A 57,501-nucleotide genomic window follows, 5' to 3' on the forward strand; every position below is an offset into this window, starting at 1 on the left:
ATGGTCCCCAAGGGAGAGGTTCAGCATTCAGGGATCCTCTCCTTACTTCTGCATTTCAGCTGGACATGGATTGGGCTCCTGACTATGGAAAATGATGATGGAGAGAGATTTGTGCAGATGGTGGTTCCGCTGTTTTCCCAGAGAGGCATTTGTTTTGCCTTCATAGAAAGAATACCCCGAGTTACTTTTGTCTCTGAAATTATTGACAGACTCCAAAATGGGGCAAAAATACATGATAAAATCATGGACTCTAATGCCAATGTGGTGGTTGTCTATGGAAAATCTGATGCAATGACACTTCTGAGATGGTTCCCATATCTGTCAGAACAGGAACACATGACAAGTACAGGAAAAGGTAAAGTTTTCATAATGACTGCCCAGTTAGAGTTTGTATTGAATCCCTTTCAAAGGACTTGGAATGCAGAAACGTTCCATGGTGCGATATGCTTCACAATTCACACCAATGACCCACCAGGATTCCGCCAGTTTCTTCAGAGTAGAAACCCATCCAGCACCAATGGAGATGGCTTTATCAGAAGTTTCTGGCAAAGCGCATTCAACTGTGTCTTCCCAGATTCAGACCAAGGCACAGTGAATGAAGATATTTGCACAGGGCAGGAGACGCTGGAGAGCCTTCCGGGACCTTTCTTTGAAATGGGCATGCTTGGACACAGCTACAGTGTCTACAATGCTGTCCATGCTGTGGCCCGTGCTTTACATGCCATGTCCTTCTCTGTTCTCCCACATAGAGCCCTTGTTGAAGAAAGGGGACTGAAGCGCCAGAATCAGCAGTTGTGGCAGGTAATGGAATCAGCCTCCTCATGTAGCAAAGCAGTGTGCATTGGGTGTTAAAGCAGGCCGTATCTGTAAACAAACCTCCTCCCCACATCCTTCCTTTGTCCAGTTCCCCATGTTGTTTCTGAGCACTTTCAGGTTGAAATGCAGAATGGACAGATTCAAACATCCTTTGCTGTTTTCCTCCTCATATAAGCAGCAATCACTATCCAGTGTGTTAGAAATTTCCCTTTGTGCCATAGAATAGGCTGCATCTCAAGCCCTTTAAGTATTCATTCCTATGGAAAAAAGTGATGTAAGTAGTAGCAGTCTAGAACCGTTTTATTTTTCATGGACAGCGGTGCTATCCTTAGAAAGGGGGCTGAAAGCAGTGTTATAACGGTGTTATGTGTTTTTATTCCAAATTAATATTTTAATCAATTTATCAATCAATAATATTTTAATCAATATTTTAATCAATCTTAAAGCATTTTTATCGAGTGTAATCACTGTTGTATAGAGGGTATATATGTTTTTACACCTGTGGCTGTCAGCAGGCATAGGAATAAAACAGGCATAACACACATGCGTACTCATGACTCCTGACTCTATTGCATCAGCCTCCCTAGATGCACTTGTCATAAGAACATAAGAACAGCCCCACTGGATCAGGCCATAGGCCCATCTAGTCCAGCTTCCTGTATCTCACAGCAGCCCACCAAATGCCTCAGGGAGCACACCCTGCCTGAAGAGCACAACTACATAGTCAACTACTTGAATTAAACTTACAGGAGCTGTTTAAGATGTGCCTGCTACTTGGTTGAACAACTACAATGAACCCCGTGCTACCAAACACAAACAAATTAAGACATTGGCAAAGTAAATCATTGAGGAGATAGCAACTTGAACCAACAGAATTGAACATAGCATTGAATTGCTATGGAAACAAAGTGGTTTTAAAGAGCACGCGAAAAAACATAGCAAGGAACCATTAAGTATTTGTTTAATTTGTTTAATTAAAAAGCTCAGTTTTACTTTTCATAGCTTTCAGTACACTTATCTGCTTGGAGGGAGGGACTTCCTTCTCGCATGTTTTTGGGGCCTGGTTCATCAGACTGGGGCCATTCTGGTGTCCTTGCATTCCTCTCGGCCTGTCCTTTCCAATGGACCAAGACATGGTCTCCTACTCATGAGGAAACATGAATAAACATGTCACTCAGTTTCACTTTCCATAGGGCTCCATGCATTTTCCTTGGCAGCTTCTGAGCATTCTCAGAAGACTTTGCAGCCAGTAAAAGCAACAGAACTCCAAGGGAGTCAGAGGCTTAACCCATAGTTGCCCACCCACAGGTGTGATCCCTTTTACGCATATGCCCACCCACATTTGATCCCTGTTACGCATATGCAATCTTGGGCAGAAATGGCTTAGGGTGCAGTCCTAACCCCTTATGTCAGTGCTTTCCAGCACTGACTTAAGGGCAATGCAGCTCTGAGGTAAGGGAACAAACACTCCCTTACTTTGAGGAGTCCTCCGTGAGTGACGCCCAACTGCAGGATGCAGCACATGTCCCATTGACACTGCTATGCCAGTGCTGGAAACTGCTGACGTAAGGGGTTAGGATTGTGCCCTCAGTCACACAGAAGCACTCGGGACGATTCACAGATGCTCCGCAGCCACTTTAATAAGTAAATGTCAGTGTTATTTCACTAATTGAGCAGGATACCACATTTTGTTGTTCTATAAGCCCAATTTCGTGTTTTGGCAGTGCTATATTGTTTTTACCAATTTACAGCCCAATTCTGAGCTGACTGGGGTGTGTGGCTGCTACGGCGCTGAAAATGGCTGCCACCACATCCTGAATGCCCAAAGCAGCTGGTGGGTGGCACCTCAGGAGAAGGGGACTTTTGTCCCCTTCCCCTGGTAAGCGCACTAGCCTCACAATGGGGTTACTCGATTCACCGCCAACTCAAAGGTCAGTGGTAAATCAAGTGTCTTCATGTCAGGCAGTGAGCCCAACATGGTGACTTTTGAGTCCTGCCTCCCTCCCCCAACATGCCTCTACCTGCCCTCTCCCCGCCCCCTCCATGCCTTGTCCCCACCCTCTCCCTGCCCGCCGCTCACCTCCCCCTCCCTGGCTCCCCTCCTCCCTGCCTCCCCCCACACACCCGCTTACCTCTGTGCTGCTCGGCGGTCCACGTGACTGCAGAGTGGCGGAGGTTGGGTGTCTGCCTGGCAGTAGCCTGGCATCAGCCAGGGCTGGGCTATTACCGGCGCTCACCTAATAGTAGGGTCCACAAACGTGCCATAAGGCAGTGTGCACCAGTGGTGAGCCAGCACCCTGAGCCCAGGATTGGACTCTTACACTGTTCCTAGATGTAAGTAAAAGAAGTACATAAATGATCGTCTCCAACTTCCAAGTGCAGTCTTTCTATACCCTTGACACTTCCTTTCTCTATCTAGTTTCTGAGAATCGTCTCATTTAACAACAGTGCAGGAGACAAAGTTTCTTTTGACCAAAATGGGGAATTAATTGCAGGATTTGATATCATCAACTGGATTATTTCCAATCAATCCTTTCATAGAATTAAAGTTGGGAGTGTGGATCCCCAGGCTCCTCCAGACCAGGCTTTCACCATCAATGAGGATGCCATCACATGGCACAGATGGTTTAATCAGGTAGGAGGGTGTTGTTGGCAAGTCAAGGAAGACTTCCTGTGCTGAGTGAGAATTAAATAAGTTTCATCCATGACAAGCAAAGTCTTTCTTTTTTTTCCCCAGTTAGTAGGAGCCCCTATAAATACTGTTCATGTTGGCCACCTTCAGTCTCGAAAGACTATGGTATCGCGCTCTGAAAGGTGGTTCTGGAACAGCATCTAGTGTGGCTGAAAAGGCCAATTTGGGAGTGACAATCCCTTCCACACTGGCAGCAAGTGCAGTCTGTCCCTGGTCTGTCTCCCTGGCTATGGGCCTTCCTTCTTTGCCTCTTAGCCTCAGACTGTTGGCCAAGTGTCTCTTCAAACTGGGAAAGGCCATGCTGCACAGCCTGCCTCCAGACATTTTATGAATTGATGAAACAGTTGATGCTCCAGGTTCTCCTTCATTGCTTGCTGTACACTTGCATGCATTTTATTTGAAAATAGTTAAAAGGACTGAACTTATTAATTAATCCTAACCTGTGCTGGAACGTAGGTCCAGAGCACCTGGGCTGAGCCAGATCCGCGAATGGAAAATTCGCTAATAGGCTTGACCTGTAAAGAAATGGAGCAACAGTTTGTAGCGTATCAAGTGGTACTACTTAAATACGAGTACATTCGTCCATTCCTGAGATGCTTCCTCACTTTGATAACATGCAAAATGGCCCAAGAAACATAAGGTCGGTAACCATGCATATTATTTTCCTGCTTCTCCACCTCTTCTTTCATTTATGGTTCAGGTACAACCTCTTTCTAAATGTAGCAGGAGCTGCTACCCTGGATTTAGCAAGAGAGTGAAGGAGGGGGAGCCCTTTTGCTGCTATGAGTGTGTCCTATGTCCAGAAGGGAAGATTTCAAATCAGAAAGGTAAGGAATAGACTGCACAGAGGTATCAAAACAGATGACTGTGTTCCTAAACATACCTAGCAAAAGGAAAGATGGTTCGCTGTTCTCTTAGAGTTCACAACCGAAAAAAATAGACAAGTCAGACACTTCCACTGCGGAGACGCTATAATGGCAGAATAAGGACATTTGCTCTCCCCTGCTAAACGTAGGACACTCTCCACCTTTTCTGTGGTTAGTTAGGAAGTCACCAGTTAACTGGCAGAAAGCTGATGAAGAAATAATGTAAAGTCTCGAGTAAATGCGTATTACCATGATTTAATGACTATGGGACTGACAGCCCAATACAGGTGTGTGCCACTTAACGACGGGGATATGTTCTCCTAACCTTGTTGTTATGCAATTAGGTCATTGAGTAAACATTCAATCCAATCTATTGATTTTGTTGTGTTAACAGACACTCCCTGCCAGACACTAGCTGGCTGAACAGGCTACTGGAGATAAATTGCCTCTCCTTTGCATTAAGAGCCTCTCTGTTGTGTAAACAGACACTCTACTGCAGGCTATGGGGGATATGATTGCCTCATTAAGAACATCTTTATTGTTCTTTGACCACCATCATATATGCGGTTCGTAGTTAAGCAAACTGTTGTTAAGCAGCACACGCCTGCACTACATTTCGCTGGTGGCAGTTGCCAGAAACAGCCATAAAGCATACTCCAGTAGTCTTCCAAGTTGCTGGAGCACTAGTGGGAAGCTATCTGGAGCTGGAAAGCCAGTGGGAGAGGAGGGAAGGGGTGGGGGAAGGCCAAATGGAAGGGGCGAAAGTGGACCAGGATAGGGAGGAACAGGGGATGGGGAGTTATGGGAGGGGTGGATCCAGTGGCAATGGCATGCATTGGGTCCTATCCCATCTGGAAGGGGCCTCAAGGGCCCCTTTCTCAACTCGGACTTGTGCTAGCGCCAGTTCTAGGAGAGGGGAAAGGGGATCTACCTTTGCTGCTGAATACAGCATGCCTATTTTTTGTAACTGCTGAACAAATGGGCGAGGATAGAATTTGGGGGAGGATAGAATTGGGCTGAAAGTGTAAGTTATAACCCAACATTCCCAACCACTTAAACCATCCTCTGCTACATTTCACAGGATCTGCTTGGAATAGATCCTTTAATGTGAACAGTGGAATGTTACCTGTCAGAGGATAAAGAACTATAGCATGTTGCTGAGTTTTATAGCATGTTGGTGTAATCAAGACCATACAATTTCCTTTGCAGACATGAATGACTGTTACGGATGCACAGATGAAAGCTATGCAAACCAAAAAAGAGATGAATGTATTCCCAAGGTTGTGACCTTCTTGTCCTATGAAGAACCTGTGGGAATCGGTTTGGCCTTTGCTGCCTTTTTGTTTTCCTTGATCACAGCTCTGGTGCTAAAAACATTTAGGACACACCACAACACTCCCATCGTCAAAGCCAACAACCGCAACCTCACCTACACCCTCTTCATCTCCCTCCTGCTCTGCTTCCTCTCATCATTGCTTTTCATTGGACAGCCCACAAAAGTGACGTGTCTCCTCCAACAAACTGTTTTTGGCATCATCTTCTCTGTGGTTGTTTCTTGCGTCTAGCAAAGACCATCACAGTGGTTCTGGCTTTCATGGCCACAAAGCCAGGAAGCAGGATGAGAAAGTGGGTGGGGACAAGACTGGCCACCTCCATTGTTGTTTCCTGCTCCCTCATTCAAACAGGCATTTGTATTGTGTGGCTGGCAACGTCTCCTCCTTTCCCAGACACTGACAAGCATTCAGTGCTGGAGGAAATTGTACTGGAATGTAACGAGGGATCTGTGACTATGTTTTACTGTGTCCTGGGCTATATGGGCTTCTTGGCTGTTGTCAGTTTCTCTGTGGCATTTCTTGCCAGGAAACTACCCGACAGCTTCAATGAAGCCAAATTCATCACCTTCAGCATGTTGGTCTTTTGCAGTGTTTGGCTTTCCTTCATTCCAACCTACCTGAGCACGAAGGGGAAAAACATGATTGCTGTGGAGATCTTCTCTATCTTGTCCTCTAGTGCTGGGCTGCTGGGCTGCATCTTTTTCCCCAAATGTTACATCATTGTGCTGAGGCCTGAGCTGAACAACAAGGAACAACTGACAATAAGAAAAGACTGACAGCCCAGTCCTGTCTGAAACCCTGAGAAGCGACTGTCAGTGATGGAAAAAAATTGGTATTGGTTGATTGATGCACTTCAAAAGGGTCAAAACTCTTTAAAGAATTTTAGAAGGTTTATTCTTACAATGGTAGATCAATCACAAGCCAATTTACAGGATCCTGGATAGAGATCTTCTTTGCCTGCTACTCTAGTCTCGTTCTTCCCAAAGACTACATCCCATCAGTAACCTTTATGCCTTGACATAAACAAGTTCAGGAAAAGCCTCTTCCCCCCAAGTACTATGTCATTTGAACCTCATTTACTATTCACTACCTTGGTTATGAAAGATCTTGGTGAACCCTACAACTTTGTAATTCCCCAAAAGGTGTTTCCAACTATTGTTCTCATCAGTCATTGTGACACAGTAACTCCTATCTGGCACAGAAAAACACGGTCATGCTTCTGGCTCTAATTTCTGTTCTTTTCCTAAACCTAGAAAAGAGAATTAACCATTTAGGTTCTCACCTTAACAGATCAGTCAATGGCTGACCTTCCATGTAGCATGTATGACTACATACATATTGGTACTGGGCACAGTGCTCCCTACTCCCCATGTAGCATAAACGTGCTTTATGGCATGTTTATAGTACCTAGCGCACGGGCTAGGGCTCAGTGCCAGCACTAGGTAAGCATAGAATTGGCCCTTAGACCGACAAGATAGAATGCTATTGGTCAGAAGAAAAAAGAATTATGGTATTTTGTTGAGTTTCATGGCATGGTACAATCAAGACCACATCTTTTCCTTTTTAGACATGAATGACTGTTATGAATGCACAATGCTGGTGCAGACACAATGCAGCCCCGAGGAAAGGGAACAAGCATTCACTTAGCTAGAGGAGGCCTCTATGAAAGCCCCCCAACTACAGGATGCAGCGCATGCCCTGTTGGCAGAGCTGCTCCAGTGCTGGAAGATTGGGAGGATTTGGCCCAAAGTGTACTCCCTGACTGTATGCCAGGAGTTACCTTCAGACTCATCTTATACATGGAGTCACGTTTAAAAGAATGTGTGGAAATAGATTTTTTTTTTTGTCTAACTGAATGAGTGTGTTCATCTAGGCACTGTGTTTTGAATCATTGTTTTTATTTTAAAGGTTTAATGATTTGATTAAAACAAATCATTGTTTTATTTAACAGGTTCTAGAGTTAATCCTGTTGTTTCTGCATTTATCACCTAATTCTCTGTAGTCTTTTTTCTGTTAAACTATACAGCTATACCACTGGCCAGTACACAGAACCTGAGCATCCTCACATTGTTTTTCCTGAATGTGTGCATGTTACAGGTGGTTAAAAAGCACTGCCAGAAACACGGCCCTTTCATGAGCATATACAGTCTTCCTTGACTTTCAGACCATAGACCAGTGATTTTCAACCTTTTTTTGCCTCTTGGCCCACTGACAAGGTACTAAAGTTGTCAAGGCATCCCATCAGTTTTCTGACAATTGACAAGGCACACACTGCTGTTGGTGGGGGGGCTCACATCCCCCAATGGCCCTACTAATAAGTGACCCTCCCCCAAACTCCTGTGTCACACCTGCAGACCCCCAGTGTGCCAAAGTATAGTGGTTGAAAATATGGCTGCCATAGACCATAGTTTCCCAAAGTCTGGTTCATAACTTACTGGTAGGTGTAGTGGGTCATGGGTTCCCCCCCTGTCCAAACTACTTCTGGTCGGTTCCAAATTACAGCCATTCCAGAAGCATTGGAAAGCCCCAGAGACCTCTTCTAGGACATGCTGGGCCAGCGATCCAATCTATTGGCCTCCACAGGCCTTGGAATGTCCTGAAGAAGCTCTGAAAGTGGCTTCCAGTTTTTGGACACAACTTCCAGTTTAACCGGAAGTCGCTTCTCGTCACTTCTGTGGGCCATTCTGAGGCCCACACAGGTCAATAGTGTGCATTGCTGGCTCAGTGTGGCCCAAAAGAGGCCTCCCGAGAAGGCCTTGCAGTGTGAGAATGAACATCATGATGCAACCCACTGTGGAGGACAAGGTGTGTCGCTGTGCTGGAAAGTTAGGAAACCACTGCAATAGAGTATTATTCTTGGGTGTCCTGAACTTGCTGTAGGTCATTCCAAACCTACATGTCCCTCACTCTTAAACAATACATCTGTTGACACTTCAGAACCAAAAATCATTATTTACTTCATCAATTCCACAGGGAGTACCAATTATGAACTAACAGCTTTTTTTTGTTTAATTATCTTAACAGACTGTAATTAACTCAGGTACTTGTTAAAAAAAAAAACTCTATGAAGTTTCAGTGGCAGCTGGGAAAACGTTCAGGATGGACATGATAATTATTCCCAGAACTACCATTTAGAACTAAGGCAAGAAACAGGCAAGGAAGCATCAGACGTATCTTGGGTACTTTAGACGCTACATTCCAGAGTCCAGGTATTCTAGGAGACAAAATACCATTCATTTTGGGAGAGGAAATATGGAGACTGTACTTAGGGGGTGAGGAGCAAGTCCTGTGCTTAGGATGCTGGCATTTGTGTTGCTGTCTCTGGAAGTGCTGCTTCTGTGGGCCTGCAAGGCTCACATTGGTAAGTGCCAAGTCCGTGATCCACACCCTCCACTCCACATGTATCATCAGCCGGGAGATCTCATCATCGGAGGGGTTGCTTCTCAGTCCTTCATTCTTGCCGATTCAATAGACTTCACCGAAGAACCCCCACCAACATTACTCGAACAGCTTACGTAAGAAGTTTGTTCTTCTATCCATTTATTTCATCACTTGAGTGATGAAATAATTCATCACTTAAGCCCAGAACTTAAGGCCCAAATGCTAACCAACTTTTCAGTGCTGGCATAGCTGTGCCAATAGGACGTGTGCTGCATCCTGCAGTTGGATGGCACTCACAGAGCCCTCCTCAAAGTAAGGGAATGTTTGTTCCCTTCCCTCGGAGCAGCATTGCCCTTATGCTGGTGCTAGAAAGTGGGTTAGGATTGTGCCCTAAGAGCTGCAGGCACAAAACAGTGGTTCTTAGACTGACTGCAGAAAAGGTTAATTGCATGAAGGAAGTTCTGAAGAGTAGAAACACAGAGAAGGAAAGTCACTCCATAGATGCTTCTAAACATTAGTTGACTTCTTTGTATAACAATTTATTTTTTTCCTCACTTGTTTTTCTTCTTCCATCAATTGCTTTCTCACATCACATCACATTCACCAGACAGACTGACTGACTGACTGACTGACTGACCCAACACAACTACTACATAATACTGCTTTTTGTAGAGCGGCTTTCAGGAAGAAGGCCCAGGGATACCTTTCTTTGACGAAGATACTACCCAAACTGTCCATCTCGATATTTGAAACTTAAATATTTGAACTTTTTAAAAGAGTGAACTTGATCTTATTTCATGTGAAGTACATTGTAGTGGTCTTTGGTGTCATCACTCCAATCACCCTGATCATGTTAGTATCTTCCTGACATTTGATACCAATATGGATTGGTTGCTACTTGCTGTGTTTCATGACATCTTCTTGTGCCCTTCTCTTTCTAATGCAACACTACAACTACACAGCACTCCATCTGAAAGGTGAAACATGTGTTTGTATGATGAGGCCTACACCTCTTCATGAAAGGCAAGGCATATGATGTTAAAAAAAGAAAAGGGTTTCAACACATGCAATACCCAGTTTCAGTCATTCTGTTATGGTTTGGAACACCTTCCTGATAAAGACTGAAATTCTCATTCTAGGACAATAACAAAACATTACCAACACATCCTGGCTGTGGCATTTGCAGTGAAGGAGATCAATGAGAATCCCCACATCTTACCCAATGTCACTTTGGGATTCCACATCTATGACAGCTACTTCAGTGACAAGTGGTCCTATCATGTCACAATGCTGCTTCTGTCTTCCCTGGAGAGATTTGTCCCCAACTATAAATGTGACATGCAGCACAACCTGATAGTGGTCATTGGAGGACTGGACTCCCAAATCTCCCGTCATGTGGCAAGTGTCTTGGATATTTACAAAGTTCCACAGGTAGGATACCCTGGTCTCTTTGCTTACAGCTCTATGAGAATTTAAGGCTTCATTCATATGTTCACTGTTATTCCAGACTTTGCGGTTTGGAGAAGTGGACCTATGTATCAGAATAGGGGGAAAAAACTATAATGAGGATTCAGTCTTATATTGTTCTGGGTAGCTATGGAGTTGAGGAAGCCATGCATTTCTGCAGTATTACAGGTCAATTTCACAGAAACATGCCAATCAGTGCTTTCATGCTTGATGCTATTCTGCTTTGTATATGGTTCACTTGGCATACTTAATGCTTCATTCATTTACAGTTCCTGGTATATAATTTGAACCATGCTATGTAGATCGAACCATGCCAATCCAGGAACATCAAAGGGAGGGGTGACTATTTTATTGCTGGGGTGGAATGTAGCAATGTTGTAGCTTTATTCTTGGGGATCAGTAAGTCATACTGTAAGCCACCAATATACCTTTTGAAAGCGAGGATGAGTGATCTTTTGAAGAAAGGAAACATCTTTTTGAATAAAGATCACTTGTTCAATGAGGTGCATTGCAATCACTCTGTTTCAAGATTCCAAACCTCAGGAAGCTCTGTGAAGTGTTGCACAGGGCTCCCTGCACCTCCAGCAGTCCTCACTGAGTCCAAGTAAGTGAAAACACTCCCACTTCACTCCCTTTAGGGACACAATCCTGGGGATCGCTTCCCTGCCTCTCCTCTTCCCCTGCACCTTAAAAGGACGGGGGAAGCATTACACAAACTGGTGGGTGGCGACTCGCCAGTTAGAGAACCACTGCCCTACTGGATACAATGAAATTTACTTCTCAGTAGGCATGGATATGATTGTGAGGAAATGTAAGCAAGAATTTACTGCATTGTGAACATCTTATTCTCTTAATGTGGGATTACCCAGGGCCCTCATGTACACATGCGAGTTGCATCAGTGGCAGATTGCAAAGTGCCCAATGTGGCAGAATTAGAACACCTTTCACTATAGACTTGCCACCCCCATTGCAAGCAACAATGAAAGCACCCCCTTCTTGAAGCAGGTCATTCCCCTCCTTGCTATGCTCCTCACATACAGTCATCAGTCGTTGAAGTTCTGAAGGTATAATGACATCAGATAAGGGTGTTGGAGTGTTTGTATTTGAAGTGCAGCTGGCATTCTATGTTATGCGGCTCCTGAATCTTGTGTAGTCGATATGGAATGGAAGTTCTGAGGCAGGTAATATCCTGAACCCACAACACACTAACAGCACAATCCTCACCCCTTATGTCAGTGCTTTCCAGCACTGACATAAGGGCAATGCAGCTGTAAGGTAAGGGAACAAACATTCCCTGAGGAGGTCTCCGTGAGTGACACCCAACTGCAGGATGCAGCACACGTCCCATTGGCACTGCTATGCCAGTGCTAGAAAGCAGGATTGCACCCTTAGTGTTGTCACAAAAGCCACTGTTCTCTCAGCCTCAGATACTTGTCAGTAACAAGCGAATAGTAACAATAACACTCTCGACACAGTTGTTGAAAAAATTGCTAAAACACAATGTACATGAAGTGTTTTAAATTCTTGAAAAAGTCATATAAATGCTATTTTTTTTTTCTCTTGGCCCCACCTGGCCATTTTTCATTAGTTCATCTATGGCCCTGCTCCACAAATGGATGATAAAACCCCAGGACTGCCCTTCTTCCAGATGGTCCCCAAGGAAGCCCTTCAGTATGCAGGGATTCTCTCTTTACTTCTGCATTTCAGCTGGACATGGATTGGACTTGTTACCGTGGAAAATGAAGACGGAGAAAGATTTGTGCAGATGGTGTCTCCAGTGTTTTCCCAGAGAGGCATCTGCATTGCCTTTGTAGAACAAATCCCCCGAATGACTTTTGTCTCTGAAATAAATGAGATGTTCCAACATGGGGCAAAAATCCATGATATAATCACGGACGCTAAAGCGAACGTAGTCATTGTCTATGGAGAATCAAATTCTATGACAATTCTGAGATGGTTGCCATATCTATCAGAACAGGAACACATGACAAATAGTGGAAAAGGTAAAGTTTTCCTACTGACTGCCCAGATAGAGTTTGTACTGAATCCCTATCAAAGGATTTGGAATGCAGAAATATTCCATGGTGCAATATCCTTCACAATGCACAGCACAGATCCACCAGGATTTCACCAGTTTCTTGAGAGCAGAAACCCATTCAGCACCAACGGAGATGGCTTTATCAGAAGTTTCTGGCAAAATGCATTCAACTGTGTCTTCCCAGATTCAGACCAAGGCACAGTGAATGAAGATATCTGCACAGGGTATGAGAAGCTCGGAAGCCTTCCAGGACCTTTCTTTGAAATGAGCATGCTTGGACACAGCTACAGTGTTTACAATGCTGTCCATGCTGTGGCTCATGCTTTACATGCCATGTCGTCGTCTACATACCCACACAAAATCCTACTTGAAGGAAGGGAACTGAAGCTCTGGAACCAGCAGTTGTGGCAGGTAATGAACCCGGCCTCCTCATGCAGCAAAACACCATGAATTAACGATTATAGCAGGCCCATCTCTAAATAAACTGTGTTCAAAATCCTTCCTTTGTCCCATTTCCCATTTTCTTTCTGAGCACTTGTAGACAGAAATGCAGAATTGACTCTTTTGAACACGTATCTCTGTTCTTCTCCCTCTTCTCTATAAACTTCTCATATGAGTAACAACCTCTATTCAGTGATACACAGCGCACTCCAGACTGCATGTTGGGCTGGCACAAGTCCCTCATGATTCGGCAAGTCCAGTGCTCGGAGGCGTGCCGACCTGCGGAGGCTGGCAGAAGCCTTTGTGCCACAGAGGCTCCAAGTCTTGCGTCAGCCGAGCTCAACCAACCCAAGATTCTGGAATGGACAGGGAGGCGGCAGGAGAGAGGTATTCCGGGACAGGGGGAGGGCAGGCAGTGGGTGGCTCTGGGGGCAGGCAGGTGGAGAGCGGGAGGTGGGGCTGGGATCTGGCAGTTATACCAGATCCCAACCCCCGTTCCTGGGGAGCTCTGAGCAGCTTCAGGCCACTCCGCCCTTCTCGAACTTGCGCCACCTCAGGAGGTGGCCCAAGTCTAAGGAGACCCATAGGGACCAGGGTGCCTTACCCAGAGGTAAGGGGAAGGTAAGTTAAGTGGTAAGGGGAAATGTTTCCCCTTACCTCTGGCTGAGCCACTTTGGGCCCCTATGCTGCACTGGATACAGCACAAGCCTCTTGGCTTGCCTGTTCCTGCTCAGGATAGGATTATGCCTACAGTAATTTTCCTTGAATATAGTGTTCTGCTTATAGCCTCTGGGTTAGTATAAACAAGTGCCTCAGTCATTGCATCCTCTTCCAGCAGTCTTGGAAGTCTTCCATCAGTGTTCTCCCATCAGTCTTGTCCAGTCCCCAAAACTGATCAGTGATCATTCTGCAGATCATTGGAGAATACTTAGTACCAAGTACTTCCTTGAGAAAGAAAAATATACAACTATGAAGCAGGCTGTGTTCCAAGCCCTTTGAGTCTACATTCTAATAGACAGGGCTTTTTTTGTAATGGAACGCACCGGAATGGCGTTCCTGCACCAGTTAAGCTCCTGGAGTGAGCCCCCTGCTGGAGGCTGTGGGTTAAGTCCTACCTGGGACTTAAAAAAAAAAAAAGTTAAAAAAAGAGCCTGCCTGGGACTGAACTTTGAGGAGTTTTGCAGCCTCAACTGGCCCCCCTTTTGGCAACTAGCAACCAACCAACCAACCAACTAGCAATTTTGCAGCCATGGAGCAGCTTCCCACCTTAAAAAAAAAAAAAAATTATTCCTCAGTGGGATTTGAACCCCAGGCCTCCAGCTCCACAGATCTATAATTTAACCACTGAGCCACCAGAGGTCTTAAGTTCAAAGTGTTTGGAACTAACACTTGAGGCACTGATGGCCACCAGCTGGGCTGAAGACCTTATATATTTGTTCTGAACACTTTAACTACTGTATAGGCTTTCCTATAGCCCAATGGAGAGAGTTTCCTATAGCCCAATGGAGCACCTCCCCACCTAAAAAAAATGGGGTGATTCACTCCAGCTGTGGCAGGAGTGCTTTTGCTACCAGGGATCTCACACGGGATGGACGTGTGTGTGTGTGTGTGTGTGTGTGTTCGCGCGCGCGCATGTATAAAAAATGGTTTAAACATAAATAAATAAATAAATAAAAAGTTGTGAGTTCCTGCACCTATTTTTTTACAAAAAAAGCACTGCTAATAGACAAAAAACAATATGAATACAAATTAACCCCTGCTAATTGGGTAAGAGGCACTTTTTCAAGTGGGTGCTCCTTTTTTTTATCAGGGGGAGAGTAACTGGCCCACCTCACCCCAGCACTGTCTGTTCTAATGGCTGTCTGTTGGTATTCTTTTGCATCTTTTTAGATTGTGAGCCCTTTTGGGACAGGGAGCCATTAGTTATTTCATTTTTCTCTGTAAACCGCTTTGTGAACTTTAAGTTGAAAAGCTGTATATAAATACTGTTAATAATAATAATAATAATAATAATAATAATAATAATAATAATAATAATAATAATAATAATAATAATAATAATAATGAGCAGAAGCCATGCATTTTGAGCAACATTAACTTTGGTCTTAATGATGGAATTAGCTGAATGCTGAAGAACATTCATTTTGAGTTTAGATCCATTCACCAGAATAGTGATTTAGGGCGCAATCTGATCCTGCTCTGGAACAGGCAAGCCAAGAGGCTTGTACTGTATCCAGTGCAGGATAGGGGCCCAAAGTGGCTCAGCCAGAGGTAAGGGGAAACTTTCCTCCTTACCTCTGGGTAAGGCACCCTGGCCCCTATGGGTCTGCTCAGACTTGCGCCATCTCCTGAGGTGGTACAAGTCCAAGGAGTGCGAGGCGGCTTGAAGCTGCTGCAAACTCCCCAGGAACAGGGGTTGGGAGCCGGCATAACTGCTGGATCCCAGCTTCATCTCCCACTCCCCACCCACCTGCCCCAGGGCCACCCACCACTCGACAACTCCCCGTCCCAGTACGCCTCCTTCCTGCCTCCTCCCCGCCTCCTCCCCGACCACCCCAGAATCTTGTGTTGGCTGACGCAAGGCTTGATTTATTTGATTTTTCTCTGTAAACTGCTTTGTGAACTTTTAGTTGAAAAGCTGTATATAAATACTGTTAATAAAGCAAATTCATAAATGATCATCTCAAATATCCAGCTGCAGGCTTTCTACATGTTCTTTCAACACGTTCCTTTTCCATCTAGTTCCTAAGAATCGTCTCATTTAATAACAGTGCTGGGGACAAAGTTTCTTTTGACCACAATGGGGAGTTAATTGCTGGATTTGATATTATCAACTGGATTATTTCCTCCAATCAATCCTTTCATAGAGTGAAAGTTGGGAGTATGGATCCGCAGGCTTCTCCAGAACAGGCATTCACCATCAATGAGGATGCCATCACATGGCACAGATGGTTTAATCAGGTAGGATGATGTTGTTGGCAAGTCCAGGAAGACTTCCTGTACTGAATGAGCACTATATAAGTTTTGGCCTTGATATGCAAAGTTAAACATGCCTCCTCGTGAGTCGGTTAGGCTGGCACGGCAGAGGCGCACCAGCCTGCAGGGACCGACATAATCCTCAGTACTGACGGAGGCACCAAGCCTTGCGTCAGTCAACACAAGATTCTGGGGTGGGCGGGGAGGAGGCGGGGAGGAGGCAGGAAGGAGGCGTACTGGGACAGGGAGTTGTCGAGTGGTGGGTGGCCCTGGGGCAGGTGGGTGGGGAGTGGGAGATGAAGCTGGGATCCAGCAGTTATGCCGGCTCCCAACCCCTGTTCCTGGGGAGTTTGCAGCAGCTTCAAGCCGCCTCGCACTCCTTGGACTTGTACCACCTCAGGAGATGGCGCAAGTCTGAGCAGACCCATAGGGGCCAGGGTGCCTTACCCAGAGGTAAGGAGGAAAGTTTCCCCTTACCTCTGGCTGAGCCACTTTGGGCCCCTATCCTGCACTGGATACAGTACAAGCCTCTTGGCTTGCCTGTTCCAGAGCAGGATCAGATTGCGCCCTAAATCACTATTCTGGTGAATGGATCTAAACTCAAAATGAATGTTCTTCAGCATTCAGCTAATTCCATCATTAGGACCAAAGTTAATGTTGCTCAAAATGCATGGCTTCTGCTCGTTATTATTATTATTATTATTATTATTATTATTAACAGTATTTATATACAGCTTTTCAACTTAAAGTTCACAAAGCGGTTTACACAGAAAAATGAAATAACTAATGGCTCCCTGTCCCAAAAGGGCTCACAATCTAAAAAGATGCAAAAGAATACCAACAGACAGCCACTAGAACAGACACTGCTGGGGTGAGGTGGGCCAGTTACTCTCCCCCTGCTAAAAAGAGGAGCACCCACTTGAAAAAGTGCCTCTTGCCCAATTAGCAGGGGTATGCCAATATGCTTCCATTCTCTGCATCTACTAATCATTTCCACTCAAAGCAGGTGTGTGAATTAGTTTCATTCTGTTCAGTGTTAACCATCCTGTTTCCTGTGGTGGGCAATGAAGCAACACAAAGGAGGGGAAGTATTGAATGCATTGGTTTCACATTACCCCATGAATGTTGTGGGGTCCTGGTTTGAGGAGGGACACTCGTATTTGCAAGAGGCAGTGGCGGGGCCCTGGGGGTTCTATCTCCCAGAGCAATGGCCCAGCCACTGGGGCCTCAGCAGAGAGTGTGGGGGAAGGGGGTTGCGTCACCTGTGCCCTTCGGCTCCTAGCCAGTCTTTAGTTTATAGGCAGGTTGGGTTCTGCTCCCTCCAGCTGCCTGCCCCAGACTGGCTTCATCCTTGGCCCAGCTGGGCTTTATGCTCATGACCAGCCCCTCCAGGCCCCGCCCCTTCCTCCATGGGAGGGTTAAAAGGCTGACTGGCCTCTTCTGGCCCTTCCCCTCACTGCTTGTGAGAGCCAAAAGGTTGGAGCCTGGTGTTCCTCCCCTCTTCTTCCTCTCCTGGCTCTCCAGGCCAGTACTCTACCTGCTGCTGGCCTTGGGGCCTGTCTCCTCCTTGCCTTGAGCTTCCCTCTCACCCTGCAAGCCTGTTCCCTCCAGGTTTCCCCCAGGTAAGTCAGGGGGACCCTGACAAATGTCAAGGGTTGGTCACATGAGACACTGTCAACTGTTATTGACCATCAGAAGATCTAACCACTTGGCCAACTCCTGAAATTTCAGATCCAGTAGCACCTGCTGCAGATTTGTGATGGAGCACTTTGGAGAACCACGGACAAATCAATGAACAGTGGAACTCACATAGGAATTTTTTTGAAAACTAATAAGTTTTATAGCATTGTAATAATGTTACACAGTAAAGCTGGGTCCACAGTAGACAAGATGGCTCAAGAGAAATAGGTTAAGATCATATTTAACTCTCTGTCGGTCACCTGCAAGGAATCCTCAGACCTATACCAGCTCCTTATCTGGTGTAAGTCTGAAGAGAGTCAGGGGGCTAGGGAAGGACAGAGGGGATGTGGTATGTGCCATGATCACCCCTTTCCAACACCATACTGTCTCCAGCTCCCCACCTGAACCTCTGGGTGAACTGCCCTCAACCCTCCTCTAATCTGTCCCCTGATTGGCTCCTTTTGGTTTTCAAAAGAAAAAGAGCAACTGTTTATAGTATACCAAGTGGTCCATATTGAGTCCATTCACATATTGCTAAGATGCTTCATCTCTTTCATGAATACAAAAAGGCTCCAGAAAGCTAAGGATTTAAAGCACATTTTCCCCATGATTCTCCTTCTCATCTTTCACATATGTTTCAGGTTCAACCTCGTTCTGTATGTAGTGAGAGCTGCCATCCTGGATTTAGGAAGAAAGTGAAGGAAGGGGAACCATTTTGCTGCTATGATTGCATCCCATGTCCAGAAGGGAAGATTTCAGACCAGAAGGGTAAGAAATGGACTGCACAGAGGTATCCAACAGGAGGACTGTAATCCTATCAGATCAGGAAAGTGCTAGGGTTACTTCCACCTTCACGGGGAACAATGCTACACTGGATAATATAAATCAATTTGGTCTTCCCACTAAACACAGGACACACCCTCTTTGCAATCCTTAAACCCAGTTAGAAGGTAGAATGCTGATGAAGAAGAAATAATGTGATGTCTCACGAAAATATGTGTAAATGTGCACATGCATAAGTTACCACTATTAACTGTCAATAAAATTATGATTAATTCTGGAAAAAAAATTGTAATAAGAATGGTGAGTGGTTTGGGTGAAATCAAAAGAGAAAATGAATCTTTCAAGGGCGAGGAGTAGCTCCCTCGCTGATTACAATTCTTATGCTTATCCGTGACCCAAAGTTGGTACTGCATCACAGAAAATTCATTGATAAGTACCCTCCCCACTTTTCCTCTAAGCAGCCATCATTGATGACTTTGTAACATGACAGTTGGGCATTCCAAAGCATTTTTTTTTTTGCACTGTACATTGTTGTGGGACTTTTGACATGTTTATGAAGACTTCGTTGTCAGGTGGCATTCCAGACCTTGGGGCTTACAAGCCAAATTACTGATTTAGGCCCACAACTGGAAATGCTATTGGTCAGAGGATTAGGAATGATGGTATTTTGTGGAGTTTCATGGCATGTTGGTATAATCAAGACCGCATCTTTTCCTCTGTAGACATGAATGACTGTTATGAATGCACAGATGAAAGCTATCCGAGCCAAAAAAGAGATGCATGTATTCCCAAGGCTGTGGCCTTCTTGTCCTACGAAGACCCTCTGGGGATCTGTTTGGCTTTCATTGCTCTTTGTCTTTCATTGGTCACAGCTCTGGTACTAAGAACGTTTGTGAAACACCACGACACTCCAATTGTCAAAGCCAACAACCGCAACCTCACCTACACCCTCCTCATCTCCCTCCTGCTCTGCTTCCTCTGCGTGTTGCTCTTCATCGGACGGCCCATGACAGTGACGTGTCTCCTCCGACAAGCTGCTTTTGGCATCATCTTCTCAGCGAGCGTTTCTTGCGTGCTAGCAAAAACCATCACAGTGGTCCTGGCTTTCATGGCCACCAAGCCAGGAAGCAGGATGAGGAAGTGGGTGGGGACAAGACTGGCCACCTCCATTGTTGGTTCCTGCTCTCTTATTCAGACCGGCATATGTATTTTGTGGCTCACAACTTCACCTCCTTTCCCAGACACTGACACACACTCAGTGCTTATGGAAATTGTATTGGAATGTAATGAAGGGTCTGTAACTATGTTTTACTGTGTCTTGGGCTATATGGGCTTCTTGGCTATTGGCAGTTTCACTGTGGCATTCCTTGCCAGAAAACTTCCTGACAGCTTCAATGAAGCCAAGTTCATCACTTTCAGCATGCTGGTCTTTTGCAGTGTTTGGCTCTCCTTTGTCCCAACCTACCTGAGCACCAAAGGAAAATACATGGTAGCTGTGGAGATCTTCTCTATCGTGGCCTCCAGTGCTGGTCTGCTGGGCTGGATCTTTTTCCCCAAATGTTACATCATTGTGCTGAGACCTGAGCTGAACAATAGAGAAAAACTAACAAGAAGAAAAGACTGAAGCATTTCACGCTTTGGTGTTCTTTGACCTTGTGTGTGTGTGTACAAAACACTGTACAAAACACTATCTGTGAGAGTTTCTGTCCCAGCAGTTACCATATATAGATCTTTCTTGAAGGTCTCCAAAATGCTCCCTATATTAAATATGCATGTAGATAGCTTAATGAACATTTCTTTAAAGAGAAACTACTACTTAATTGCTACTATTTATTACTTAGGAACTGAGTGGTGGCCAATGTCATGGCTCAGTGACTGGGTGTATATCGATCTAGTGAGACTCTGTTAAAACATATATGTCATGCCTGAAAATCTTCCTCCGTGTGACAACAGCCTCAATAGAATTGTAATTTTTCATCAGCAAATCTTCATTGGGGAAAAGGTTAAATATATCATTCTTGCCCTCAAAGGCATAGTTCCAAATCATATTGAAAGTGTTTTATTTTTTCAAGAATGGGTGACTCTTCTCCATCACGTTTCATGGCACCTTTCTCAAATTTGCAACAGTTTTCCTCGCTCTCATTCACTCAGACTTGCAAACACCATTTACACCATCTTTATTCTGGGAACAATCAGAAAGGAAGCAGGATTATGTTCACAAGCCCCCTCCCAATTGTCAAGATTTACAAGATGGGCACAGGTAGACATTTTACCTCCAACTCTTTCATAACTGAACCATAACTGAACCCAAGTGTACACATTTGGCCCCTGTTGCATATATGCAATGTTGGGCAGAAATGGCTTAAATGGATGGATGGAAACAAGAAAGCTTCCTCATACCGCTAGCATAGCTAGGTGGGCTGGGGGTGTAAGACCCCAGGCAGCAAGCCTGGGGGTGTCATCAACTGCCACCGACCTTCCTTAGACCTCTGTGGCTTTCAAGCCATATCCTTGTCCACTCTTCCCTTCTGTGCCCACCCATCTAGAGGGAATAGGGGTGGTTAGGAGGTTGACATGTGCACTTGGCTTACTTAGCATTTGACTTGCAGTGCATGCCTATACATGTCACCTCAGATGAAAAATTTGTTGTATTCAATGGGACTTGCTCTCATGGCAGTGTGAAAGCGTGGGAGTTTCCCCATTTGGTTTATTCGCACCCCCCCCCCCCAATGCCAATTGAGAGATTTAGGACCCAGGAGACACCCTCTCAAATAGTAGAAGCTGAGTGCTTTCCACATAGTAGTACAGTACAAGGACTCTTCATTAATACTGTCACTGCATACTTACTACAGTACTAGCCAGTCCATACACAATTGATTCTCTGCAGAGTAGGCTGATCTGTTGGGGGAGAGGAACAGCAAAGACATGACTCAATAGCCACCTCCTTGGTGCTTTAAATAGAGCCTGGCTTGCACGGGTGCCCTGCTGTTTTTTTCCTATCCATTACACACAACGAACTCTGCCTGCTCCCTCTCCTGCTGGTTTTACAGAGCCAGGGCCTAACCTGCTGAAGCAGCTCTGCAGGCTGCCATTGTGTATTGTAATAGGGGTGCCTTTGTGTGAGTCCTTGTGCCTTCTTTTTTTTACTTGTTGAGTCCAGAAAGGCTCTGCCTCCCCTACCTCTCCTGAATGCATGTCCTGGTCTCTTGCTGTTGGACTAAACAGATGCCATCTGTTCAACTTCAAAAACATATTTTTCATCATCATTTTTACAGACAGTACTCAATGAAGAATTAAAGACTACTGTTAATTTAACTTGAGGACTATAATTAAGTCCCCAAGGTAAATATACAGTACTAGTAATCAATTATTTCTAAAAAAATAATGGAGTTCAAGTGGCAACTACAAAAATATACAGTACAGACTGGGGTGAACAGAACTACCATTTAGAGCTAAGTCAGATAAGGATCATTCACTCTGATTTTTGATCTTGGATGCATCAGACAGTGCATCCCAGGGTCCAAGCATATTAGGAGACAAAACCAGCATTCATCTCAGGCGAGTAACTACAGAGTTTCTGGACGTATGGAGAGGATGGAGGCATTTGTGTTACTGTTGCTAGTTCGCTTGATTCACTGGATATGCAAAGCTCACCTTGGTAAATGCCAAGTCCACAATCCACACCCTCCACTCCACAAGTACCATTAGCCAGGAGATCTCATCATTGGTGGCATTGCTTCTCAGTCCTCCATTATTTCTGAGTCAACATCCTTCACTGAAGAACCCCTACCAGCATTACGTGACTATCGTATGTAAGGACTTATGCTTTTTTGGTTTTTATTTCTTATTTGGTTCTTATTTTGGTTCTTATTTATATTTTGCTCCAGTTTGACAATGGGTGTGCTTGCTTACTGTTTTCATGGTGCGAAAAACCTCGTGGGGCCATTATTCTGATAGGGCGAACAGTAGGGATGTTCCAGCCAGGAGGCAGGAAAGCGTTAATGTTGCAATGAATGGGGGAAGGCAGGACTGGGCTTTTTTCCCCATCTCTGATAGGAAGGAAGGAATGGATGAACATTGGACAAAGGATTGGCATTCTGATATTTTCATTGGCTGAGGGAGAGCAGGAGGAGGCGCCAAAGGGGTTCTTGCCTTACCTTTGGCTTCAGAAGCCCAGGGAAGGGGAGGAGCCAGGGATGGGGGAGGGAGATTATAGCGATCACGCTTTCCACCATGCCTGGTGGGGAGGGGGAAGCCTTATTGAATGACTGGCTGCAGTGTGACTACTTTTAAGTAGGCATGCAAAGGATTGCGTCGTCCTGGTAAGCCTCGCAGCTGCTGCACTTGACCCTCCTCCCTCTTGTCGCTTCTCTCCCAGCTCTCTCGCAGTTCCTCCAACCCCTCCCACCCAGTTTACAGATGATATGGGGCAGCAGGGGAGCAGTTAAAGAGAACTCTGACACACACAGAGCCCGGAAGCAGCCCCATTTTTTCTGCAGCTGGCTTTTTAAAGGGGGGCGACTCTACTTGAGTCTTCTAGAGTCATTAAAGGGTGACTCAGCAACTCAGAAAGTGGCCCCATTATGACTCGTTTTCGAGTCAAGTTGCTGGGGGTGGTGACTTGGCGACTCGACTTGAGTGAAGCCATGCTGGGTTTTCCCATCCCTGAGGAACACTGTAGTGATCTTTCACTTCAGGATCTCAGCACTGTGATAACCTTTGTATCCTCCTGACATTTGATACCAAAATGAATTGGTTGCTCTGTGCTGTGTTTCATGACATTTTCTTGTGCACATCTCTTTCTAGTGCAACACCACTGCAACATTCTAAACTACTCAGTAGCCTAGCTGGCAAATGACACACATGAAGGGGCCTACACCTCTCATTTATTCATTTACTTATTCATGCATTCATTCAGTGTATTTATTTATTTATATCCGAGTTTATATACCACATTTCTCATCTGATTTTCTTCAGATTTATCAAGGTTTACACAGGCAGGCAGTTCTCTCTCTCTCTCTCTCTCTCTCTCTCTCTCTCACACACACACACACACACACACACACACACACACACACACACATACCCTGTAGGGGTTTTTTTTTACAATATTATTCTAGTCATATAGAACCTTCACATTCCAGATGTTATCCTTTGCAGTGTGATTGTCTCTATGGCTGTACAGTTCCTGCCCTCTGAGCCTTTCACAGGCAGCTACAAATCACACAGGCAGGAAAGGTAACATATACAATGTAAAAAAATAAATGAGAAAGGCTTTAAACTTGTGCAGTACCCAGCTTCAATAATTAAGCTATGCTTTGGAATACCTCTCTGATAAAGAATGCAACTCTCATTCTAGGATAATAACAAAACATTACCAGCATGTCCTGGCCTTGGCATTTGCAGTGAAGGAGATCAATGAGAATCCCCGCATCTTACCCAATGTCACTCTGGGCTTCCACATCTATGACAACTATTTCAGCACAAAATGGACCTATCATGTCACGATGCTGCTTCTGTCTTCTCTGGAGAGATTTGTCCCCAACTACAAGTGTGACATCCAGCATAAGCTGACAGCAGTCATTGGGGGACTGGACTCCCAAGTCTCTCTTCATGTGCCAATTGCCTTGGATATCTATAAGGTTCCACAGGTAGAGTGTCTCTGTTTATGGGATATGGGGCTGTAACACTTCCTTCACACTTCCTTTCTCCCTTCAGATTTCATACTGTGGTTTGACGACAGGAAAAAAAGCATTAGAATGGTAACATTTGGAAAGTGAATTCAGTATCATATTCTTGTGGACAGCCACTCAGTTGGTGAACTCAGGAATCCTTGCAGTATTACCAACCACATTCACAGAAACACCCTGTTCAATGCTTTCGTGCTTCATGTTATTAATGTTCTCTGCATCACCTACTGATCATTTTGCCTAATGAATGCATATGAATAATTACCATTTTTTAAAAAAATTAAGTTATAATAATAATAAAAATAAAAGAAATTACCAGCATGCCCTTTCATGACTCTAAAGTAAACTCTCCCCCTCTAAAAAGCCAACAGTGGAAAAAAAAATGGGGCTGCTGCCAGGGGTTGTGTGTGTTGGAGTTCTCCAATTAGTTTGTGGAACTCTTTTCCACAGGAAGTTGTGATGGTGTCTTGCCTGGAAGCCTTGAAGAGGGTATTGGACACATTTCTGGAGGAAACGTTCATTACGGGTTACAAGTCATAGTAGATATGTGCAAGCTCTTGGTTTTAGAGGCAGGCTGCCTCTGATTGCCAGATGCAGTGGAGGGCACCAGGACGCACGCAGGTTGTGTCTGTTGTCTTGTGTGCTCCCTGGGGCATTTGCTGGGCCACCGTGAGATACAGGTGAGATACAACTGGACTAGATGGGCCTCTGGCCTGAACCAGCAGGGCTCTTCTTATGTTCTTAACAAAGTGCTTATTTCTGCCCATCATCAGCTGAATGATGTCACTTCTTGCTTAATGATGTCACTTCTGGCCCTTGGAAAGTGCCAGGAACGTGGCACAGTGGTGACAAAATTGTGCTCTCTATCTGCCTACCCAAATGCTCACACCATAGAGAGGGGACACAGTGGTCTTGTTGTGTTCTGTTGCAACCTCTAAGTGCACATGATGTTTAGGTAGAAAAAGCTGATGTGGCCAATATAACAAATACCCGAGAAACATTTCAGCACATAACCCTAGGCCCTCTTCAGCACACCATGCCACTGAGCTAAAACCTGTCCCCAAGCTCTCTAACCTTGCAAGACCATGCTTACCAAGGTTTTGAAGGAAGGAAAGGTTATCTGAAAATCAGTGAGAGTTTGTTTCATTTGTAATGATGTGCCTAGCCAATTATTGAAGGAAGTTCTGGATTGAACCTGCGTGAAAGCGGCAGACTGTTCTGTGAATTTAACAGGTACACTATTACATATGTATGTATTGGGGCACACACATATTTACGTGTTGTGCAACATCTTTCTCTGTGAACAGCGGTGCAGTTCAGCGCTTGCCAGTTCATGAGGCTAGCTGATGTGGGTTGTATCCGTGGCACATTTTGAGAGCTCCAAGGAGAGCAGATACAGGATAACTTGGACCCTGAATAAGCTGCTGCCACTTCCCCCACTGGCTGCAAGTGTAAACTGCAGTGATCTGCCTTCTCAAGCAAGAAGACTGTTCCTCTGTTTGACTTGCTACCTGCATGCTGCTGGAAAACCAGGAAGTCCCTCTCTTTGTTTCATTTTTAGCACAGAGGGGGTGAACCTGCAAAGGCAGGTGGGTGGCACTTTGGGGGGGCGCCATCTCTTGGATAGTGTAACGGTTAAGGAATGGGGTTTCTGAACCCAGAATCCACTAATGGATTTCTAGGAAAACCTGGTTCTTCCATCCTCTGAGACTTCTCTGTAAGATAGGAATAGAATATAACTTTCAGTGCAGGGTTGTTGAAAGAATTGCTGAACAGATGGTGGTTTTTGAATACTTAAAAAAGTTGCGTAAAATTTATTATTATTTTCTTTCCTCGTTAGCTCATTTATGGCCCTGCTCCAATGATGAAGATTAAAACACCAGGAATTCCCTTCTACCAGATGTTCCCCAAGGAAGCCCTTCAATGTGCAGGGATTCTCTCCCTACTTCTTCATTTCAGCTGGACTTGGATTGGGCTCCTGACTATGGAAATGATGATGGAGAGAGATTTGTGCAGATGGTGGTTCCACTGTTTTCCCAGAGAGGCATCTGTTTCGCCTTCATAGAACGAATCCCCTGAATGACTGTTGTCTCTGAAATGACTGACAGGATGCAAAGAGGGGCAAAAATAGATGATATAATCACGGGCACTAAAGCCAATGTGGTGGTTGTCTATGGAGAATCTGATGCGATGACACTTCTGAGATGGTTCCCATTGCTGTCAGAACAGGAACACATGACAAGTACAGGAAAAGGTAAAGTTTTCATAATGACTGCCCAGTTAGAGTTTGTATTGAATCCCTATCAAAGGATGTGGGATGCAGAAACGTTCCATGGTGCGATATCCTTCACAATTCACACCAATGACCCACCAGGATTCTGCCAGTTTCTTGAGGGCAGAAACCCATCCAGCACCAATGGAGATGGCTTTATCAGAAGTTTCTGGCAAAGCGCATTCAACTGTGTCTTCCCAGATTCAGACCAAGGCACAGTGAATGAAGATATTTGCACAGGGGAAGAGAAGCTCGGAAGCCTTCCGGGATCTTTCTTTGAAATGAGCATGCTTGGACACAGCTACAGTGTCTACAATGCTGTCCATGCTGTGGCCCGTGCTTTACATGTCATGTCCTTGTCTATTCTCCTACATAGAGCCCTTGTTGAAGAAAGGGGACTGAAGCGCCAGAATCAGCAGTTGTGGCAGGTAATGGAATCAGCCTCCTCATGTAGCAAAGCAGTGTGCATTGGGTGTTAAAGCAAGCCGTATCTGTAAACAAACTGCCTCCCCACATCCTTCCTTTGTCCAGTTCCCCATGTTGTTTCTGAGCACTTTCAGGTTGAAATGCAGAATGGACAGATTCAAACATCCTTTGCTGTTTTCCTCCTCATATAAGCAGCAATCGCTATCCAGTGTGTTAGTAATATTCCTTTGTGAGGGGATAAAAAACTTCCCCCCAGCTACAGGCCAATCAGCCTTTTAGACCTAGCAGGGAAAATGTATGCCTCCTGTCTCCTGAAGAAACTTTCGGCCTGGATTTCTGACCATAACATCATAGGCCCAGAGCAAGCGGGTTTTAGGCCAGATAAGTCCGCAATTGATCAGTGTGTGGTATTATCCCACCTAATCTCCAAACAAAGGACTCAAAATAAATCCCAACTATATGTGGCCTTTTTAGATTTAAAGTCGGCCTTTGATTCCATAGACAGAGATAGATTCTGGGATAAACTTGAGAAGATGGGAGTGGACAAAAGGCTATTAATATTAATTCGTGCCCTTCATTTAAACACGTCTTGCCAAGTGAAATTATCTCTGAGGGGCGGCCTCTCGGCCCCAATTCCAATCAACAAGGGGGTCAAGCAGGGGTGCGTTCTTGCTCCCACCCTGTTCAATCTCTTCATTAACGATCTGGCTCCCTTTCTAGCAAACTTCGATACGCATTCCCCCAAATTAGGTTCAGTGGATATCTCTCTACTTTTGTATGATGATGACATGGCCCTGATATCCCGAACTAAACTAGGATTAAGGAGGCTGGTTAACGCCTACATAGAATATTTTACCAACAACGCCCTGCAGCTAAACTATGAAAAGTCCAAGATTGTGGTGTTTGGGCACTCTTGGAAACCATAGTCTTGGTTTTTCAATGGTGAATCAATACAACAAGTCAAGGAATTTCAGTATCTTGGTCTCCGGTTCCCCTGTCTCTTGGTATCCCCTGGGGGCTGGGGATAAGAATAGGCCCTCAGTTTGGCTGTACTTGTCATAAGAGGTGACTGAACAGCCACCAGGTAGATGGGACTCGTGAGCCTGGGGAGGCAGCTCATCTGAGAGAAGGAAAACTCTGATCCCAAACCTCCACTGCCTTGTGGCTACATCCAGTTATGGAAAAGGCTTCAGGAGTCAACCTCGAGGCAAAATCCAGAGCCAGAGTCCCTGAGGCAGTTCATGGCTGACCACAGTCACGTTCTGGCAACTCCTGCGACGCCGCTGGAACCAACCGTATTGGCCTCTGCCTTTCCATTCGACCATTTCAGCGACGTGGAGAGGGGGAATTTGCTGCATGGGTAACAGCCTATCCTCCATACCTACTTTACCCAGGCTTCACGCACTGGAGAGGACACTCTGTTCCAGAACCACCATTCAGAGCGTGACACCATAGTCTTCTGAGACTGAAGGATGCCAACAGCAGGTCTCCGGTTTCATTACCGGCATTTCTGGTCTTCCCATCGTCTTACTGTAATCAACTCATCCAAACTAGCTGTTCAGGCTATTACTCGTTTTTTCTTCTCTTGGGGTAACTCATTCATTCCAGCTGTTCTTCAGGTTTTTAATGCCAAAGTTACACCTCAAATTTTGTATGGCATTCCTGTTTGGATGCCAGCATTAAATGACTCGATTGAAAAGATCCATTCCAATTTTCTATATCAGATCTTAGGTATACCGCATTGCGTTCCTTTCGCGGCACTTTGCCTGGAGACAGGCCAATTTAGGCTGGAGTTTCTAGATTGGTCCAATTTCTTAAAATACTGGGCCAAAGTGTGCTTCAGGGCTGACCAAAACCCATTCTTAAAGGGGTTATTGACTGACTCGCTGTTATCTCCTTGCTTAGCTCTATTCAATGAGAAAATTAGACAAATGAGTCTCGAGGAAGATCTACAAGGAGCTGCTACACTTGAGGTTTCTATTAGGCTCTTGACAACAAGACTAACTGACATAGAAAGGCAAGAGATTTTGGCTGCAGCACAAAAAAAATGTTTGCCCCTAAATTTCCATCTTAACAATACCTTTGGTCAACAACCAAAGTACCTGAGCTTCTTAGAGTGCCCCTTTGCAAGGAGGGCTTTTACATTAGCCTGTTGCAAGGTGTTGACTTCTAAAGACCTACTTGGTAAGTTTAGAAATGCCCCAAAGGAAGAACGATTTTGCAATTGTGGCCTCAGAGAGGCAGACTCTCTTCCACACATTGTTCTGCACTGTGCTTTCAATCAGGTGCTCAGAGACCAGTATCTCCCCTCATTGTCAGGAATCAAAAAAGGTCTCTCTGAGATCACCTCTTTACAACTTTTGCTGGCGGGTGAAACTGAATTAGTGACCCTTCCAGTTGCTAAATTTTTTAAATTTGAGCAACTTGAAGCGGGCTAAGCTGCTGGTCCTAAGCAACTTGGAGCAACTCTGTAAGTAAATTGTTGTGTTTTAACCCTTCTTTTTATCTCTCTTTTAACATATACCTTCATACCTGACTGTCTGGAGATATTAGTTGTAAAACTATATGCCTAATAAAGGTTTGTTGTTTGTTTGTTTATTCCTTTGTGCCATAGAATAGGCTGCATCTCAAGCCCTTTAAGTATTCATTCCTATGGAAAAAAAGTGATGTAAGTAGTGGCAGTCTAAAACGGTTTTATTTTTCATGGACAGTGGTGCTATCCTTAAAAAGGGGGCTGAAAGCAGTGTTATAACGGTGTTATGTGTTTTTATTCCAAATTAATGTTTTAATCAATCTTAAAGCATTTTTATCGAGTGTAATCACTGTTGTATAGGTGGCATATATGTTTTTATGCCTGTGGCTGTCAGCAGGCATAGCCACAGGAATAAAGCTGGCATAACACTCACACAAACACCCCTGAAGACTGGATGACCAGATGCTCACTTTTTCCAGGACATGTCCTCCTTTTAAGCCTCGTGTCCTTAACTTAAATGTCCTCCTTTTTCCTATGAGTGACACCTAAAGGCAGCGCATAGCCTCTTAAATTAATCAATTATATGTAATATAGTTTTAAATTTAATAATAAGTGTTGCATTGCTATGGAAACAAACTGGTTTTAAAGAGCGGGGGGGGGAACACCAACATAACAAGGAACCATTAAGCATTTGTTTACTCATAAGTAAACGCAAACGCATAGCTCAGTTTTACTTTTCTTAGCTTTCAATACACTTATCAGCTTGGAGGGAGGGACTTCCTTCTCGCATGTTTTTGGTTCATCAGATTGGGACCATTCTGGTGTCCTTGCATTCCTCTCGGCCTGTCCTTCCCAATGGACTAAGGCACGGTCACCTACTCATGAGTTAACATGAATAAACATGTCACTCAGTTTCACTTTCCATAGGGCTGCATGCATTTTTCTTGGTGGCAGTGGCATAGCTAAGGGGGTGCAAGGGGTAGCCGTCACACCAGACAACAAGCTTTAGGGGTGCAACAAGCTGAGCTTTGACCACTGAGTAGTGGCTAAAATTGTGAAAATCTTGATATATACGAATAATACCATCATGTTATATATCACTGGAAAGGCAGTGCAATGCAGAATGCAATGAATCAAACCACATCAAAATATCTGTATGCTATCAAACGTTATGGCCAATTAACCAGAAAATGAAAACACAACTGCCTTAGGGAACAAAAAGTGGATTTTTTAAACTCAAAACGGAACTATGAGACTGTTCTGAGAGCCAATGTGATGTTATGATACTGCATGGAACCAATACGGTGTTAATATGGAGGAGGCTGGTTTCCCCCAATTTGCACTTTTTAAAAAGCCTGGGTGTAATGTTACTTCTGGTTGTGACATCATTTCTGGGGTCTCATTTTGAGCTCTGCACTGGGCTACACATTCATTAGCTACACCACTGCTTGGCAGCTTCTGAGCATTCTCAGAAGACTTTACAGCCAGTGAAAGCAACAGAGCTGTGAGCAAGTCAGGGGCTTAGCCCATAGTTGTCCAGTCCACAGGCGTACGCATTTGATCTCTGTTGTGTATATGCAACATTGGGCAGAAATGGCGGGCAGCCCATTCCTGAGCTGCCCGGAGCTCCCGAACCCGGCGGCTCCACGGACGGCTGCCGCAAGTTCCTGCGCCTCCTGCGCTACCATGGGAGGCTCCTTGGGAGAAGGGGACGTTCATCCCCTTCCCCCAAGTAAGGGAAGCAGCCCCGCAATGAGGCTACTCACTTTAGCAGCAACCAAAAGGTCACCTCTAAAGTAACGGTGCTCGTGAAGGGTGAGCAGCCCTGCACGAGTGCCTTGGATCCTGCCGAGCTTAGCTCCGCGGATCCGCCTCTCCCCCGCCCCCGACACACCACCCCGACACCCCCGGCCATGCTCCCCCCTCCTCGGAATGCCTGCCCCACGCCCCCGGCCACGCCACTGCCTCCCATTCCACAGCCCAGCAGTCTGGGGGACCACGGAGCTGGGGAACTTGGCAACCGCTGGGCGCAAGCCCAGCGCCGGTTGGCGCTGGGCTAGTTCCAGCAGGAACCCAGCAGTAAACCACGCAAACGTGCCGTAAGGACCATGCCACGGATCTCAGGATTGGGATCTGAGTCACACAGTCAGAAGTACTTGGGAGAATTCACAGACGCTCTGCAGCCACTTTCATAGGTACATATCAATGTTAGTTCATTAATTGAGCAGGATATTGCATTTTGTTGTTTGATAAGCCCAACTTTTGTTTTGGCGGTGGTATTTCATTTTTACCAATTTAGACTGTCCCTAGATATAAGTAAAAGAAGTACATAAATGATCATCTCCAAGTGCAGTCTTTCTATACCCTTGACTTTCCATTTTCTATCTAGTTTCTGAGAATCGTCTCATTTAACAACAGTGCAGGAGACAAAGTTTCTTTTGACCAAAATGGGGTATTAATTGCGGGATTTGATATCATCAACTGGATTCTTTCCTCCATTCAATCCTTTCATAGAGTTAAAGTTGGGAGTGTGGATCCCCAGGCTCCTCCAGACCAGGCTTTCACCATCAATGAGGATGTCCTCACATGGCACAGATGGTTTAATCAGGTAGGAGGGTGTTGTTGGCAAGTCCAGGAAGACTTCCTGTGCTGAGTGAGAAATAAGTTTCATCCATGACAAGCCAAGTTTTTTTTTTTTTTTTTCCTGTGAATAGGAGCCTCTATAAATACTATGATGGAGACATTTTATACATTGATGAAACAGTCGATGCTCCAGGTTCTCCTTCATTGCTTGCTGTACACTTGCATGCATTTCATTCAGAAATGGTTAAACGGATTGAATTTATTATTTAACAGACAGCCCAATCCTAACCTAATCCTGGAACCAAGGTCCAGGGGACCTGGGTTGAGCCAGATCCAAGAAGGGAAAATTCACTGATAAATAGATTCAACCTGTAAAGAAATGGAGTGACAGTTTGTAGCATATCAAGTGGTACTACTTAAGTACATTCATTCATTCCTGAGATGCTTCACCAGTTTTGATAACGTGCAAAATGGCCCCAAAAACATAAGGTAACCATGCACAGTATTTTCCTGCTTCTCCACCTCTTCTTTCATTTATGGTTCAGGTACAACCTCTTTCTAAATGTAGTAAGAGCTGCAATCCTGGTTGGAGCAAGAAAGTGAAAGAGGGAGGCCATTTTGCTGCTATGACTGTATCCCATGTCCAGAAGAGAAGATTTCAGATCAGAAGGGTAAGAGACTGCACAGAGGTATCAAACCGGGTGACTGTATTCCTGAGAAACGTATCTAGCAAATTGGGAGATTGCTGTGTTTAGCTCCATTCAGTGTCTGATTGAATTATCTATTCAGTTCAGTTCAGTAAGACCTTTATTGACATAAAATACGAGAAAGAACAAAACAAAACAAAAATATACAAAGACACCACAACATAGACATCAGTCTAGACAGGTTAGTTAGCAGGTCACCAGTTAGCTGGTAGAAAGCTGATGAAGAAATAATGTAAAGTCTCGAGTAAATGCTTGTTACCATGGTTTACTGTCAATGACTATGGGACTGACAGCCCGATACAGGGATATTCCCAATATAGGACATGTTCTCCTATCCCTGTTGTTATGCGATTAGGTCATTGAGTGAACATTCAGTCCAATCTATTGACTTTGTTGTGTTAACAGACACTCCCTGCCAGACCCTAGCTGGCTGAACAGGCTACTGGAGATAGATCACCTCTTCTTTGCGTCAAGAGCCTCTCTGTTGTGTAAACAGACACTCTACTGCAGGCTATGGGAGACACGATTCTCTCATTAAGAGCATCTTTATTGTGCTTTGACCACCATCATATATGCAGTCCGTCGTTAAGCGAACTGTTGTTAAGCGGCACATGCCTGTACTACATTTTACAGTTGGAAGTTGCCAAAAACAGTCATAAAGCATGCTCCAGTAGTCTTCCAAGTAGCATGCTGCTGGAGCACTAGTGGGAAGCTATCCAGAGCACGTAAGCCAAGGATGGGTTGGGGGAAGGCAAAATGGGAGTAGGATAAGGAAAGAACAGGAGATGGGGAGCTATGGGAGGGGTGGATCCAGTGGCAATGGCATGCATCGGGTCCTTTCTCATCTGGAAGGAGCCTCAAGGCCCCCTTTCTCAACTCGGACTTGTGCGAGCGCCAGTTCCAGGAGACCCACTGTAGAGTGGGAGGTATATGGAGAGGAGAAAGGGAATCTACCTTTGCTGCTGAATACAATATGCCCATTTTTTGCAACTACTGATCAAGTGGGGGAGGGGGGTTTGTAAGATAGGGTTGGGCTGACAATGTAGGTTATAACGCAGTGCTCGCAACCACTTAAACCATCTTCTGCTACATTTCACAGGATCTGCTCAGAATAGATCCTTTAATATGAACAGCAGAATGTTACCTGTCAGAGGATAAAGAACTATGGCATGTTGCTGAGTTTCATGGCATGTTGGTGTAATCAAGACCATACCTTTTCCTTTGCAGACATGAATGACTGTTATGGATGCACGGATGAAAACTATCCAAACCAAAAAAGAAATGAATGTATTCCAAAGATTGTGACCTTTTTGTCCTACAAAGACCCTCTAGGGATCGGTTTGGCCTTTGCTGCCCTTTTGCTCTCCTTGACCACAGCTCTGGTGCTAAGAACATTTAGGAAACATCACAACACTCCCATCGTCAAAGCCAACAACCGCAGCCTCACCTACACCCTCCTTATCTCCCTCCTGCTCTGCTTCCTCTGCGTGTTGCTCTTCATCGGACGGCCCATGACAGTGACGTGTCTCCTCCGACAAACTGCTTTTGGCATCATCTTCTCAGTGGCTGTTTCTTGCGTGCTGGCAAAGACCATCACGGTGGTTCTGGCTTTCATGGCCACCAAGCCAGGAAGCAGGATGAGGAAGTGGGTGGGGACAAGACTGGCCACCTCCATTGTTCTTTCCGGCTCCCTCATTCAAACAGGCATTTGTATTGTGTGGCTGGCAATGTCTCCTCCTTTCCCAGACACTGACAAGCATTCAGTGCTGGAGGAAATTGTATTGGAATGTAATGAGGGATCTGTGACTATGTTTTACTGTGTCCTGGGCTATATGGGCTTCTTGGCTGTTGTCAGTTTCTCTGTGGCATTTCTTGATGAAGCCAAATTCATCACCTTCAGCATGTTGGTCTTTTGCAGTGTTTGGCTTTCCTTTATTCCAGCATACCTGAGCACGAAGGGGAAAAACATGATTACTGTGGAGATCTTCTCTATCTTGTCCTCTAGTGCTGGGCTGCTGGGCTGCATCTTTTTCCCCAAATGTTACATCATTGTGCTGAGGCCTGAGCTGAACAACAAGGAACAAATAACAAGAAGAAAAGACTGACAGCCCAGTCCTGTCTGAAACCCTGAAAAGCGACTGCCAGTGATGGAAAAAATTGGTGTTGGTTGATTGACGCACTTCAAAAGAGTCAAAACTCTTTAAAGAATTTTAGAAGCTTTATTCTTACGATGGTAGATCAATCACAAGCCAATTTACAGGATCCTGGATAGAGATCTTCTTTGCCTGCTACTCTAGTCTCATTCTTCCCAAAGACCATATCCCATCAGTAACCTTTATGCCTTGACATAAACAAGTTCAGGAAAAGCCTCTTCCCCCCAAGTACTATGTCATTTGAACCTCATTTACTATTCACTACCTTGGTTATGAACGATCTTGGTGAACCCTACAACTTTGTAATTCCCCAAAAGGGGTTTCCAACTATTGTTCTCATCAGTCATTGTGACACTGTAACTCCTACCTGGCACAGAAGAACACGGTCAACCTTCTGGCTCTAATTTCTGTTCTTTTCCTAAACCTAGAAAAGAGAATTAACCATTTAGGTTCTCACCTTAAAAGATCAGTCAATGGCTGACCTTCCATGTAGCATGTATGACTACATACATATTGGTACTGGGCACAGTGCTCCCTACTCCCCATGTAGCATAAACGTGCTTTATGGCATGTTTATAGTACCTAGCGCACGGGCTAGGGATCAGTGCCAGCACTAGGTAAGCATAGAATTGGCCCTTAGACCGACAGGATAGAATGCTATTGGTCAGAAGAGAAAAGAATTATGGTATTTTGTTGAGTTTCATGGCATGGTACAGTCAAGACCACATCTTTTCCTTTTTAGACATGAATGACTGTTATGAATGCACAATGCTGGTGCAGACACAATGCAGCCCCGAGGAAAGGGAACAAGCATTCACTTAGCTAGAGGAGGCCTCTATGAAAGCCCCCCAACTACAGGATGCAGCGCATGCCCTGTTGGCAGAGCTGCTCCAGTGCTGGAAGATTGGGAGGATTTGGCCCAAAGTGTACTCCCTGACTGTATGCCAGGAGTTACCTTCAGACTCATCTTACACATCTTATACATGGAGTCACGTTTAAAAGAATGTGTGGAAATAGATTTTTTTTGTCTAACTGAATGAGTGTGTTCAGCTAGGCACTGTTTTTTGAATCATTGTTTTTATTTTCCTTATGGTTCTATAATTAATCCTGTTGTTTCTGCATTTATCACCTAATTCTCTGTAGTCTTTTTCCTGCTAAACTATACAGCTATACCACTGGCCAATACACAGAACCTGAGCAGCCACATTGTTTTTCCTGAATGTGTGCATGTTACAGGTGGTTAAAAAGCACTGCCAGAAACACAGCCCTTTCATGAACATATACAGTCTTCCTGGACTTTCAGACCATAGACCAGTGATTTTCAACCTTTTTTTGCCTCTTGGCCCACTGACAAGGTACTAAAGTTGTCAAGGCATCCCATCAGTTTTCTGACAATTGACAAGGCACATACTGCTGTTGGTGGGGGGGCTCACATCCCCCAATGGCCCTACTAATAAATGACCCTCCCCCAAACTCCTGTGTCACACCTGCAGACCACCAGTGTGCCAAAATATAGTGGTTGAAAATATGGCTGCCATAGACCATAGTTTCCCAAAGTCTGGTCCATAACTTACTGGTGGGTGTAGTGTGTCATGGGTTCCCCCCCTGTCCAAACTACTTCTGGTCGGTTCCAAATTACAGCCATTCCAGAAGCATTGGAAAGCCCCAGAGACCTCTTCTAGGACATGCTGGGCCAGCGATCCAATCTATTGGCCTCCACAGGCCTTGGAATGTCCTGAAGAAGCTCTGAAAGTGGCTTCCAGTTTTTGGACACAACTTCCAGTTTAACCGGAAGTCGCTTCTCATCATTTCTGTGGGCCATTCTGAGGCCCACACAGGTCAATAGTGTGCATTGCTGGCTCAGTGTGGCCCAAAAGAGGCCTCCCGAGAAGGCCTTGCAATGAACATCATGATGCAACCCACTGTGGAGGACAAGGTGTGTCGCTGTGCTGGAAAGTTAGGAAACCACTGCAATAGAGTATTATTCTTGGGTGTCCTGAACTTGCTGTAGGTCATTCCAAACCTACATGTCCCTCACTCTTAAACAATACATCTGTTGACACTTCAGAACCAAAAATCATTATTTACTTCATCAATTCCACAGGGAGTACCAATTATGAACTAACAGCTTTTTTTTGTTTAATTATCTTAACAGAATGTAATTAACTCAGGTACTTGTTAAAAAAAAAAAACTCTATGAAGTTTCAGTGGCAGCTGGGAAAACGTTCAGTAAAGACAGGGATGGACATGATAATTATTCCCAGAACTACCATTTAGAACTAAGGCAAGAAACAGGCAAGGAAGCATCAGACGTATCTTGGGTACTTTAGACGCTACATTCCAGAGTCCAGGTATTCTAGGAGACAAAATACCATTCATTTTGGGAGAGGAAATATGGAGACTGTACTTAGGGGGTGAGGAGCAAGTCCTGTGCTTAGGATGCTGGCATTTGTGTTGCTGTCTCTGGAAGTGCTGCTTCTGTGGGCCTGCAAGGCTCACATTGGTAAGTGCCAAGTCCGTGATCCACACCCTCCACTCCACATGTATCATCAGCCGGGAGATCTCATCATCGGAGGGGTTGCTTCTCAGTCCTTCATTCTTGCCGATTCAATAGACTTCACCGAAGAACCCCCACCAACATTACTCGAACAGCTTACGTAAGAAGTTTGTTCTTCTATCCATTTATTTCATCACTTGAGTGATGAAATAATTCATCACTTAAGCTCAGACCTTAAGGCCCAAATACTAACCAACTTTTCAGTGCTGGCATAGCTGTGCCAATAGGACGTGTGCTGCATCCTGCAGTTGGATGGCACTCACAGAGCCCTCCTCAAAGTAAGGAAATGTTTGTTCCCTTCCCTCGGAGCAGCATTGCCCTTATGCTGGTGCTAGAAAGTGGGTTAGGATTGTGCCCTAAGAGCTGCAGCCGCAAAACAGTGGCTCTTAAACTGACTGCAGAAAAGGTTAATTGCATGAAGGAAGTTCTGAAGAGTAGAAACACAGAGAAGGAAAGTCACTCCATAGATGCTTCTAAACATTAGTTGACTTATTTGTATAACAATTTATTTTTTTCCTCACTTGTTTTTCTTCTTCCATCAATTGCTTTCTCACATCACATCACATTCACCAGACAGAATGACTGACTGACTGACTGACTGACCCAAACCAGATTATTACATAATACTGCGTTTGTAGAGCGGCTTTCAGGAAGAAGGCCCAGGGATACCTTTCTTTGACGAAGATACTACCCAAACTGTCCATCTCGATATTTGAAACTTAAATATTTGAACTTTTTAAAAGAGTGAACTTGATCTTATTTCATGTGAAGTACATTGTAGTGGTCTTTGGTGTCATCACTCCAATCACCCTGATCATGTTAGTATCTTCCTGACATTTGATACCAATATGGATTGGTTGCTACTTGCTGTGTTTCATGACATCTTCTTGTGCCCTTCTCTTTCTAATGCAACACTACAACTATACAGCACTCCATCTTAAAGGTGAAACATGTGTTTGTATGATGGGGCCTACACCTCTTCATGAAAGGCAAGGCATATGATGTTAAAAAAAGAAAAGGGTTTCAACACATGCAATACCCAGTTTCAGTCATTCTGTTATGGTTTGGAACACCTTCCTGATAAAGACTGAAACTCTCATTCTAGGACAATAACAAAACATTACCAACACATCCTGGCTGTGGCATTTGCAGTGAAGGAGATCAATGAGAATCCCCACATCTTACCCAACGTCACTTTGGGATTCCACATCTATGACAGCTACTTCAGTGACAAGTGGTCCTATCATGTCACAATGCTGCTTCTGTCTTCCCTGGAGAGATTTGTCCCCAACTATAAATGTGACATGCAGCATAACCTGATAGTGGTCATTGGAGGACTGGACTCCCAAATCTCCCGTCATGTGGCAAGTGTCTTGGATATTTACAAAGTTCCACAGGTAGGATACCCTGGTCTCTTTGCTTACAGTTCTATGAGAATTTAAGGCTTCATTCATATGTTCACTGTTATTCCAGACTTTGCGGTTTGGAGAAGTGGACCTATGAATCAGAATAGGGGAAAAAAACTATAATGAGGATTCAGTCTTATATTGTTCTGGGTAGCTATGGAGTTGAGGAAGCCATGCATTTCTGCAGTATTACAGGTCAATTTCACAGAAACATGCCAATCAGTGCTTTCATGCTTGATGCTATTCTGCTTTGTATATGGCTCACTTGGCATACTTAATGCTTCATTCATTTACAGTTCCTGGTATATAATTTGAACCATGCTATGTAGATAGAACCATGCCAATCCAGGAACATCAAAGGGAGGGGTGACTATTTTATTGCTGGGGTGGAATGTAGCAATGTTGTAGCTTTATTCTTGGGGATCAGTAAGTCATACTGTAAGCCACCAATATACCTTTTGAAAGCGAGGATGAGTGATCTTTTGAATAAAGGAAACATCTTTTTGAATAAAGATCACTTGTTCAATGAGGTGCATTGCAGTCACTCTGTTTCATGATTCCAAACCTCAGGAATCTCTGTGAAGGGTTGCACAGGGCTCCCTGCACCTCCAGCAGTCTCCAGCAGCCCTCACTGAGTCCAAGTAAGTGAAAACACTCCCACTTCACTCCCTTTAGGGACACGATCCTGGAGATCGCTTCCCTGCCTCTCCTCTTCCCCTGCACCTTAAAGGGACTGGGGAAGCATTACACAAACTGGTGGGTGGCGACTTGCCAGTTAAAGAGCCACTGCCCTACTGGATACAATGAAATTTACTTCTCAGTAGGCATGGATATGATTGTGAGGAAATGTAAGCAAGATTTTACTGCATTGTGAACATCTTATTCTCTTAATGTGGGATTACCTAGGGCCCTCGTGTGCACATGCGAGTTGCATCAGTGGCAGATTGCAAAGTGCCCAATGTGGCAGAATTAGAACACCTTTCACTATAGACTTGCCACCCCCATTGCAAGCAACAATGAAAGCACCCCCTTCTCGAAGCAGGTCATTCCCCTCCTTGCTATGCTCCTCACATACAGTCATCAGTTGTTGAAGTTCTGAAGGTATAATGACATCAGATAAGGGTGTTGGAGTGTTTGTATTTGAAGTGCAGCTGGCATTCTATGTTATGCGGCTCCTGAATCTTGTGTAGTTGATATGGAATGGAAGTTCTGAGGCCGGTAATATCCTGAAGCCACAATACACTAGCGGCGCAATCCTAACCACTTATGTCAGTGCTTTCCAGCACTGACATAAGGGCAATGCAGCTGTAAGGTAAGGGAACAAACATTCCCTGAGGAGGTCTCCGTGAGTGACACCCAACTGCAGGATGCAGCACACGTCCCATTGGCACTGCTATGCCAGTGCTAGAAAGCACTGACATAAGGAGTTAGGACTGCGCCCTTAGTGTTGTCACGAAAGCCACTGTTCTCTCAGCCTCAGATACTTGTCAGTAACAAGCGAATAGTAACAATAACACTCTCGACACAGTTGTTGAAAAAATTGCTGAAACACAATGTACATGAAGTGTTTTAAATTCTTGAAAAAGTCATATAAATGCTATTTTTTTTTCTCTTGGCCCCACCTGGCCATTTTTCATTAGTTCATCTATGGCCCTGCTCCACAAATGGATGATAAAACCCCAGGACTGCCCTTCTTCCAGATGGTCCCCAAGGAAGCCCTTCAGTATGCAGGGATTCTCTCTTTACTTCTGCATTTCAGCTGGACGTGGATTGGACTTGTTACTGTGGAAAATGAAGACGGAGAAAGATTTGTGCAGATGGTGTCTCCAGTGTTTTCCCAGAGAGGCATCTGCATTGCCTTCGTAAAACAAATCCCCCGAATGACTTTTGTCTCTGAAATAAGTGAGATGTTCCAACAAGTGGCAAAAATCCACAATATAATTATGGACGCTAAAGCGAACATAGTCGTTGTCTATGGAGAATCAAATTTTATGACAATTCTGAGATGGTTGCCATATCTATCAGAACAGGCTAGTGGAAAAGGTAAAGTTTTCCTACTGACTGCCCAGATAGAGTTTGTACTGAATCCCTATCAAAGGATTTGGAATGCAGAAATATTCCATGGTGCAATATCCTTCACAATGCACACCACAGATCCACCAGGATTTCACCAGTTTCTTGAGAGCAGAAACCCATTCAGCACCAATGGAGATGGCTTTATCAGAAGTTTCTGGCAAAATGCATTCAACTGTGTCTTCCCAGATTCAGACCAAGGCACAGTGAATGAAGATATCTGCACAGGGTATGAGAAGCTCGGAAGCCTTCCAGGACCCTTCTTTGAAATGAGCATGCTTGGACACAGCTACAGTGTTTACAATGCTGTCCATGCTGTGGCTCGTGCTTTACATGCCCTGTCGTCGTCTACATACCCACACAAAATCCTACTTGAAGGAAGGGAACTGAAGCTCTGGAACCAGCAGTTGTGGCAGGTAATGAACTCGGCCTCCTCATGCAGCAAAACACCATGAATTAACGATTATAGCAGGCCCATCTCTAAATAAACTGTGTTCAAAATTCTTCCTTTGTCCCATTTCCCATTTTCTTTCTGAGCACTTGTAGACAGAAATGCAGAATTGACTCTTTTGAACACGTATCTCTGTTCTTCTCCCTCTTCTCTATAAACTTCTCATATGAGTAACAACCTCTATTCAGTGATACACAGCGCACTCCAGACTGCATGTTGGGCTGGCACAAGTCCCTCATGATTTGGCAAGTCCGGTGCTCGGAGGCGCGCCGACCTGCGGAGGCTGGCAGAAGCCTCTGCGCCAACAGAGGCTCCAAGTCTTGCGTCAGCCAAGCTCAGCCAACCCAAGACTCCAGGATGGACAGGGAGGAGGCAGGAGGGAGGTATTCTGGGACAGGGGGAGGGCAGGCAGTGGGTGGCTCTGGGGGTAGGCAGGTGGAGAGCGGGGCAGGGATCTGGCAGTTATACCAGATTGCAACCCCCATTACAGGGGAGCTCTGAGCAGCTTCAGGCCACTCCGCCCTTCTCAAACTTGCGCCACCTCAGGAGGTGGCCCAAGTCTAAGGAGACCCATAGGAACCAGGGTACCTTACCCAGAGGTAAGGGGAAATGTTTCCCCTTACCTCTGGCTGAGCCACTTTGGGCCCCTATCCTGCGCTGGATACAGCACAAGCCTCTTGGCTTGCCTGTTCCTGCGCAACATAGGATTGTGCCCACTGTAGTTTTCCTTGAATATAGTGTTCTGCTTGTAGCCTCTGGGTTAGTAAAAACAAGTGCCTCAGTCATTGCATCCTCTTCCAGCAGTCCTGGAAGTCTTCCATCAGTCTTCCATCAGTGTTCTCCCATCAGTCTTGGCCAGCCCCAAAACTGACCAGTGATCATTCTGCAGATCATTGGAGAATACTTAGTACCAAGTACTTCCTTGTGAAAGAAAAATATACAACTATGAAGCAGGCTGTGTCCCAAGCCCTTTGAGTCTACATTCTAATAGACAAAAAAAAAAAAATATAAAGCAAATTAATAAATGATCATCTCAAATATCCAGCTGCAGGCTTTCTACATGTTCTTTCGACACGTTCTTTTTCCATCTAGTTCCTAAGAATCGTCTCATTTAATAACAGTGCTGGGGACAAAGTTTCTTTTGACCACAATGGGGAGTTAATTGCTGGATTTGATATTATCAACTGGATTATTTCCTCCAATCAATCCTTTCATAGAGTGAAAGTTGGGAGTATGGATCCCCAGGCTTTTCCAGACCAGGCATTCACCATCAATGAGGATGCCATCACATGGCACAGATGGTTTAATCAGGTAGGATGATGTTGTTGGCAAGTCCAGGAAGACTTCCTGTACTGAATGAGCACTATATAAGTTTTGGCCTTGATATGCACAGTTACTTTCAGTGAATAGAATTCCCTATAAATACTTACTATGATGGAGACATTTTATGCTTTGAAAAAGAGCTGATGCTCCAGCTGCTTTTGGCTTGCTTGCTGAGCTCCTGCATGCATTGGATTCAGAAAAGCTTAGTGGGACTGAATATATTATTTAACAACGCAATCCAGACTGCACGTTGGCCCAGTGTAAGTCCCTTGTGCTGACCCAAGAGGGTCACAAACATGCCATAAGGCACAAATGTGGAGGAGGCAGAAACGTGCCCCCTCGTGAGTCGGTTAGGCTGGCACGGCAGAGGCGCACCAGCCTGCAGAGACCGACATAATCCTCAGTGCTGACGTAGGCACCAAGCCTTGCGTCAGCCAACACAAGATTCTGGGGTGAGTGGGGAGGAGGCGTACTGGGACGGGGAGATGTCGAGTGGTGGGTGGCCCTGGGGCAGGTGGGTGGGGAGTGGGAGGTGAGGCTGGGATCCAGCAGTTATGCCGGCTCCCAACCCGTTCCCCGGGAGTTTGCAGCAGCTTCAAGTCGCCTAGCTCTCCTTGGACTTGTACCACCTCAGGAGATGGCACAAGTCTGAGCAGACCCATAGGGGCCAGGGTGTTTCCCCTTACTTCTGGCTGAGCCACTTTGGGCCCCTATCCTGCACTGGATACAGTACAAGCCTCTTGGCTTGCCTGTTCCAGAGCAGGATCAGATTGCGCCCTAAATCGCTATTCTGGTGAATGGATCTAAGCTCAAAATGAATGTTCTTCAGCATTCAGCTAATTCCATCATTAGGACCAAAGTTAATGTTGCTCAAAACGCATGGCTTCTGCTCATTATTATTATTATTATTAACAGAATTTATATACCGCTTTTCAACTAAAAGTTCACAAAGCGTTTTACACAGAAAAATGAATTAACTAATGGCTCCCTGTCCCAAAAGGGCTCACAATCTAAAAAGATGCAAAAAGAACACCAGCAGACAGCCACTAGAACAGACACTGCTGGGGTGAGGTGGGCCAGTTACTCTCCCCCTGCTAAAAAGAGGAGCGAGCACCCACTTGAAAAAGTGCCTCTTGCCCAATTAGCAGGGGTATGCCAATATGCTTCCATTCTCTGCATCTACTAATCATTGCCACTCAAAGCAGGTGTGTGAATTAGTTTCATTGTGTTCAGTGTTAACCGTCCTGTTTCCTGCGGTGGGCAATGAAGGAGAGGCAACACAAAGGAGGGGAAGTATTGAATGCCTTGAGGAGGGACACAGGTATTTGCAAGAGGCAGTGGCGGGGCCCTGGAGGTTCTGTCTCCCAGAGCAATGGCCCAGCCACTGGGGCCTCAGCAGAGAGTGTGGGGGAAGGGGGTTGCGTCACCTGGGCCCTTCTCCCCCAGCTGCTAGGGCTTTTTGGCTCCTAGCCAGTCTTTAGTTCATAGGCAGGCTGGGTTCTTCTCCCTCCAGCTGCCTGCCCCAGACTGGCTTCATCCTTGGCCCAGCTGGGCTTTATGCTCATGACCAGCCCCTCCAGGCCCCGCCCCTTCCTCCATGGGAGGGTTAAAAGGCTGACTGGCCTCTTCTGGCCCTTCCCCTCACTGCTTGTGAGAGCCAAAAGGTTGGAGCCTGGTGTTCCTCCCCTCTTCTTCCTCTCCTGGCTCTCCAGGCCAGTACTCCACCTGCTGCTGGCCTTGGGGCCTGTCTCCTCCTTGCCCTGAGCTGCCCTCTCACCCTGCAAGCCTGTTCCCTCCAGGTTTCCCCCAGGTAAGTCAGGGGGACCCTGACAAATGTCAAGGGTTGGTCACATGAGACACTGTCAACTGTTATTAGCCATCGGAAGATCTAACCACTTGGCCAACTCCTGAAATTTCAGATCCAGTAGCACCTGCTGCAGATTTGTGATGGAGCACTTTGGAGAACCACGGACAAATCAATGAACAGTGGAACTCACATAGGAATTTTTTTGAAAACTAATAAGTTTTTATAGCATTGTAATAATGTTACACAGTAAAGCTGGGTCCACAGTAGACAAGATGGCTCCAGAGAAATAGGTTAAGATCATATTTAACTCTCTGTCGGTCACCTGCAAGGAATCCTCAGACCTATACCAGCTCCTTATCTGGTGTAAGTCTGAAGAGAGTCAGGGGGCTAGGGAAGGACAGAGGGGATGTGGTATGTGCCATGATCACCCCTTTCCAACACCATACTGTCTCCAGCTCCCCACCTGAACCTCTGGGTGAACTGCCCTCAACCCTCCTCTAATCTGTCCCCTGATTGGCTCCTTTTGGTTTTCAAAAGAAAAAGAGCAACTGTTTATAGTATACCAAGTGGTCCATATTGAGTCCATTCACATATTGCTAAGATGCTTCATCTCTTTCATGAATACAAAAAGGCTCCAGAAAGCTAAGGATTTAAAGCACATTTTCCCCATGATTCTCCATCTCATCTTTCACATATGTTTCAGGTTCAACCTCGTTCTGTATGTAGTGAGAGCTGCCATCCTGGATTTAGCAAGAGAGTGAAGGAAGGGGAACCATTTTGCTGCTATGATTGCATCCCATGTCCAGAAGGGAAGATTTCAGACCAGAAGGGTAAGAAATGGACTGCACAGAGGTATCCAACAGGAGGACTGTAATCCTATCAGATTAGGAAAATGCTAGGGTTACTTCCACCTTCATGGGGAACAATGCTACACTGGCTAATATAAATCAATTTGGTCTTCCCACTAAACACAGGACACACCCCCTTTGCAATCCTTAAACCCAGTTATAGAATTCTTTGAAAAGGTCAACAGGCATAAAATGCTTTTATGCGAATGCCCGAAGTCTACGAGCAAAGGTGGGAGAACTGGAATGTCTGGTGACAAGGGAAAATATTGACATAGTGGGCATAACGGAAACCTGGTGGAATGCGGAGAATCAGTGGGATACCGCAATCCCGGGCTATGAACTCTACAGGAGGGACAGGCAGGGGCGTGTTGGAGGTGGGGTGGCCCTTTATGTTAAGGAAGGGATAGAATCCAGCAAAGTAGAGATTGAAGGTGGGTCCGACTCCACCGTAGAATCTCTGTGGGTTAAATTACCAGGCTTGTGCAGCGATGTAATACTGGGGGCGTGCTATCGTCCTCCAGACCAGAAATCTGATGGGGACCTTGAAATGAGGAAACAGATCAGGGAGGTGACAAGGAAGGACAGGGTTGTAATCATGGGGGACTTCAATTATCCTCATATTGACTGGGTCAATTTGTGTTCTGGTCACGATAAGGAAACCGGATTTCTTGACGTGCTAAATGACTGTGGCTTAGATCAGCTAGTCACGGAGCCCACCAGAGGACAGGTGACTCTGGATTTAATTTTGTGCAGTACACAGGACCTGGTTAGAGATGTAAACGTTACTGAGCCATTGGGGAACAGTGATCATGCTGCGATCCGTTTTGACGTGCACGCTGGGGGAAGAATACCAGGCAAATCTCTAACAAAAACCCTTGACTTCCGACGGGCGGACTTCCCTCAAATGAGGAGGCTGGTTAGAAGGAGGTTGAAAGGGAGGGTAAAAAGAGTCCAGTCTCTCCAGAGTGCATGGAGGCTGCTTAAAACAACAGTAATAGAGGCCCAGCAGAGGTGTATACCGCAAAGAAAGAAGGGTTCCACTAAATCCAGGAGAGTGCCCGCATGGCTAACCAGCCAAGTTAGAGAGGCTGTGAAGGGCAAGGAAGCTTCCTTCTGTAAATGGAAGTCTTGCCCTAATGAAGAGAATAAAAAGGAACATAAACTGTGGCAAAAGAAATGTAAGAAGGTGATAGGGGAGGCCAAGCGAGACTATGAGGAACGCATGGCCAGCAACATTAAGGGGAATAATAAAAGCTTCTTCAAATATGTTAGAAGCAGGAAACCCGCCAGAGAAGCGGTTGGCCCTCTGGATGGTGAGGGAGGGAAAGGGGAGATAAAAGGAGACTTAGAGATGGCAGAGAAATTAAATGAGTTCTTTGCATCTGTCTTCACTGCAGAAGACCTCGGGCAGATACCGCTGCCCGAACGGCCCCTCCTAACCGAGGAGTTAAGTCAGATAGAGGTTAAAAGAGAAGATGTTTCAGACCTCATTGATAAATTAAAGATCAATAAGTCACCGGGCCCTGATGGCATACACCCAAGGGTTATTAAGGAATTGAAGAATGAAGTTGCAGATCTCTTGACTAAGGTATGCAACTTGTCCCTCAAAACGGCCATGGTACCAGAAGATTGGAGGATAGCAAATGTCACGCCTATTTTTAAAAAGGGAAAGAGGGGGGACCTGGGAAACTATAGGCCGGTCAGCCTAACATCCATACCGGGTAAGATGGTGGAATGCCTCATCAAAGATAGGATCTCAAAACACATAGACGAACAGGCCTTGCTGAGGGAGAGTCAGCATGGCTTCTGTAAGGGTAAGTCTTGCCTCACAAACCTTATAGAAGGTCAACAGGCATGTGGATGTGGGAGAACCCGTGGACATTATATATCTGGACTTTCAGAAGGCATTTGACACGGTCCCTCACCAAAGGCTACTGAAAAAACTCCACAGTCAGGGAATTAGAGGACAGGTCCTCTCATGGATTGAGAACTGGTTGGAGGCCAGGAAGCAGAGAGTGGGTGTCAATGGGCAATTTTCACAATGGAGAGAGGTGAAAAGCGGTGTGCCCCAAGGATCTGTCCTGGGACCGGTGCTTTTCAACCTCTTCATAAATGACCTGGAGACAGGGTTGAGCAGTGAAGTGGCTAAGTTTGCAGACGACACCAAACTTTTCCGAGTGGTAAAGACCAGAAGTGATTGTGAGGAGCTCCAGAAGGATCTCTCCAGACTGGCAGAATGGGCAGCAAAATGGCAGATGCGCTTCAATGTCAGTAAGTGTAAAGTCATGCACATTGGGGCAAAAAATCAAAACTTCACATATAGGCTGATGGGTTCTGAGCTGTCTGTGACAGATCAGGAGAGAGATCTTGGGGTGGTGGTTGACAGGTCGATGAAAGTGTCGACCCAATGTGCGGCAGCAGTGAAGAAGGCCAATTCTATGCTTGGGATCATTAGGAAGGGTATTGAGAACAAAACGGTTAGTATTATAATGCCGTTGTACAAATCGATGGTAAGGCCACACCTGGAGTATTGTGTCCAGTTCTGGTCGCCGCATCTCAAAAAAGACATAGTGGAAATGGAAAAGGTGCAAAAGAGAGCGACTAAGATGATTACGGGGCTGGGGCACCTTCCTTATGAGGAAAGGCTACGGCATTTGAGCCTCTTCAGCCTAGAAAAGAGACGCTTGAGGGGGGACATGATTGAGACATACAAAATTATGCAGGGGATGGTCAGAGTGGATAGGGAGATGCTCTTTACACTCTCACATAATACCAGAACCAGGGGACATCCACTAAAATTGAGTGTTGGGCGGGTTAGGACAGACAAAAGAAAATATTTCTTTACTCAGTGTGTGGTCGGTCTGTGGAACTCCTTGCCACAGGATGTGGTGCTGGCGTCTAGCCTAGACGCCTTTAAAAGGGGATTGGACGAGTTTCTGGAGGAAAAATCCATTATGGGGTACAAGCCATGATGTGTATGCGCAACCTCCTGATTTTAGGAATGGGTTAAGTCAGAATGCCAGATGTAGGGGAGAGCACCAGGATGAGGTCTCTTGTTATCTGGTGTGCTCCCTGGGGCATTTGGTGGGCCGCTGTGAGATACAGGAAGCTGGACTAGATGGGCCTATGGCCTGATCCAGTGGGGCTGTTCTTATGTTCTTATGTTCTTATGTTAGTTAGAAGGTAGAATGCTGATGAAGAAGAAATAATGTGATGTCTCACGTAAATATGTGTAAATGTGCACATGCATAAGTTACCACTATTAACTGTCAATAAAATTATGATTAATTCTGGAAAAAAAATTGTAATAAGACTGGTGAGTGGTTTGGGTGAAATCAAAAGAGAAAATGAATCTTTCAAGGGCGAGGAGTAGCTCCCTCGCTGATTACAATTCTTATGCTTATCCGTGACCCAAAGTTGGTACTGCATCACAGAAAATTCATTGATAAGTACCCTCCCAACTTTTCCTCTAAGCAGCCATCACTGATGATGGCTTGTACCCCGTAATGGATTTTTCCTCCAGAAACTTGTCCAATCCCCTTTTAAAGGCATCCAGGCCAGTTGCCATCACCATACAGAAAATTCATTGATAAGTACCCTCTCAACTTTTCCTCTAAGCCGCCATCATTGATGACTTTGTAACATGACAGTTGGGCATTCCAAAGCATTTTTTTTTTTGCACTGTACATTGCTGTGGGACTTTTGACATGTTTACGAAGACTTCGTTATCAGGTGGCATTCCAGACCTTGGGGCTTACAAGCCAAATTACTGATTTAGGCCCACAACTGGAAATGCTATTGGTCAGAGGATTAGGAATGATGGTATTTTGTGGAGTTTCATGGCATGTTGGTATAATCAAGACCGCATCTTTTCCTCTGTAGACATGAATGACTGTTATGAATGCACAGATGAAAGCTATCCGAGCCAAAAAAGAGATGCATGTATTCCCAAGGCTGTGGCCTTCTTGTCCTACGAAGACCCTCTGGGGATCTGTTTGGCTTTCATTACTCTTTGTCTTTCATTGGTCACAGCTCTGGTACTAAGAACGTTTGTGAAACACCACGACGCTCCAATTGTCAAAGCCAACAACCGCAACCTCACCTACACCCTCCTCATCTCCCTCCTGCTCTGCTTCCTCTGCGTGTTGCTCTTCATCGGACGGCCCATGACAGTGACGTGTCTCCTCCGACAAGCTGCTTTTGGCATCATCTTCTCAGTGGCTGTTTCTTGCGTGCTGGCAAAGACCATCACGGTGGTTCTGGCTTTCATGGCCACCAAGCCAGGAAGCAGGATGAGGAAGTGGGTGGGGACAAGACTGGCCACCTCCATTGTTGGTTCCTGCTCTCTTATTCAGACCGGCATATGTATTTTGTGGCTCACAACTTCACCTCCTTTCCCAGACACTGACACACACTCAGTGCTTATGGAAATTGTATTGGAATGTAATGAAGGGTCTGTAACTATGTTTTACTGTGTCTTGGGCTATATGGGCTTCTTGGCTATTGGCAGTTTCACGGTGGCATTCCTTGCCAGAAAACTTCCTGACAGCTTCAATGAAGCCAAGTTCATCACTTTCAGCATGCTGGTCTTTTGCAGTGTTTGGCTCTCCTTTGTCCCAACCTACCTGAGCACCAAAGGAAAATACATGGTAGCTGTGGAGATCTTCTCTATCTTGGCCTCCAGTGCTGGTCTGCTGGGCTGGATCTTTTTCCCCAAATGTTACATCATTGTGCTGAGACCTAAGCTGAACAACAGAGAAAAACTAACAAGAAGAAAAGACTGAAGCATTTCACGCTTTGGTGTTCTTTGACCTTGTGTGTGTGTACAAAACACTATACAAAACACTATCTGTGAGAGTTTCTGTCCCAGCAGTTACCATATATAGATCTTTCTTGAAGGACTCCAAAATGCTCCCTATATTAAATATGCATGTAGATAGCTTAATGAACATTTCTTTAAAGAGAAACTACTACTTAATTGCTACTATTTATTACTATATACTGGGTGTATATCAATCTTGTGAGACTCTGTTAAAACATATATGTCATGCCTGAAAATCTTCCTCCGTGTGACAACAGCCTCAATGGAATTGTAATTTTTCATCAGCAAATCTTCATTGGGGAAAAGGTTAAATATATCATTCTTGCCCTCAAAGGCATAGTTCCAAATCATATTGAAAGTGTTTTATTTTTTCAAGAATGGGTGACTCTTCTCCATCACGTTTCGTGGCACATTTCTCAAATTTGCAACAGTTTTCCTCGCTCTCATTCACACAAACTTACAAGCACCATTTACATCATCTTTCTTCTGGGAACAATCAGAGGGAAAGCAGGATTATGTTCACAAGCCCCCTCCCAATTGTCAAGATTTACAAGATGGGCAAAGGTAGACATTTTACCTCCAACTCTTCCATAACTTAACCCATTTTTGCCCGGCCCACAAGTGTACACATTTGGTCCCTGTTGTGTATATGCAACGTTGGGCAGAAATGGCTTAAATGGATGGATGGAAACAAGAAAGCTTCCTCAGACCGCTAGCATAGCTAGGTGGGCTGGGGGTGTAGGAACCCAGGCAGCAAGCCTGGAGGTGTCATCAACTGCCACCGACCTTCCTTAGACCTCTGTGGCTTTCAAGCCACATCCTTGTCCACTCTTCCCTTCTGTGCCCACCCATCTAGAGGGAATAGGGGTGGTTGGGAGGTTGACATGTGCACTTGGCTTACTTTGCATTTGACATGCAGTGCATTCCTATACATGTCTCCTCAGATGAAAAATTTGTTGTATTCAGTGGGACTTGCTCTCATGGTAGTGTGAAAGCATGGGAGTTTCCCGATTTGGTTTATTAACGCACCCCCCCCCCTCCAATGCCAATTGAGAGATTTAGGACCCAGGAGACACCCTCTCAAATAGTAGGAGCTGAGTGCTTGCCTCATAGCAGTACAGTACAAGGAATCTTCTTTAATACTGTCACTGCATACTTACTACAGTACTAGCCAGTCCATACACAATTGATTCTCTGCAGAGTAGGCTGATCTGTTGGGGGAGAGGGACAGCAAAGACACGACTCAATAACCACCTCCTTGGTGCTTTAAATAGAGCCTGGCTTGCATGGGTGCCCTGCTGTTTTTTTTTCTATCCATTACACACAGCGAACTCTGCCTGCTCCCTCTCCTGCTGCTTTTACAGAGCCAGTGCCTAACCTGCTGAAGCAGCTCTGCAGGCTGCCATTGTGTATTGTAATAGGGGTGCCTTTGTGTGAGTCCTTGTGCCTTCTTTTTTTTACTTGTTGAGTCCAGAAAGGCTCTGCCTCCCCTACCTCTCCTGAATGCATGTCCTGGTCTCTTGCTGTTGGACTAAACAGATGGCATCTGTTCAACTTCAAAAAATATGTTTTTCATCATCATTTTTACAGACAGTACTCAATGAAGAATTAAAGACTACTGTTAATTTAACTTGAGGACTATAATTAAGTCCCCAAGGTAAATATACAGTACTAGTAATCAATTACTTCTAAAAAATAATGGAGTTTAAGTGGCAACTACAAAAATATACAGTACAGACCGGGGTGAACAGAACTACCATTTAGAGCTAAGTCAGATAAGGATCATTCACTCTGATTTTTGATCTTGGATGCATCAGACAGTGCATCCCAGGGTCCAAGCATATTAGGAGACAAAACCAGCATTCATCTCAGGCGAGTAACTACAGAGTTTCTGGACGTATGGAGAGGATGGAGGCATTTGTGTTACTGTTGCTAGTTCGCTTGATTCACTGGATATGCAAAGCTCACCTTGGTAAATGCCAAGTCCACAATCCACACCCTCCACCCCACAAGTACCATCAGCCAGGAGATCTCATCATTGGTGGCATTGCTTCTCAGTCCTCCATTATTTCTGAGTCAACATCCTTCACTGAAGAACCCCTACCAGCATTACGTGACTATCGTATGTAAGGACTTATGCTTTTTTGGTTTTTATTTCTTATTTGGTTCTTATTTTGGTTCTTATTTATATTTTGCTCCAGCTTGACTATGGGTTTCCTCCCACTGTTTGTGGCTACCTCCATCCATCTCCTCCATGGAGGATTTTTCTAAGTCAATTTGTATCACTTGTGCACATTGTTTGGTTGTGTGCTTTATAGAAGCATTCCTTTTAGAAGACTCATCTTGATATTTGAAATTCGGATATTTGAACTTTTCAAAAAGAGTAAAGTTTATCTTATTTCATCTGAAAAACACGAGGGTTGGGAACCTGAGGTAGTGACTCAGACTTGAGTTGCGAAAATGTCTGATTTTGGGTGACTCAGCAACTCGTGAGTCCCATACGTGGAAAACTCTGAAAAAGACTCAAGTCAGGGCACTGCCAACTGGGCACTTGTCCCCACGAGTGCAGACTCAAGTCTACCTGTGTATCGGTGTGCTTGCTTACTGTTTTCATGGTGCGAAAAACCTCGTGGGGCCATTATTCTGATAGGGCGAGCAATAGGGATGTTCCAGCCAGGAGGCAGGAAAGCGTTAATGTTGCAATGAATGGGGGAAGGCAGGACTGGGCTTTTTTCCCCATCTCTGATAGGAAGGAAGGAATGGATGAACATTGGACAAAGGATGGGCATTCTGATATTTTCATTGGCTGAGGGAGAGCAGGAGGAGGCGCCAAGGGGGGTTCTTGCCTTACCTTTGGCTACAGAAGCCCAGGGAAGGGGAGGAGGCAGGGATGGGGGGAGGGAGATCCACCATGCCTGGTGGGGAGGGGGAAGCCTTATTGATTGACTGGTTGCAGTGTGAATACTTTTAAGTAGGACTGCAAAGGATTGGGTCGTCCTGGTAAGCCTCGCAGCTGCTGCACTTGACCCTCCTCCCTCTTGTCGCTTCTCTCCCAGCTCTCTCGCAGTTCCTCCAACCCCTCCCACCCAGTTTACAGATGATATGGGGCAGCAGGGGAGCAGTTAAAGAGAACTCTGACACACACACAGAGCCCAGAAGCAGCCCCATTTTTTCTGCAGCAGGCTTTTTAAAGGGGGCGACTCTACTTGAGTCCTCTAGAGTCATTAAAGGGTGACTCAGCAACTCAGAAAGTGGCCCCATTATGACTCGTTTTCGAGTCCAGTTGCTGGGGGTGGTGACTTGGCGACTCGACTTGAGTGAAGCCATGCTGGGTTTTCCCATCCCTGAGGAACACTGTAGTAATCTTTCACTTCAGGAATCTCAGCACTGTGATAATCTTTGTATCCTCCTGACATTTGATACCAAAATGAATAGGTTGCTCGGTGCTGTGTTTCATGACATATTCTTGTGCACATCTCTTTCTAGTGCAACATTCTAAACTACTCAGTAGCCTAGCTGGCAAATGACACACATGAAGGGGCCTACACCTCTCATTTATTCATTTACTTATTCATGCATTCATTCAATTTATTTATTTATATCCGAGTTTATATACCACATTTCTCATCTGATTTTCTTCAGATTTATCAAGGTTTACACAGGCAGGCAGTTCTCTCTCTCTCTCTCTCTCTCTCTCTCTCTCACACACACACACACACACACACACACACACACACACACACACACACCCCCTGTAGGGGTTTTTTACAATATTATTCTAGTCATATAGAACCTTCACACTCCGGATGTTATCCTTCGCAATGTTATTGTCTCTATGGCTGTACATTTCATGCCCTCTGAGCCTTTCACAGGCAGCTACAAATCACACATGCAGGAAAGGTAACATATACATGTTACCTTCATGAAAGGTAACATATACAATGTAAAAAAAAAAATGAGAAAAGCTTTAAACTTGTGCAGTACCCAGCTTCAATAATTAAGCTATGCTTTGGAATACCTCTCTGATAAAGAATGCAACTCTCATTCTAGGATAATAATAAAACATTACCAGCATGTCCTGGCCTTGGCATTTGCAGTGAAGGAGATCAATGAAAATCCTCGCATCTTACCCAATGTCACTCTGGGCTTCCACATCTATGACAACTATTTCAGCACAAAATGGACCTATCATGTCACGATGCTGCTTCTGTCTTCTCTGGAGAGATTTGTCCCCAACTACAAGTGTGACATCCAGCATAAGCTGACAGCAGTCATTGGGGGACTGGACTCCCAAGTCTCTCTTCATGTGGCAATTGCCTTGGATATCTATAAGGTTCCACAGGTAGAGTGTCTCTGTTTATGGGATATGGGGCTGTAACACTTCATTCACACTTCCTTTCTCCCTTCAGATTTCATACTGTGGTTTGACGACAGGAAAAAAAGCATTAGAATGGGAACATTTGGAAAGGGAATTCAGTATCATATTCTTGTGGGCAGCCACTCAGTTGGTGAACTCAGGAATCCTTGCAGTATTACCAACCACATTCACAGAAACACCCTGTTCAATGCTTTCATGCTTCATGTTATTAATGTTTTCTGCATCATCTACTGATCATTTTGCCTAATGAATGCATATGAATAATTACCATTTTTTTTAAAAAAAAATGAAGATATAATAATAATAAAAGAAATTACCAGCATGCCCTTTCATGACTCTAAAGGACTCGAGTCAAGTCTCCCCCTCTAAAAAGCCAACACTGGAAAAAAATGGGGCTGCTGCCAGGGGTTGTGTGTGTTGGAGTTCTCCAATTAGTTTGTGGAACTCTTTGCCACAGGAAGTAGTGATGGCGTCTTGCCTGGATGCCTCGAAGAAGGGATTGGACACATTTCTGGAGGAAAAGTTCATTACGGCTTACAAGTCATAGTAGATATGTGCAAGCTCTTGGTTTTAGAGGCAGGCTGCCTCTGATTGCCAGATGCAGTGGAGGGCACCAGGACGCACACAGGTTGTGTCTGTTGTCTTGTGTGCTCCCTGGGGCATTTGGTGGGCCACCATGAGATACAGGTGAGATACAACTGGACTAGATGGGCCTTTGGCCTGAACCAGCAGGGCTCTTCTTATGTTCTTAACAAAGTGCTTATTTCTGCCCATCATCAGCTGAATGATGTCACTTCTTGCTTAATGATGTCACTTCTGGCCCTTGGAAAGTGCCAGGAACGTGGCACAGTGGTGACAAAATTGTGCTCTCTATCTGCCTGCCCAAATGCTCACACCATAGAGAGGGGACACAGTGGTCTTGTTGTGTTCTGTTGCAACCTCTAAGTGCACATGATGTTTAGGCAGAAAAAGCTGATGTGGCCAATATAACAAATACCCGAGAAACATTTCAGCACATAACCCTAGGCCCTCTTCAGCACACCATGCCACTGAGCTAAAACCTGTCCCCAAGCTCTCTAACCTTGCAAGACCATGCTTACCAAGTTTTTGAAGGAAGGAAAGGTTATCTGAAAATCAGTGAGAGTTTGTTTCATTTGTAATGATGTGCCTAGCCAATTATTGAAGGAAGTTCTGGATTGAACCTGCGTGAAAGCGGCAGACTGTTCTGTGAATTTAACAGGTACACTATTACATATGTATGTATTGGGGCACACACATATTTACGTGTTGTGCAACATCTTTCTCTGTGAACAGCGGTGCAGTTCAGCGCTTGCCAGTTCATGAGGCTAGCTGATGTGGGTTGTATCCGTGGCACATTTTGAGAGCTCCAAGGAGAGCAGATACAGGATAACTTGGACCCTGAATAAGCTGCTGCCACTTCCCCCACTGGCTGCAAGTGTAAACTGCAGTGATCTGCCTTCTCAAGCAAGAAGACTGTTCCTCTGTTTGACTTGCTACCTGCATGCTGCTGGAAAACCAGGAAGTCCCTCTCTTTGTTTCATTTTTAGCACAGAGGGGGTGAACCTGCAAAGGCAGGTGGGTGGCACTTTGGGGGGGCGCCATCTCTTGGATAGTGTAACGGTTAAGGAATGGGGTTTCTGAACCCAGAATCCACTAAAGGATTTCTAGGAAAACCTGGTTCTTCCATCCTCTGAGACTTCTCTGTAAGATAGGAATAGAATATAACTTTCAGTGCAGGGTTGTTGAAAGAATTGCTGAACAGATGGTGGTGTTTTGAATACTTAAAAAAGTTGCGTAAAGTTTATTATTATTTTCTTTCCTCGTTAGCTCATTTATGGCCCTGCTCCAATGATGAAGATTAAAACACCAGGAATTCCCTTCTACCAGATGTTCCCCAAGGAAGCCCTTCAATGTGCAGGGATTCTCTCCCTACTTCTTCATTTCAGCTGGACTTGGATTGGGCTCCTGACTATGGAAAATGATGATGGAGAGAGATTTGTGCAGATGGTGGTTCCACTGTTTTCCCAGAGAGGCATCTGTTTCGCCTTCATAGAACGAATCTCTGAAATGACTGACAGGATGCAAAGTTGGGCAAAAATAGATGATATAATCACGGGCACTAAAGCCAATGTGGTGGTTGTCTATGGAGAATCTGATGTGATGACATTTCTGAGATGGTTGCCATATCTGTCAGAACAGGAACACATGACAAGTACAGGAGAAAGTAAAGTTTTCATAATGAATGCCCAGATAGAGTTTGTATTGAATCCCTTTCAAAGGATTTGGGATGCACAAATATTACATGGTGCGATATCCTTCACAATTCACACCAATGACCCACCAGGATTCCGCCAGTTTCTTGAGAGCAGAAACCCATCCAGCACCAATGGAGATGGCTTTATCAGAAGTTTCTGGCAAGATGCGTTCGACTGTGTCTTCCCAAATCCAGACCTGGTTACAGTGAATGAAGGTATTTGCACAGGGCAGGAGAAGCTGGAGAGTCTTCCGGGACCTTTCTTTGAAATGGGCATGCTTGGACACAGCTACAGTGTCTACAATGCTGTCCATGCTGTGGCCCGTGCTTTACATGCCATGTCCTTGTCTATTCTCCCACATACAGCCCTTGTTGAAGAAAGGGGACTGAAATGCCAGAATCAGCAGTTGTGGCAGGTAATGGAATCAGCCTCCTCATGTAGCAAAGCAGTGTGCATTGGGTGTTAAAGCAAGCCGTATCTGTAAACAAACCACCTCCCCACATCCTTCCTTTGTCCAGTTCCCCATGTTGTTTCTGAGCACTTTCAGGTTGAAATGCAGAATGGACAGATTCAAACATCTTTGCTTTTTCCTCCTCATATAATTAGCAATCACTATCCAGTGTGTTAGAAATTTCCCTTTGCGCCATAGAATAGGCTGCATCTCAAGCCCTTTAAGTATTCATTCCTATGGAAAAAAGTGATGTAAGTAGTAGCAGTCTAGAACCGTTTTATTTTTCATGGACAGCGGTGCTATCCTTAAAAGGGGGGCTGAAAGCAGTGTT

The 57,501-nt window shown here is 45.0% G+C and overlaps 2 protein-coding genes and 1 pseudogene across 2 annotated transcripts; all 3 read left to right on the plus strand.

Moving 5' to 3' along the window:
- Positions 1-369: 369 nt before the first annotated feature.
- LOC136653410 (vomeronasal type-2 receptor 26-like) lies at positions 370-6,484 on the plus strand (annotated as a pseudogene).
- A 2,623-nt stretch (positions 6,485-9,107) lies between these two features.
- On the plus strand, positions 9,108-20,098 carry LOC136653411 (vomeronasal type-2 receptor 26-like). Its single transcript, XM_066630311.1, has 5 exons — positions 9,108-9,223; positions 10,229-10,520; positions 15,778-15,996; positions 18,333-18,459; positions 19,197-20,098. Exons 1-5 carry the CDS (start codon positions 9,108-9,110, stop codon positions 20,096-20,098), a joined length of 1,656 nt encoding a protein of 551 aa, XP_066486408.1.
- Positions 20,099-37,319: 17,221 nt separating this feature from the next.
- On the plus strand, positions 37,320-50,027 carry LOC136653412 (vomeronasal type-2 receptor 26-like). The gene is made up of 4 exons (XM_066630312.1): positions 37,320-37,435; positions 38,441-38,732; positions 45,099-45,225; positions 49,126-50,027. The coding sequence occupies exons 1-4, from the start codon at positions 37,320-37,322 to the stop codon at positions 50,025-50,027; spliced, it is 1,437 nt and encodes a 478-aa protein (XP_066486409.1).
- Positions 50,028-57,501: the final 7,474 nt, after the last annotated feature.

Source organism: Tiliqua scincoides, chromosome 5 (genome assembly GCF_035046505.1).
Source record: "Tiliqua scincoides isolate rTilSci1 chromosome 5, rTilSci1.hap2, whole genome shotgun sequence".
Taxonomy (NCBI): domain Eukaryota; kingdom Metazoa; phylum Chordata; class Lepidosauria; order Squamata; family Scincidae; genus Tiliqua; species Tiliqua scincoides.

What these genes read in the sequence shown, in the direction of transcription:
- LOC136653412 (XM_066630312.1), top strand. Translation starts at nt 37,320, where the DNA reads ATGTATCATCAGCCGGGAGATCTCATCATCGGAGGGGTTGCTTCTCAG. An exon ending in ACATTACTCGAACAGCTTAC is followed by an intron (nt 37,436 to 38,440) that starts GTAAGAAGTTTG and finishes CTCTCATTCTAG; the next exon opens with GACAATAACAAAACATTACC. An exon ending in ATATTTACAAAGTTCCACAG is followed by an intron (nt 38,733 to 45,098) that starts GTAGGATACCCT and finishes CATATGTTTCAG; the next exon opens with GTTCAACCTCGTTCTGTATG.
- LOC136653411 (XM_066630311.1), top strand. Translation starts at nt 9,108, where the DNA reads ATGTATCATCAGCCGGGAGATCTCATCATCGGAGGGGTTGCTTCTCAG. An exon ending in GGCACAGATGGTTTAATCAG is followed by an intron (nt 15,997 to 18,332) that starts GTAGGATGATGT and finishes CATATGTTTCAG; the next exon opens with GTTCAACCTCGTTCTGTATG. An exon ending in GAAGATTTCAGACCAGAAGG is followed by an intron (nt 18,460 to 19,196) that starts GTAAGAAATGGA and finishes TTTCCTCTGTAG; the next exon opens with ACATGAATGACTGTTATGAA.